Below are 51383 nucleotides of genomic sequence, written 5' to 3' on the forward strand. Positions count from 1 at the left end.
TGCATTCAGCACCACTAAAGTTGAGTGAGAAGATACTGTTTTTGTTGCTCTGGGTTAATGAATTCTTTAAACTGCACTTTACTCACATCAGACATCACAGGTTTTCCAGGCGTTTAAGAACAGCGGCTTCCATCTCATCACCAGTCACCACCATCACAGTTTGTGGTTAATTTGGCGTTATTTACATTTTTCCTCTCATTTTCCGTTTCCAGTTACACAGAACTATCATGTAAACTATAACTATAAAGACATTTGTTTGGATTTCTCTCCTATAGATGTTTTACCAGTTGATTTTTTCCAAGCACCCAACAATCACCACTCGTTTCTTACAGCCGTCATCCCATTTTGCTCCATGTCCGTGGTTTTTTGTTGGCATGTACAGTAAAGTATTTGTAAAGTCAATTTCCTACCTGATCCTCGGAAAAGAAATGCTTTCAATAAATAAAGATCTTTCCATGTATTGGAAGTGAATTTTTGCTCTTTGTTGCATCCTGGACAGGATGCATGAACTCTAATTTCTACTCCAGATAAAATCCATTAGTCTGTAGCGGCCTCGTCTCTTCGTTGGAACTCCAACATTAAAATGATAACGTGAACAGCGCCGTTAGACTCCCATCAGGACGTACTGTTCAGTTAATGGCTTGTGTGTCATGAAAACAACGTGGGAACCATTAGGCCTCCTTCCATTTCGCCACTTGGGTGGAGGCACGTGCAGCAAACGTGAACCTGTTTCTCACCTGTTTGCTCACACAGATGCTGCCTCAGTGTAAAACAGCATAAATCATCAGAGGGCAATATTAGGCTCACGATGGAAAAGAAAGAAGTGAAGTAGAAGCACAGTATTTCCTTCTTAGCTGCCCTTTTTATAGCAAATCAATAAAATGTCATTCTGTGTTTAAAATCAGGACAGAATCATCAGGCTGGTGTCAATTGCTGGAGGTATAGTGACATTTGCAGGGCTTTGTCATGAAAAGAAGACATCAGTGAAACAGGTCTATACAAACCATGTCGTTCAGTCTCTGTAATGGGTCTGCAGGTGTGATTACAGAGGAGGCATCAGGATAAATCACCTTCGTAAAACCTATTAAAAGTGCGACTGACGGCTCCTTTATTGTACCCAGAGCGCTTTTTCCCCCCGAGCAGCAAGTGAAGCAGACAGCAGGAACAGTCTGGAGTGAGTGTTTGTCGTGTTTGGTTGAGGTTTAATTATTCACTAAATACATATAAAATGGTTTTATGATGCATGCAGGTGTTGAGTCAGGCAAGTTTCAATCCAGAAAAACTATTTTATGGGCTTGATAGCATGTTGATATGGCAGGAAAAACAAAAAGAGCACAGGGGACAGTAAATAGGCAATTTGTTACCATAGTAACAGCTTTTTAGATGATCAGATAAAAACATATGTTGGTAACAAGCGGTATAAAATGATGGAAAAGCACAGAGGGACCACGGGTTGGATCTCCGCCCGGGGTCGACGGCTCCGGGAGCCGTGTCGGGCCGAGGAGCGGGGAGCGCCGGCGCTGACGAATGCTGTCTGAGCCTGACACAGGAAACAGAACGGAACCCTCAGGCTCTGTTGCCATTTACCCGACCTTCCTCTGGATCCCACCTTCACAGAGGTGTCAGCCACGCAGAACTGCACGTCCTGTTCTTTGTTTACCACTTCCAGAAGAGAGAATTCAAATGAATGAATGATCATATAAGTTGTTGTAAACATGTAATAGACTATTAGAGGTTTATGCCCATCTTAAGCATAAACAAACAGTGTTATTCAGATATTCAGTTTTGTAATAAAATTAAACCGAGCAGTCGCTTGCATGTGCAGGTGGCTTTTCTGAGATCTGATGCATATTAATGGTACGTTTCCGCCTGGTCGGTCGTCTCCGAAGACAAAACGAGGTCAGGAATCAGATCAAAGCCTGCCCGGACCTTTCACGCCTGTGATTCCCCCACAGAGCAGACGTGCAGCAGCGGCTGTAGATCAGCAAACGTCCCCATGAATAAGTCAATGAAAAGGACTGAGTACTGTGATTCCAGCCAGTCATTACAGGAGGCAGCTCGCACAGTTATTGCCTCAGTCTATTAAATAATCATGACTTATTATGAAAATAAATAAGGGAAACATTGCCCGCATTACACCATCATCCATCTTTTTTTTCAAATTAGCAACACATCAGGAAATTCCAGTTGTGGAAAGCTGCATGACGGACTCACTGGACAGTGGTCAGTTTAATCTGAAGTAGTACAGTATGTAGAGTATTATTTTGTCACACGATGGCTCTACTGCACAAAAACAAAAGTGATCCCCAGACTAACTAAACAAGATAAATGGGCCTTCATCACATTTGATCCAGGGAAACTAAGGCGTAGTTACTGGGTCAGTGTTACTGTGCAGCCAGACAGGTCAGACAAGACGACTGATAACGTTCCATCATCTGTGCACTTAATATGAAGCTGGAGGCAGGGAAACAATCACTATGCACTACAATAGGTAGCATTGGCAGCTAATAAGCTGATCTCATGACTTTGAGCATTTTTAATCTTTTTCATTTTCATCCTTTCACTTGGGGAATATTATGTCATAAAATTAGAAGACACTCAAAGACTGTAACTTGTCCTATGAATCTGACTCCATCTATGCGAGTCCTGCTTCATAGCTTCATCAGCCACTACTGTAGATCTCTGAGTCATCAGTGACTGGGAATATTAATCAAAATCCCACACCTCTGCTAATTTCCGTTCCTCCAGAAATACAGCACTCACTATCACCCTGGGTATTTTCGTCCATTGCCATGTGCTGCGGTTGATTCTCCTTTTTTTTTTTTAAACATCAAAGCCTTTTTGCAGCTGAAAGACTGTGCTGGCACTTTTCTTTATGGCTCCATGTGCCATTATGCACTGTTTATGTAACAGGGATTTTCAAAACACCACCAGAGCTTTACAAAGAAAGAAATGCTTGATATTTGCAAAAATAACCTCGCCGGCATGTCTGCGGTCCTGAAACAGACGATCAGATTCTTTCAGATATTTTAATTGCAAATGGGTTGTTTTGTTCGGAGATTCTCCAGACAGACGAGCAGGAAGCCACTGCACAGACTACACGGCATTTGCAAAGCAGGTGAAAAACTGCTCTGCAAATTGCGAAAGCAAAGCTGTTTTCCATTTGTCTCGAGATTGCGAATTGTCAAACGATGGCACCTTACGCAACAGATTGGGGCGAAACATGATGTCTAATAAGCAAATAAACAGATTTGAGGAGCAGGATGTAGGAGGCGAGACAAAAACACAATGCCAGCAGCTTTTACATGCTTCGTATCAGCCTTTCAGAGCGAGCACAAAAAGCAAACAAAAGAAACCATCAGATGCGTTTCCAGAGAAATCGCTCCTGCAACCGTTCCTCCAAGTCACAAAGGGAAGCTGTTCACTTCATTTCCTTGGAAACGTACCTCACCCACTGTTACTCAAGTCCCCATTGGGACCAGATCCACTGACTCTCAGGCTTTTATAAGCCGGTTCCCGGTGACCTTTCCGTCCAACACCTGTATCGGGAGAATCAGCAATATTGTTGGGTCATTCATATTCCTGTCGTGTCCACATGGGTGTGACTGTGGGATATCATCTGGTCCTTTCATACCCCAATTCATGCTTCTGCCGACAAGCAGCGTGACATTAAAGGCAAAATAGAACACGGGGCTAGAAATAGATTCGATAGATAAGCGGCCAGATTTCTAATGGGATAATCATGTTTGTGGTGAGTGACAGACAGGGAGATAACAGCGCATTTGATTCACAGTCACACTCGCCTCCAGCAGCAGGAGCCGTTCGACCAACACTTCATCCTCACAGTGCTCCAGTAAAAAAAAAACACACAACCCGCCTTTGTGATTTTCTGAAAATTACATATGTGCGCGGCTGTGATTTACAGTCCTCATATAGCTCGTGGCCCCAGGCCCCAGTGGGAGCCGCTGTGCCCCCTCTCCACCTCAGCTCTGCACAGAGGAGCCTGCTCACTGGGGTTAATTAAGCAGGAAGCAGTTTTACTGAGCCACAACCCGGACTCTGACCAGTTATTAATACTCCAGCCATTCAAATGAAGCCCATTGCTCACTTCTGATGCCGTAATGTTTGCAGGTGCTGTTGCTTTACAGCATGTGGCGCAGGTCGACGTGGCTGCTTAAAGGCTGCTTCCTGATCCTCTGGGCTCCAGTCTGTCTAGAATAAAGCGAAGGCAGGATGAAATAAAAATAACTTCCTATTTTCTATTTCTGCTTTTGCTCAATGCGGTCGTGAGGCATTTGGAGTCTAGAGGTCATTTATTCTATGTGGCATCAGCTGTGAAGGAGCTGCACTGAGACTGATATTACAGTATATACATGATGATATCTGGCCTGTTAAGTTGATTTTCATGAATTTTGCACTTATTTAATATATAATGAACTCAGTTTAGCAGGTCGGCAGTTGCTCAGGCTTTTATTAAGACCTACAGTCGACCTCATGGTGAAAGGTTGAGTGAGTGCCAGTCATTAGCTTTTCCTCAGGGAAACCTACTTCCTCTCTCCACTATTCTTCATTCCTTTATCAAACGCCAGCATCGCTTTGGACCCTTGGTCCGAGGTCAGAAAGAGTCCAGATGTCTGAAGATATGTGGCGCCATATATAGAGACATTAACATCCAGCAGTAGTGTTACAGTATTAAATATTAGTAATCACTCAGAGCTGGACTGACTGATATCACCATGGGAACAGCATCCTTCGTTCACTCAGGGTGGAGATGGGAGGAGAAGTGCAAAGTTATTTAAGCAGCTTCCAGTTTGTGGAAACCGAGCTGTTTTATTTTGGACAGTCCGCATCAACTTCCTGTGGATAGTTTGAGAGCTCTTGACAGTGTGACCCGTGGACCTCGGCGTAGGCTCGCTGGACAGGTGCTCCCCGTCCCCGCAGATCCCAATTTAACCCCTGACGTGGTGACAAGGAGGACGTGCTGCTGTCACCCTGCGGTGGCGGTGCCGCATGTTTGGCACCGGAGCCGTTGTGACAGGGATGGACGTCGAAAGCAAATGCTGTGACAACTGAGGAGAACATTCATTAATGAGCCGATTCATCGATCCATTTGCAGATTCCAAACAACACCACACAAACATCCAACACTAACCCGGGGACCAATAAAGCTAAAATCATAAACAAATTAGCAGTTTGATTTTCTACAAATCCCTGCGTCAGGTTTGACGAACATGTAGCCAGTAGAAGAAAAATACAATAATCACTAATCAGTCAGAATCTGTTTGGTTGCTAAGAATGAATGAACATAATCTGTTTGTCTAGTATAATCATGCTTGCTGCCTGTTTGTGTGACTGGACGTTCTGAACCGCCTGTGCTGTAGGTGTGACTGCCTGTCTCCACATGTGGCCCCTCTGTTCCGGGTGAGTCCCTCCCCTCGCGTGATTGACAGCCGGGATGAGCTCCCGCGAACCCGTGACCCTCGCGAGGACTTGTTTATTTCTTCCACTGACGCCGCGCTGGCAGGAAGTGAAAGGATCTCAGTGGAAACTCGTGTCCGTCTCTGACGAATCGTTTTTTTCCTCATTAGCTCTAAGTTAAAGTCTCTGTGCGTTGCGCAGGTTGATGCAGTAGCTGCTGAGGCTCCCGTTTGATAATGGAAGCCCGATCCTGCACTCGGCTCCTGTTTCATCTCTGCCACGACAACGATGATGTAAAGTGCAGTAAATGCTGCGTTTCTCACAGCAGCTCCTCTGTCGCCGCGCTTGTTTGCTCCTTCCTTGCCTCTCTTGTCTGTTCCTCTCTCAATCAAATCCAACTCCTCGCTCCTCTTCAAGCCAAAGTTACGCACGCGCGAGCGCGCGCGTGGGCCGGCGCTGCCGCAGCCCTCGTTAGGAAGGTCACCGGAAGCTGCGGCGGCGCGTGCAGGAAGGTGAGGCGGCGACATGAAGGAGCAGAGCCGTCACCGCGGCGCAGTGACAGGCGCTCGTGCGCTCGCGCGCTAACCTCCTCCCTCTGTTGCTCTCCCCTCGTCAATATTGCACAACAGCAGCGGCGCGCTTGTCAGCCCGATGGCGCCATTAAAGACAGAGAAAGGCCTGTTGTCTGATGGGATGTGAAGCCATTCTCCATTATTTACTTCCCTCCACACCTTAATCTTCTCAAGTCCTGATGAAACAATCTGCTGCGAACGGGATTATCCTCTTCTTCAGATCAAACATTTGTGTGGTTCCTTGAAAGTAAGACAGCGGTTCCACGTTGTGTAATGTTATAACAATCTGCTGATTCACAGATTTCCATTTGGACCAAGGCAGATTTAAAGCACGAAAGTCTTCATGTTCTTACAAGTGATTAACACACACAGGCCAAAATGTGCAGCTCGCCTTCATCATTTTATATTTTTAAGTCTAATCTCTGTCCTATAAACAGCTTTAAAGTTTTTGTCACCTCTATAGTTTTGTCTCCTGTTCTTATTTTAACTTAAGTACTAATCATTATTCACGCAGCGCCTTCCTGTTATTGCGTCTTATTTCTCCTCGTTGTCTGTCTCTGTGCTGCTGTAACAAGTTAAATCGTTCCCTGGGGATCAATAAAGTATTATCCTGTTTGATTTTATCGTCTGCTGAAGATGAAAACACTGCTCAGGTGCTGGATGTTATCAAAAAAGAGAAAAGAAATAATTTAAATAACAACATGTCTTAAAAAAGTTTCTGTAATTATTTATGACTTTATAAAAAAAATATTAAATATATCATTCATTAATTCCTGGGGTCTGCTGGAGCTTTGAACCCAGATTCATTTCTGATTTGACTGACATGACACAGACGCTCTATAAAAGGAAAAATGTTCTCAATGAAATGCATTTGTGTCATTAATTCATTTGTAAAGTGCCTTGTTCTGAGTTGCTGTGAAGCTCATTAAGGTTACAGGTGCTGTGCCCTCGCGTGGACCCTAACAGAATCACTGTCTTCTGTTCAGATGCACATTAGATCCCTCTCTGTGCGTCACGTCACTGAAATAGTAATGGAGCAACGCTGTTTAATTATGTCTGACAAACGATGTCTTCACGTCTGCTTGTGTTTGGATCCGTGTCTCTTGCTGTTCTGCACTTCGCCGTCTCAGTGTGTTCATCGTTGTGCGAGTGAAGACAAAAACAACTACAATTATTCAGCTTCACGCGTGTTTAAAAATAAAAGTCTGGAATTCATTTTACTCTCACAAGGAAGATTGGGAAAATGAGGAATGCTATAAATGTTCCACAGGTGGTTAATTTAATATTCATGTTTGATTTAGGGTTTTAAATGACTCTTTATATAAAAGCTTTATGTATACTAACGATGCTGAGAGCTCTATTAAATCAAATGTGTCCGTTTTGGCTTGTTTGTCCTTCTTCAGACTTTAAACTCGTCCCTTTTTATTTCCACAGGAATCTGCACCAGGGAGCCGAGTCCCAGTCAACAGCTGGCGCTATCAATATTAATATTACCTCCGCCGGCCCTGGATCCTGACATGATCCCACACAAGGTGAGCGTCTCATAACAGCAGCAGGTCGACATTAATGCTTTCAAAGAGGGCTGCAGAAATTACATCAATATACTCAGCAGGTCGGAAAGCCAGACCTTTATGAGGCAGAGTGGAATAGGTCCTGTGAGGTGAACGACGGGTAATTTAATTGACTAGATGGTCAGCTAAGAAGCTAAAATGATTAACCAGTAACTATAACTAGCCCAGCTTTCAAGATAAACCATTCAAAAGGCTGAAATGAAAACAGCTGGTGTGCGTTTGCTGTAGTGGTTTACGTGATGACATTCATACTGTTCCACTATTCAGCTCAGGTGCGTTTTGGCCCATTTTACCTGCTGCCTGCAAGGAGCATGAGTTGATTCTTGTGACAGGATAACTGCCTTCCTCTCCCGGTTTGTCAGACGCCTCCCTGACCTTGGTTCTTCGAGTCTCACGGCTTTATTGGATTTTGAACTTTGCCTCAAGGATCTATTGTAAACACCGAAAAACCCGTCTTATTGACCTTGGCGGCTGTAATGGACTCTTCCACAGCTCCCCGATACATAAGGCAGACGTTTTAGCCCTGGCACAGAACCTCTGATCTTCACTCCGGGCCGCGGATCAGCCAAGAGCAGCGGGACGGAAGGCAATGATGCAAAAGATTGGACAGGTAAGCTGGTGCTAACAGGAACGCAATGAAACGAGTCCTGTGGCGAGGCAGCAGCTGCGTGGACCAGCTGGACACAGCAGCACGGGGTGAAACGAAGGCCTCGCGTCTCTGCTAAGAGAAGCTGGTAGTGAATGCAACAACATTCTACACGAGGAAGGTTGGTGGATCTACAGTACGACTAAGGCCAGTTACCACCCCAGGATTCAATGTGGCGACTATGTCTGGGACGAGTAGAACCCAATGCTCATGTGTTTATATATGACACCATGTGCAAAGAATGGAAAATAGCTTCTTGTATCCCTTTAAATGGGAGAAGCTGAGCTACTGTATAAGAAAGTCTGACATTTCAAAGCAGTTACAATAATTAGGCGTCATTTTAGTAACTACACACACACACACACACACACACACACTAGTGATTCAGGTTAGCACAGCATGTGGTAACGACAGACGGGTCATGAGCAGGAGGCACGATGTGAGTTGTGATGTCAGCAGCCCTGGTGGTGACAAATCTGAGGCGGATTCTCACAAGTCGCTGCAGACGCACGAGTGCGTCGGCATCAGCGCGACTGACAGGACGCTGCATGTACGTCAAGCGAAATAAGCCCTCCGTGCTCTGAGATAGGGAGCGAGGAGATTCAAAGCACGCATGAATCCACCTTAACTCAGCTCCTTCCTCCACTCTTTTCGTGGCTTCTTCCAGTTGCAGTTTCAGGCCTGAGAGGCTGGAAACGTATTGTGATCATCATCATCACAGGTTCACCAGCCTCTTCATCCCCCCACAGACAGTGTGTGTGTGTGTGTGTGTGTGTGTGTGTGTGTGTGTGTGTGTGTGTGTGTGTGTGTGTGTGTGTGTGTGTGTGTGTGTGTGTGTGTGTGTGTGTGTGTGTGTGTGTGTGTGTGTGTGTTGGGTTATTATGTACCCACATGGCTGATGCAGCAGATTTGCTCCTCTGTAATTCATCAACGTCAGCTGCTCGTGGACATCGACTAATAGCTGTATCAGTTCAACTCCTTCTCACCCACTGTGTCTCTCAGCGTCTGAAGTCACCGCCGTCACGCTGTTCTGTCGCCGCTGTTGTTTTGTGTATGCCGTGAGTGCGCACATGTTTTTTTTTTCCTGTGCACCGTAATGGATGAGATCCCAGAATAGCTGCGTGACTCAGAACAGTTAAATTAAACATGACTTTGCACAACAAACTTCTGTTTTGATTTTATCAAGCGACATGAGCTGAGAACGCCTTCAATAACCAGGACAGGAAGAAGAATCATGTTCCTTCCTGAGATGCCTTCGAGGCCCAAACTTGATACAAGCTTGGACTGTGACTAAAAAGACGAAAGTGGAGCCCCTTCAAAATGTCCTTAAATGTGTTTGTTCTGCGAAAATGAGAAGTTGAAGTCACAAGCAATAAATTGCGTGAAGCCCGTTTCTCTCACTCACCCTGTTGAAAGGCTCCGTCCCCTAAATGCTGCTCAGTAAACCCACTGTTATCTGCTTCCCACCGAGGAGGAAACTACACTAATAGGAGCGCAGTTATCTGTGGTTAAGGTGAAGCGCAGGCTGAGAGTTTGCAGGAGTTTCAGCACATAAATGTCAGTTCACTCGTTCTACGGCGGCGAAAACAGTTGCGTAATGTGCCGAACTCTGCAGGAGCCTTTTCAAGTTGGAGAAAATAATCTTGTTTGGGCTCCGGGCTGAAGGTTTGGAACAGAAAGGCTGCACGGCAAAGTGCATCCACTGACTTTGCAAGTCTGGAGCACTTACTCAGCAGGGACACCTATTGCATTATGCTATGGGAAATTGCATTGTGGGAAATTTCCACTCCTGCACAAGACTGCGAAGAACATTAGTGGAATCAACTCATGTAGTTAAATATATTCACTGCCTTAATTTCAAGTGAATTTAAGAAGGTTTAATTTCAGAGCACGATAGAACACAAAAACATGATGAACAAATGTTCCGTCTTAACTGCTACCAAACTACCCAGCATGCATTGCTCTGAGCCAATTCCCATCCCACACATCTTGTCTTTTGCGTTTTTAAATACAACTTCATTAGCAAAGATGATAAACAATTCCACATCTATAATGCACAAATCAGAATACATAGAAATTTCACATACACACTCATACATATACTTAATTTAAAAACATCAGTATCAATATTAACCCAGATTAAAACCCAAACTTTAACATTTGTGCCTCAAACTAACTTTTAGCTGCTGTCGTTCATATATGATCAAATTAGACACAGTGGCTAAAGCAGCCATCTTATTCAACCAAGCCCCATTTTTTGCTGCTGTAGCTTCTTCATTTCAAATGTAGACAGGTGAATGCTAAATGGCTGCTCTGTTACTGTAATTATGATGGCGCTAGAACTGTATGTAAATAGATACAAAAGGTTCAGTCAATAAAGGCTAATTAGATTCTTTCTCCTCCTCAGGGAATCCCCGTTAGCTTCTTGCTCCTATACGAGGGGTCAGAGGTCAAACACACGGGCCAGGAGCAGCTCCTCTGGGGGCGGTGTGTGTTCAGTGATCTGGACAAGGACGCCTCGTGATGAATGAGAGTTAAATGCGGCCGAGGAGCAACACGCTGCCAGAAAAAAAACATCACCCGTCCTCGTTTCTATTTTTACTTCAGTCAAATTGCTCCGATTTAAAAAAGGGTCATTCTTTTATGTCACCACAGTGGCTGCTTCAACCCTGAGCTGTTAGCAGGCGTTCAGTTTAACAGCACCTGCTGCCGTCACCTCTGTTGACTCTAGCGTCAGTCAGACTCGCGCAGTTATTGCCGCTCTGCTTCTCTCTGTTGTTCCGACGTCGCGGCCACACGCAGCCGTCAGCCGGTCAGCGACGGCCGATCCCGGATCATGGGTGTGTCTGCCTCCCGGCGCCGCTGTCGTCTGTAAGTTTTGCTTTCGCCCAGGGACGACGTTGGAGTAAAAGTGCTCCAGCCGAGCGTCACGTGCAGGAAGTGATCAACTTCGCGCGGCAGGAATATTTTGTCAGAAACAAAGGAGTGGTTGTCATTTTAATCATAGGCCGAGCTAAAATAAATCACGAGAGTCATGACACGAAACACATAACAAACACTCCCCCTGACGCCGTCGCGTCGGTACTGAGGCCGTCGCGGTTTCCCGGCGACGCGGTCGGACCGAGCGCAGCGCAAACGCGGAGCGCGCAGCCGCGTGCGCACCTGGCGAGTCCGAGCGGCGCGAGCGTCGGCGAGCCGCACGCAGCCTCTCCACCTGTTCCGACGCGCGTTTCAGCCGGACCGAGCCTTCCGCTGACCGCGTGGAGCGCCGCCCCCGCCCCCGCGGCGTCTCCCGTGGACCGCGCGCTTGTTTTGGAAGGAACCGGCCGCCGCGTTCGGTTTTTTTTTCTGCTTTTAAACGCTCTAAACCGCGGACTTGGAGAAGCCGCCGGAAGAAAGTGCGTGCGCGCTGCCACACGCCGCTCGCAATGTCCCGGAGCATCTGCGTGGAAAACTTGAAGGGATGCTGCATTGTGACGGGTGCGAAGGTGGAGGCGAGCTGAAACAGATGGACACAAGCCCAGCAACAGAGCGGGTAAGTGCGGGAAGTGGGATTCGAATCCTTTATTCTGTTACTGCGTTGCTTTAACGCAATTTCCACCGGCGACAATGGACGAGGGCGACGCTTCAGTCACGCACTGGAGCAAGTCTTTGCTGCGTCCTCAACTTCAATGCGTCTGTAATCTCCGGCTGGGTTCGCTACAGAGCTAACGGCTCTCAATTAACGCTTTAATAACGTAATATTGTATATTTTATTAATTTTGAAGGACGAGTGCTCCTCTCACAGCACTGAACTGTTTCCTTTCATGTGACACAAGCTGGCTTTGACTCCCGTCTGTGATCACTTTACATTAGACTGACAAACCTTTCTTATGGACTGCTCCTGGATAATTGGATTTGTCTGTCAATATCAGAGTGAAAGAGTCACACTTTAATTAGAGCGGAGACGGAAAGCTTTTAGGGCGCTTCTCATTTGGTTCCTGTATGCGTGGTCCATATACCATGTGAGCCTGAGCCTGTGCCGGCTTCATTAACCTGTTGATGTGCAGTAAGGAGCCAGAGAGAACCACTAATGAGAACAGATGAGGGTCCCTGAACCCAAATACTAATAGTTAAGGTTAGAGAAAGGAGATGATGCTGAGTCTTCACATATGTTTTTGCAAAGATGCAAAAAACCCAAAGTTCTTTTATTGTTTATTTGTGCAGCGCTTGTCTCACCATCAGACAGCTCCTTTCCCTGGCGGTAATTTATTCAGACCAGTATCTCCTCCTCCCCGTCTCACACTCTGTTAAATCCAACTCTTTGAATCATCTTGATTGACGCCGACTGTCAGCCTCCAAGTGCAGGTCTAATTCTCAATCACTGCACGGTAATTATGAAACGTTTGAACCGCAGTACTGATGCAAAGTGTAAGAAACAGACCAAAGTATAAATTAATTAAAATTAAACAGACAATTCAAGTTTCAACCATGAAGGAAAGAACCTGCAGCTAAACATGTTCACAGAGTTCATCAGTGTTACAGGCACAAACCTGTTGCCTCTGCAGCATATAACACTCTTACCAGCTCTAGTCCAGTGCATTATGGGTAATTTGATATAATGCATTCACTCAAACTCCTCTGGTCGAACTGAATACTTTGACCTAACAGACACCACTAGTGTCTCACAAGCCATTCTGTGGAAATGTCTGCACATTTATCTGCACAAAACCACAAACTCAGGTAGTCAGAGTGATTTAATCATCTGCAATATTAAACTTCATGTGCTAGTAGTTTGTGAAGTGGGAAAACAGGTGCAACGTGTTCTGGAATGAGCCATGCAGCATAATTGTCACTTTTCCTTTATTCCGGCCGCACACCTGCCGTTTGATGGAGTCGACGCTTGACTCCGGAGCCCAAGCTCCGCTTTTGATGCTTCCACAGATACTGCACTATACTAAGTGGCGCCCTGCGGAGCGTCTGATCAGCACCTTAATGTTTGGATATATTCAATTAAACACACAAGGGAGACAGAACCTGGCTGGTGAACGGCGACATCAGTCCCCGTGAATCTTGATCCAAAGTGCTCTCCTCGGCCCCTCGCTCCTCGACGTATGTGGTTATGTGGCGAGAAGTGCTCCGTTCGCCATTATTGCAGCTCGAGAGAGACATTTTGCGTCACTTTAGATTATGAAACCATTCTCTCTCCGCTGAGCGCCGCGTCTGCAGGCAACAGACTTAATTGTCCTTTTTTAATTGTGTCTTTTGGACACAGGCCGTCGCTGAGAAATAAAAAGTTGCTCTGAAGAGAGAGATCGGTCTAAATTAGCGGTCGGCCCCCTGTTAGACCGCATCTCTATCTCCTGAAACAGACGTGAAGGCTTTCGGTGGATTTGTCCACGCAGGTCATTCATTACCCACAGATTTATGCAAAGGGACATGGAAATTCTATTTGCATGAGTGACTCGTGGTGAATGAACAACAATGAACTTTTAAAAGCTCCAGACAAAGAAAAAGACAGGATGACTCCTGTTCTCAAAACAAAAATCCACTGGATGAAAAGTACTTGATATGTAAAAACATTTTAACACATAGTTTGTTTGCAGACCTAGAGTTTACAAGCAACTCTTTGCCAGAACGTTAGCAGCTGCTGCCTTTCGCTTTCTGCTCTATTCTGACACTTACTAATAACCATTTAGTCACTTTTACAATGAGCAGTTAAAATCCTGTGTACAGTTTGTACAGGAGTTGACACTGTTTATCTGTTCCTACTCTTTCTTCTAAGCTACTGGCATTGAATTAAAGGTACATTTCCTTCATTTGGTTTGTCCCCTCTGTGCTTTGACTCGACTCGCTTCTCTGCTCCAGTGTCAAACTCAATAAACCGCGTCGAGGTGCTGCTCTTTGACCCCCCCCTCCCCCCGATAGACGCCCGTTTCACAGTAATTGGCCCCACCAGTTTTGAGCGTATGCAGCCGGAGGGGGTCCCGCAACTAATGTGTTGTGATGATGGGCCCAGTGTCCCTGGATCGGCGTCAGCGGCACTGCTGGCCCGTCGTTGAACCCGGGGTCCGCAGACGCCCGCCATGAATGAAGACAGACTTCAGCTTGTTTAGACGGACGGGCCCCAGGAAGCATCATCGAGCGTAAAGAGGCCTTTGAGGAGACGTGGCATCGCAGGAGCGAGTGTGCACGCGGTGGCACATTACAGCGATCGATGACACAGGTCTGACTCAGCACCAGCAGCAGGGAGTCACACAGTCTCAGGGATGTGATGGAACTCAGAATCACCAACACATGTGAAACCACTTTATTATATTTCAGCTACTCTTCATTTACATTAAAAATCCATCCAACTTTGTTTGGACAGGTTTTAAAAGTGTGGCTTTAATAATCTTTCCAGTTTTAATAGCGGCACATACATCATCTTAAAATCCTGACTAACATGACAGGTGCAGCTCAGTCCATTTATTATTCCACTCTAACATTAAGTGCATATTTATGGGACGTTTCTCTCCTTTCACCTTGTTGCTGTCTCATTTTGTGCTGTTACTTCTTTAATATAAGTTGTAAAAGTTTTCGTTTTCGGCTGCTGCAGAACCTTTAGACGAGGCCTTTACCGACTCCGTTCGGCTCCGTTTGCTGCGTTCAGGTCCAGATTAGAACGTCATGTTTGTACATTAAACCGTCTCATTTCACAGCCTGGCGCTGCAGCAAATAGAAAAACGAGCTCATTCATTTCGCTGCCGCGGGTACGAGCCACAACCTGAAATGAAGCTGTTTTTTCTCCGCTGCATTTAAAACATTTCTGTCTAAAGTTGTTGTGACATCATAGTTGTGATGGTTCCATTTCTTCCAAGGTCCTTTAAGGTCGTTCCCTCAAGACAAGGTTTTATTCATTTCTTTATAAAAACCACTGTGTGACCCTAGTCTCACTTTTAAGTCAAAGTTTATTAAAGGTGACTAACTGATGTGTTACATGTGTTTTACAGAGACCTGCTGTGTTGCTGAATGGGTGACGCCCTGTGAAGCCCCCCTTTCATCGCGTGGTGCCGGACAGCAGTGCAGCAGGGATGTACCAGGAGGTGGCCTTCCTGGCCGGCAGCACGGAGCAGCAGTTCACCACCTTCCACTTCAACCGCGTGGAGAACCCGCGGGAGATCACGTCCAAGAAGGGCCTGTTCTACAAGCGGGCCCAGGTCCTGGCCCAGCCTCCGGCCCGGCAGCAGGACGGAGACGACGGCGCCGCCATCATCAACGTGGGCGGCATCAAGTACCGCATCCCCTGGTCGACGCTGGCGGAGTTCCCCCTCACGCGGCTGGGGAAGCTGCGCGGCTGCAGCAACGAGGCCGAGATCATGGACGTGTGCGACGACTACGACGGCAGCCGCAACGAGTACTTCTTCGACCGGAGCCCGTCGGCCTTCCGCACCATCGTCACCTTCCTGGCCGCCGGGAAGCTGCGGCTGCTGAGGGAGATGTGCGCGCTGTCCTTCCAGGAGGAGCTGCTGTACTGGGGCGTGGAGGAGAACCGCCTGGACTGGTGCTGCCTGCGGAAGCTGCGGCTGCGGCAGGAGGAGCTCAAGGAGCAGCAGCGGCTGGAGGAGGAGGAGGCCGAGCTCGCCTGCCCCCAGTCCTGCGACGACAGCCAGCAGCCGCCCGGGCCCGAGGCCCCGGAGGAGGGCCCCTCGGGGGGCTGCATGAGGCGCCTCAGGGACATGGTGGAGAACCCCCACTCCGGCCTCCCGGGGAAGATCTTCGCCTGTCTGTCAGTGCTGTTTGTAGCCATCACGGCCGTGACGCTGTGTGTCAGCACCATGCCAGACCTCAGGGAGGAGGAGGAACGGGTGAGTCCCCCCCCCCCCCCCCCCCCCCCCCACGCATCACTTTCCCACGTTCAGATTTAATTAAAGTTATGGAGAAAGTCAGCGGACTTCATTTATAACCTAAACTCAATAATTACAATACTGTAATGATTTTATTGAGTGAGCGCAGGAGCGCCGGGGCGCTGCAATAAACCGGCAGCCGATGCAAACTCCCAGTTTTACTGGGTGGATAAAATTTGATTAATTTGGAAAAAGTCGAGCCGTAATAGTGATGTAATGTCAAGTATTAGAAGCGTGCACGTGTTCCCGTGCGCTATCATAAAGCAGAACTAATGTGGAAAGCATCACCTTCACACGGATGATGAAAACCGTGTAATGGCTTTACACGACACACACACACACACACACACACACACACACACACACACACACACACACACTGGGTTTCATCATTTCACGGCAGTGTGAGGGATGCAAGTGCCTTACAGCTGCTACAGGAACATTCAGATTCCGCTGGAGCAGGAGCAGGAGCCCACATACTGAGCTTTATTGTAAATCAGGCTGACAGAGGACCGAGGCTGCCTCTCATTCCGGTCCATTGTGCGGTCGCCTGCTATGATTCAGCAGCGCACACATTCCTTCACACTGATGTGATATCCACAGCAGGCGCCTGATGAGGAGGGAGTTTGCGCGTAAGGTTTTAGCTCCACGACAGCGAAATCCTCCCTATTCAGCTGATTTTACTTGACCCGCTTCCCAAAATAAACACGTTTTTGTGCTATGCAGCGTCACAATTGAGCAGATCTCAGTGCTTCTATCTTAATTCCTACAGTAAGTGGTTTGTTCCCACAAATGTGATGTGGATCAGCTGATCCGCAAACAAAAGGAGGGGGTTGTGTCCCCGCCAACGCTGGGACCAAACCTGCATTACATGGAATGACTTTACCAGGTTCCTGTGATACAGTGAAGCATGATTGGATGTAATAATTTACCATGACATGCATTACTACTGGATGGATGAGGGACCACATATATAGAGGGACAGTCGCCTACTGTAACACTTGTAAACCTGAACTTTTGCTCAAATCAGATGAAAAACGAAAAAAACAAAAAAACACTTTAGCAGAATTAAATGGCATAAATGGATTCAGCCTTTTACCAAAACTCTGAAGTCGTCCTTTAATTGCAGTGAAACCCAAATGCACAAATATTGCACAGACCATTTACTGAGAAACCTCTAAATCCAACGATGGTGCACACAGGCTGGAGCGCGTGGTCCGTAATTAGGTCTGGAAGTGAGAACATTGACTTGTTGACGCGCTCGGCTTTCATCTTACAGGAGCGCAGCTATTGCTACCGCAGGCTTTTGTTCCCACTAACTACACGTGTTGTCACAGTTCGTGACAAGCGGAGCAAAAAAGCATATTAAAGCCGCCTCGTCCTCCCGAGCCGTCGGACTTCAGAGCGTTTTCGTCCCGCGCTAATTCACCTCTTGAATGGCATCCGCCGAGGAGAGTGTGATTAAAGAAGGTCCCTGCAGCTTCGTCCTTTGTCCGAGGTACGTCTTTATTATCAGACGGGGAGTGGGCGGGAGCACGAGGCCGATCGGCTTCAAAGGGGGAATCAATCACAAATACAAAGTGGCTGAAAGCTGGATAAAGACCGGCCTGAACATAGACTTGGTCTTATCTGCAATTAAGTGTCATTTATCGCGACACACCTGAATGAAGCTGCAGTTGCTGCGTTTCAGCCCCTGGACAGCTCCCACTGTGTCGCCGTGGCACCAATTAACCATCGCGAGGCTCCTGGGAGCGAGTGAGGGTGGGGGTCGCTCATTAGGAGCGAGGCCCCAACACGCGTCTTGATGGATAATGAGGCGGCGGTGTCAGAGCGGGGGGAAACGCTAACGTCTAAACACGGGAGACGGGCGGCGAAGACAAAGCGTCCGCCATCGGGGCGTCGCGTGACCGCGCTCCCGGGAACTTCCTCCCACGTTCCAAACTTTCCCCGTTTTTTTTTTGTCCGTTTTTTGCGTTGACGTCGCCTGCAGATGGAGGAATCCAGCTGAACTTTAGTGAACTGCTTCCGCTAATTGTTTCCTTTGATGCTGCCCACTTACTCCCGTCTACCGCGGAGTGTTCTAATGTCCATTAGCTCAGCTGCACACATCCTCCTTGTCTAAGCAATTAAATGAAAAGAGAGCGAGAGAGAGAGAGAGAGAGAGAAAGAGAGAGAGAAAGAGAGAGAGAGAGAGATTTGTGTGTATAGAATTATGAAGAAGATCTCACTCAAGATTAGAAGATGGAGGAGAGGAACAGGGGTCAGAGGGTCGGTGGCCATCGACAGTGGGCACAGAAAGCGGGGTAGAGAGACCAGTGGCTGCACATTGGAGAGCGAGAAGCATAACTACAGCAAAAAGACAGCATAAAGTTAATGACATGCAGTGCAGTGATGGCTTTATGTGGGTAGAGAGAGCTTTAATTCATAGCACATAGATTTCACATAAACCCATCACAAATGTAAAAATATTACCTTGGCTGCTTTAACCCTTTAACAGAATAGAGGCCACGGTTTGTCCTCCTGCAACTTTCCCTCGCTTTACTCTGAAACGATCTCAGAAGTCGAAACATTGACTCTGGCCTAAATTAAATATGCAGCCTGAACCCAGAAAGTGGATTTTGGTCACTCGAGCCCGAGGAGACAGTTCTGGCTGAAACCAGAAGTTTTTAAGGAGCCACATGTGATGGGAAGCACTTAGTCTGTCCGCGTAATCTAATGTGGCTCTTTAGAAGCATTAAGCAGCTGAGAGACAGTTCCCTCTCTCTCTCGCTCTCTCTCTCTCTCTCACACACACACACACACACACACACAAAAATAAAAAATATGAATAGAAACTATATAGCATTGCACGTTTTATGGCCTCTCATCTCCACTCTGTGGATTATTCATCTCGAGTGTTCCAGAATTGCTTATGCTGTTCAAATACGCGTCTTTGGAGACGGCGTCCCCCGTCCCATATATCTCTGGCGGACGTCCCGGCAGTGGATCTAACCTTTCTGCCTTACAGCTCCCAACATTCTATTCGGATGTAAATCCCCTCCACTTCACAGGCTGCCACTACCATAACCATACATCATCCCTGGGGAGCGGGGAGCCGGAGCTCAGGGGACGTGGACAGCGGGAAGAGGAATGTGTGCCAGCGCCAAATGAAAATAGAGAGACTTTAGTCCTAGTCTAAGCTGGAAATAGGAGGTGCACATTACTCATCACCCCCCCCCCCCCCCCCCCCCCCCCCCCCCCCCCCCCCCCCCCCCGACTGTGAGGCAGACATACTGCTGTTCAAGCTTACAGAAATGTCCAATTCATCATGGAGGTAATGATTTGTATTTCTCATCCAGCGCTCGGTGAATAATCTCTAGTGGAGCGACTCTTGTGGAGTGATTTCTTTCCTATACTGCCCACACGGTGGCTTTTCATTCAGCAGTTTGGTGCCCATTTTTGTTAGCACATAAATCAATCTGTGTGGAATAGAAGAAGAGAAAACCAACTTCTGTTTTGTTTATGACGGTAGAAGGGTAAAAATGTGATACATTTATTTGGTGGCTTTCTTAAAACCTGCTTAAACTTTCCACTTCAGCTTGATAGAAACTGTCTTATTTTGACATCCACATGGGGAAAATGTAATTTACAGCTGGACCACCCTCCACTTTCTAAATGAGATAACTTACACAGGAAGATATGACGAGTGCTGACATGCTCATATTGGCCTTCTCATCTATTACGACATCTTTGTGATAGTGCAGATACACATTTGCTTGGATCTTTTTTATTAATCTGACAAGTTTGAAGTGATTTTGAAACCTGCTCCATACTCATTACATTTCTGTTCTGCATTTTATGAGGAGTGACGAGAAGCTAATGTAGCAGGAACATAATCTCTTTTGCCGATTCCATGTTCAACTGGAGGCTTTTTAATGAGTTAGTGGGATTAAAACTGGTCCAAGCACAGAACCTTGTGGAATCCCAGGAAGCCCCTATCGATGACATGAACAAAGTGGAATCTGTTTCATAGATTGGACTTAAACCATTCAAATGATGAACTGTATAGGTACCTCTGTTCATGATATTATGATCCAGTCCAGACCAGCTGGAGTCTGAAGCAAAGACAAAATCATTAGAAACTAGGGATTTTGAAAAATAAAAGACAGCTGAATATTACAGTAGTCTATGAATAACAAACTCAAGAGCAGCTAATGACTCAGCGTGAAGTCATTCAGTATTATGGGACAATGACTGTTGGAATTGTTCATTATTACAATTAACGTTAAATATTTCAACACTCATACTGTAGCTATCAGACGTGATATTCATCTCTATTACGAAGAAGCAGCAGTGTTTATGTCTGGCTGTCTTTGCTGATAATGTGGCTCCTCTATATTTACTTTAAGTCCTAATGCACCCTTAAGAGCTCTGCAGTTCTTATCAGCATCTGTTTTTCACTTTGCTTTAAAGTCTTTCAGTTGTTACAAGTCAAATATTTACCCGTGTGACCTTTAAAACGTCGACAGTGACAAGTGCCTCAATTTACAGCTTGCCTTCGAGCGCATCTCGTTCCCATTTGGATTTAAGTTTTAATCGAAAACCAACCCACTGTAGGAAAAGATAAAATTGAATGCCAATGATTTGTTATCTACCATCAACGACATTAACGAGAGAAAAGCTCCAGCTGCGCGTCCTCTCATCCGCTGAGAGGTGAGCGCTGGCAGCTCGACAGCCTCTCGGCGCCTGAAGAGGAGCGGCGTTCACTCTGAACCAATTCAGCCGCTCCGTTTGCTCTCCATCCACTCCAACGGCGTCCGCGCATACGCAGTTTGACCACAAAGACGCGGGACAGTCCGCTGATATCAGGCTGCAGCTGTGCCAAAACCCGATCAGAACATGAAGAGCGTTGCTGAGTCCCGCGAGGCCGAGCTTTCAGCTTGCGTCCAAATGGAGCATCCGTCCAAACACAACGCTTTTAGTCATCAGTCATAAACGCTGAGAAACCATGACGTCAGAGCTTGCTCTGTTTTCTGCCCATAAAGTACAACAACCGTCACCATCGACATACTTTAGCTCAGCACCGGTTAAATGAAACGGGAAAAACGCTGAGGCCTATTAATAAGTGTATTGGAGACAATTCTGAACTAGAGGGAAACTGCCCCAACGCGTCCCAAGCCACAAACATACAGTACGTCAGCCCAACTGTAGGTGCTGTAACTAAATGCCAGCGTGCGTGTGTCCTGACAGCTCCTGCAGGTTGAACAAGATCCATCGCTCTTTGCCCCAAGAGAGAACAGCGACTGCTGGCCGCGAAGTTCTCAGGTCCCACGACGATAAATACAAGTTGACAAGCAGCAGGAGCGACTGGATCGGTGCCAGAGCTCCGTGCATGTGAGCTATAGGCTTGTTTTCCGGCTGTTGAAAGATAAATACATTTTATTAAGTGATTAAAAACCTGGATTAATCTCAACCCGCGGCGCCGTTGGGATAAACCTCGTTCTCCTTTCTGCGGCGGATGATGTTTATTAAACTCGCTAATACGTTCCAGACAAACTAATCATGATAATGTAATTATTGACACAGAGTTCGGGCTGAATAATTTGTGTTAATCAAGAATCTGCAGCCTCATCAGACACAAACACAGAACGGCTGAAAAAAAAAGACGAAACTCAAAGTGAACGCACTGATTTAACAGTAGAAACAGCATTTTAGAACTGAATGATACTGTGCAGTATATTATTATTATTATTATTATTATTATTATTATTTGGGCATTGCAATAGGTAATTGAGCTACAGTAGACCGCATCTCCAAGAATGACCAGTGATGAACTGGGAATAGAGTGGAAGCTCATCGAGGAAGTTCCTGCTGCTTCTCATATCACGTTGTCCATTTACAGGACCAGAGTCTCTATTGGACTGGTTCTGGATGCAATGTTGGGGACCATAGATGCATAATCAGTTGTCATGACAACCTTTGATGACAGACCCACAGATATTTCAGCAGGACTGAAGGGTTTCTACTTTACTTTGTTGTTGCAGAGACAGCCTGAATGCCTTCAGCCCATTTAATTATTTACTGTATGACTGAATCAGCTGATCACGTTGCAAAAATACACCAAACCTCTATGTTTTCCAACCTGTAACGGAAGTCAAAGCTGAATACCTGGCTATTTATGATGAGTTTTCACACTCGACCTTAAAGGTGATGCTTAACACGCAGTCGTGCTTTTGTTTGGTGAAGAGTCGTATTAGCGTGGTTCCTGTACAGCGCGTCAGACGCTCAGGCGAGCTCGCTGGGGTGGCGAGTGAAGCCCAGCGGCTCAGTCGAACCCGCCGCCGTTGATCCGCGGGAATCGGGGAGGAGACGCCGCGTCCTGCGTCGTCTGCTTTTTACACGCTTGTCTTCAGCTGAGACGAGGTCAGGGTCCCCGCTCGCTGAGACGCGTAACGGCGCGCTCTTAATTTGATCCTCTGTGGGCGCGGAGGGGGGAGCGGCGCCGGGCGCTCATCCGGAGCGAGCCCGTGACGGGGAGCGGTAGGAACAGGCTGGTCAGGCCTGCAGACGGGCTCGTTTGTGCTCAGCGGAGAGCGCGGCGACGGGAAGTGTGGAACGCTTAGCGGTGAGCGAGGCCCTGGAGAACTTGGACGGCAGCAAATGTATTTGTTTTGGCCTGAGAGTGTCATTACCTTGGATGAGAAACGACAGCGTGCGGTTGGAGGCCGGCTTTCAGCTTGAATTGGATCCATTGCGCTGCAGTGGCGCATCAGGCTTCGAGATCGAAGGCGAAGCTGGAAGAGGTAGAAGGTCTGTGACAGGAGCAGGTTCCAGTCGTAGAATAGAAATTCTCTGTGACTCACGGGCTCCAGAGAAGGCAGCTTTTTCCCTCCTGAGTGAACAAAGAGGCTGTTTTTCACAATTAGCAGAATACCGCAGGCTTTATAATCTCTCCAAGTGTTTTTGGCTCCGCGATCACCAAAAAAGTGCTTTCGTTTAGTCTCTCTCGTCCAAATTGGCTGAAAAAAAACACCCCCACTAAAGCTTCAGCTTACCGTACAATCTGTGCGCTTAACCTCACAGTTACTGTTTTACTCCGCGCTCCGCGAGCGCGACGCCAGGCGTTCGGCCCGCCAGCAGCTGGGCCGAGCCTCAGAACCGACGTCCTGCTGCCTGGTTTTAATTTCAAATGTGCAATTTAGCCAGTGGAGATTTTGCTCATGCGGCTCCAATTAAGAGCTAATACGATTTGCGATGTCATGATTGGTTTTCTCTCCTCAGGAGGACTTTAATGTGATTTTGTTTTTGCATAAACGAACCTTCAAGCATCTGTAGAAATCAGTACATTTCAGTGTAAATCATTTTTTTTTCTAAAATTTAAAAGTCATTACAATCTAAAATGAGACACTTCTATAATGTCAAAAGAGACATGAATTATGGATATCAGTAAATTTCTCAAATTTCCTTTCTCCCCCTTTTTGAATTATGTCACAATGCTTCCAGTTCATGTCTGTGACGTTATAAACTCCTTTTAATTGATCCTGAATTGATTTCCTTAAAATGTACCTGACTAGTTTAGAAGTAAACAAGGATCTACATGCTTGGATGTTCCGCCGCTGTGATCTAGCAGCTGATTGGTCGATGGGTGAACTGAAGAGCTGCTGTTATGCTCCCATTCACGCCGAGTCGCAGCCAGAGCAAAAAGTCACAACGTTTGTCGATGAAGAGTTGTGATCGCGCACCTGACAGCCTCAACAGATAGACTGGCCCCGTCTCTAATAGCGGGGCATGTAAGAACCAGTGAATAGGTCGTCAGTGTCTCAGCCACCTGACGCAGCAGTGACGTGAGACCCAAACGATACCAGATGCTTCAGAAATGCAGCATGTCTTACTTTCATATTGTTTGAAATAATCGAAGTATAATAAAAGCAAAATAATAAAAGCAGAAGGGTGAAAAGCGTTCAGTCGCCTCCAGGGGAGACTTTGACTTAATAACTAACTAATCTCTTATAATTATATTTTCAAATATCCTGAACAAAACAGATTTAAAAAAAGGAATATTTCAGCAGTGGCGGCTTTAAAAACGCGTGACAGACGCGGTGATGTTTAATTTCTTACGCAACAGCGTCTGCACATGTGCTGTGCACCTCCCACGGCTCCACTCAGGTCGGCTACACGAGTCAGTGATGTCTGACATAATCAAAGCCTTTTGTTTTTACGCTTCATGAATTTTTCAGCTCCGTCTCGGCTGCACTTTGTTCTGCTCAAGAACAAACTTCACCTTCTTGTTTGTCGAGATCAAACGCGGCCCGACGGGTTCCAAATTACCGACTCCTTCACCTCCGCCTTTGCCCGGAGATCCTCCGGAGCCGCCCCCCCCGCGCGGCGCGACGCACCACTGACGCACGCCCCTCTCCCTCTCTCTCCCCCTCTCCGCAGGGCGAGTGCTCCCAGAGGTGCTACAACATCTTCGTGCTGGAGACGGTGTGCGTCGCCTGGTTCTCCCTGGAGTTCCTGCTGCGCTTCATTCAGACTCAGAGCAAGTGCGCGTTCCTGCGCACGCCGCTGAACGTCATCGACGTGGTGGCCATCCTCCCCTACTACATCACCCTCATCGTGGACTCCCTGTCGGTGGGCGGCAAGCCCGCCGGCTCGGGGAACAACTACCTGGAGAAGGTGGGGCTGGTGCTGCGGGTGCTGCGCGCCCTCCGCATCTTCTACGTGATGAGGCTGGCGCGGCACTCGCTGGGGCTGCAGACGCTGGGCCTGACGGTGAAGCGGTGCACGCGGGAGTTCGGCCTGCTGCTGCTCTTCCTGTGCGTGGCCATGGCCCTGTTCTCGCCCCTGGTGTTCCTGGCCGAGAGCGAAATGGGAGCCAAGCAGGAGTTCACCAGCATCCCCGGGAGCTACTGGTGGGCCGTCATCTCCATGACGACGGTGGGCTACGGGGACATGGTGCCCCGGAGCATCCCGGGCCAGGTGGTGGCGCTCAGCAGCATCCTCAGCGGCATCCTCCTCATGGCGTTCCCCGTCACCTCCATCTTCCACACGTTCTCCCGCTCCTACGTGGAGCTGAAGGAGGAGCAGAACCGGGCGCTGAGGCAGAAGCCGGACTCTCAGGACAGCACCAAGTCCCAGAACAGCGAGGACTCGCAGGAGACGGACAGCTACCACGGCGTGGCGGACGTGGCCGCCTCGGCCGTGCAGCGGAGGAAGTCCATTAAGGGCTGCTGAGGTCAGAGGCCGTCACACGGGAGGAGGTGAAACGTTCTCTGCGACGACCTTTTTCACAAAGATGACTCTAAAATGTGGCAAAGGATCCAATAATCACCATTAAGTCAAATACATATTCAAAACGCTGACTGTCACTGACTGCAATTGAAACGTGGGCTGTTTGCTACCGTTCGCTCTTCATTGTAGTTCCATAATGAAACTTTATTAAACAAGTGTCATATATGCACACGATGATGTCATGTCAGTACATTTATTTGTAGTAAAGCAGAATGAGGTAATAAGCCACACATGAAGTATGAGTAAAAGGGCTACGACGGTGACCTGGACATTTGGCACTGACTGTACTCGCTCCCTCTCACGCACAAGCCGACGCTTTCAAGAACAGTTTGACATTTTGGGAAAAGCACTAGTTTTGCTGAATGACACAAAGAGGAAACTGAGCAAATAGCTACAGTACAGCTGTGCCTGAAATATAGTTTATCAGCTAAGCTCCATTCAAAAATATGAATTTATAGTGTTATTATAGTAAAGGTCTAGTTCATGTATTTAAGTTGATGTTTTATGACCTTTCATGATATTGTCTGAGCAAGTTTTTTTTTATTTTTAGTGCCGATGTTCTAGTCAATGATTTTTTTCTAATATAAAATTAACCACATTAAAATAGAAAAGCTTCACAAGTTTCCTTAATAAAACAACAAATCCAGCATCGTTGCTGCTTTAATGTGACACACTAAGTGCATGTCAAGTTGGCGCCATCGCAGCATCAGTGCATGACAACATCCACGTTGGGCTCCAGCCTGTTTAATATGCAGGTTGTGAGTCTGCCAACTCCGGGTCGCAGTCGCTGGATGAAGTACAGTAAGTCATTAAGAAGCACGAAAGCAAGACACAACACATACAACACCGAGCTGCTGTCGCTTTAGATCGAAATGGCTGTTGAGACACCAAAAAAAAGAGAGTCCCGTGTGGGGAGATTGATGTAAATATTTATTATACACCCACATTTGCAGGATGGTTTGTGGCTAAATTGGTTTGTCTTTGGTTTGGTTGGTAGTTTCTCTCCATAGTTTTAAATAATAGATCTGTTGTTTCCAGGAGCTGATAAACAGTTTTTCAGTGATGTCTTCATCTCAGACCAAAGAGGACGACTCTCACACTACTCCAGTGAGAAAGTAAAAAAAGGCCCTGACCTGAATTTAACTCACTGCTGAGAGACGAGCGCTACTAGACTGGGACACTTTGAAGTGTGTCTCCACAATAAGGTGAATATCAAATAGGTGAGAGAGGGAAGAGGAGTCGTCACCTGGGTGCAACTAAAAAGAACACACGTCATATGATGGGACATAATTCAGGGATCATGTTCAAGTCTCAGTTGGGGCTGGTGCTGTGGTGAGGAAATAATGCTACGTCTATTACCTGTGGGCCGTCTCCTCTCAGGACCGGTGGAGAGCTTCACGTGAAAGCCCAGCATTTCACAAATGACGTGCTTATTGCTGCTTCAGGTGGCTTTGGACCAAACAAGGACCACGACCGGGCTCACTCCTCCTAACGACAGGTGACGTCTGCCAGATGCACAATGAGAGAACGACTCCATCAAGGACAAAACACCACACGTCTTTCCCGTTGCCTCTTTATTGGGCGACACCTCTTGATGCAGGTTGGACAACGGAGAGTGTAAGACAAAATACAAATAGAAACAGATGTAACTAAAAGAATGGCTTTAAAACATACAATGATATTTTTGGAACGTTCTTTTACAATAACAATACAAAACATGACCGTTTATATGGGACAATACTATAAATGATAAAACTAAAGCAAGTAAAAAAAGAGAATGAATATTGAGGTCGTTTTCTATAATGGCATCTGCAGATCATAAACCAAGGATTCGTCCATTACGTATGTTTTTGCTTGAACTCTTTCCATTTGTTGAGACTTGGGTCCGTTCAGGTGCACGGTGCACTGACACCCCCTGGTTTGGCACTTCTCTCCCAGAAGGAAAACAATAACAGAGAAACCCCTCGATGTGGCTGCGTCAGAACAGGAAATTAACTTTCTGATAAAAATGAGTGCGAGCTCAACCTTCATAAACCTGCAGAGATGTGAAGGAAGCACATGAACAAAATGGTATCCAATCGGCAGCATAGACAATAGACTGGCCTTCGTTTTGGTGAGGATATGGTTTCATAAAGCACAATATCTGATTGTAAAAGCAGCAGCGAGACCAAAAGATAGTTCTTGTTCATTTCAACTTGGCTCTATTTCACAATTCTCAATGAGAGTCTATTGCTGGAGTGGCTGACAAAATGTCTGTCATGCCCACAGCACTTAAATAGATTTGAAAATATCAAGATTACAGCTAATTTGTTTTAAATGTCTTGATGCGCTTTCATATTTTAGTTTTTTAGAATATATTTTTTTCCAAAACATCTTTATCTTCTTTTTTATTGAGTTTTGAAGAACTGAACCTGGTGGGTGGAGTGCAGTAGCTGGCAAATTGAAGAAGCACAGCTAATATCCACTTCAGCTCCATCCAGTGTTTCCAAGCCGCTGATGCTGCATAAACAAGAACTACCTTTCGGGTCAGTGGTAGTAATCGTGATGTGGGGGTGAAAACACACCCCGTCACTCAAAAAGCGTTCGGGCAGAATGCAAGGCAGCCCGTGCCTGCAGTGCTATTATACAACTTCATTTCCTGACTAGCTCGAAAAAGAGACGATGAAACAGGCATTACTGTAACAGTACGAGGCGAGCAGGTGTGCTACTGTAGCTCATACGCCCACGGCAGAACTCCAGATTCATAAACGCAAAGCAAAGGCAAGATTCAGTTCACTTGAGCAAAGGAGACTCGTTGTGCTGTTGCATGTTGGGTAAACGTAGACCCCACATCCGTCCGTGTAAAGAGGATCAGCAGCTTCACTGGCTTCGTGTCAGCCTATGGAGGTTAAATACAACTTCACAATACTGGCACCGGATGATTGATGGCTGTTATATCTTTCACTACTAATGGTTATAAAAAAATTGTGTTCTTTGAATCCAAAGTGTTGCATCTTCAAGCATTTGGGATTTTGTTCCTCTTTCATGTTCCATTTTGTGTTTTACAGTTTCATCTCATCATCATCACCTTCGCGTTGTGAGAGAAACGGCCTTTAAAAACCATCGTGGTACATTCAGTGATGTTGCACAGTAAGATGTTAGTGATTGATTCATACATTTATATTGCTGGTAATGCAGCAAGCCGTGTTTGAATTTAAGGCAGAGGGTCCATGCAACAATCGTCGGCGTTGGTGGACGTGAGAAGCTGCTCCACGTTTCCTCATGACGTCCGTCTGGACTCCATGACACTGTGTATTTATAGTATGTATGTGCATAACACTTTGTATATGTGCAGGTTGATTCAAGGGTATTTTCTGCGTAAGTCTGCGTTAGGAGACATGGTCAGCGCTTGTTGCACTGACAGGAAGTCAGTAGAATAATAAATAAAAAAGGTAACAAGGGTCCTTCGCTTGACACAGTAGACACAGTGCGTCTGGTCATGCCTTGTGTGTGTGTGTGTGTGTGTGTGTGTGTGTGTGTGTGTGTGTGTGTGTGTGTGTGTGTGTGTGTGTGTGTGTGTGTGTGTGTGTGTGTGTGTGTGTGGCATCGTCGCCTCGACTCGCTTTGGTTCTCTTCTTCGGCCGCGTTCAGGTGCCCCCCGCTCTCAGAGGGCCTTGGCACTGGTGGTGTGGGACACGGTGTGGGACACGGGCTTCTGCGGGTAGCGGCTGTAGTAGTACACCTGGAACAGGATGGCCACGTCCACCAACACCTGCAGGAGGCCGCACGTCCAGAACTGCACGGGCGCCTGCGTGAGCAGGAAGTAGCCCGTTTTAAAGGTGTCGCCACTGGTCCACATCAGCACCATCTTGATGCTGCGAGAGAGAAAAATATACAGTAATACGTCAATAATCCACCAATAACAGTTTGAACAGTAAAGTTTCTCTGCTTAAATTCAATCTGGTTGCCAAGAGCATATGTTAATGACGTGATGCAGCAAAGGGCTCAGAGAAATGTAATATGAGTTCAGGCCGGGAGGAATAACAAATTTGCCACAATAACAACCATGGAAAATTAAAATAATGAAGCTCCTGAAGGGCTCGAGCTTCTCATCATCTCTGCAGCCTGTGGCACGTTTCTAACGCTAAGTCATGGGCGGTGATTCTGCTACAGAAGCTGTTCTCCAGAGAGTTCAAGAGATGAGCTTTACACTGGAATTAAGGAGTTACTGGAGAAGACCTTTGAGCATAACCTCCATCCTTTTGCTTGCACTGTACATAACTAATAGGATGGAAAAGGAGCTGCTTTCCTCCACCACACAGCCATTACCTCCAACACTGGCACGAGCATCGCACATGCTGTATCTGCAGTTTGTTCATAAACCTTCATTTCGTGCTGGGGGCTGCGATACACGCGCGTGATGCTGACAAAGGAAGCGCTGAGCCAGCACACTTCAGGTGCCTCCTAAGGCAAACCTGCCCACAAGACAAACACAGAAATCCCTTCAGTCGAGCGTGTCGGTGGGTCCGGGCGGTCAGCACTATGCGAATAAGCTTTGATGGAGACGGGTTTGTTGACGCCGAGCCAAGCGCCAGCACGAACATCGAGGCTCGGTCCGTGGCCGTGCAGTCCTACATTATGGACGCGAGAGGAAATCTGAGCGGGCACAAACACACACGAGGAGGTAAATGAACACGGGTGTGGTTTTACAAACTGAAATCTGTTCTCTGCTGTGCTTGAAATGTCTGTTCAGCTCCTCCAACACAAACCCAGGAAACAGTCGTCTCCTTAAGATGCTAATGAAGATTCTCACTTATATAAATCCAAAAGCAACAGTAACAACAAAGTTGATGAATCTTTGGTGAAATTCGTGAGCGAAAAAGGCCAAATATTCCTTTAAAGCAGCAGTAATTAAAAAAAACAAAAACACCACTGGATAAGAACCCAGTGACTCGTGGGCTGAAGACTGTATCTTGTGTGTCATCCACGCCTCCAGCTTCCCTTCACCAAACTTTCCTGTCTGATTCCACTTCCCTCCTTTAGCAGCTTTCCGTCTGTGGTCCTCCCGAGGAGCGGCCGGCTTCCATTTTCACGTCGCGTCTCAGAAGCCCACCTTCTGCGGCGCATTCCCCCCCCCCACGCACCTGTTTGCCTCCGCTCCCCACCCGGCGTCCTCGCGCTGCTCTCCCGGCGCCGAGCTTGTTAGCTCCGCGGAAAGGGACCTCGCTCCCACGCCCCCCACCATTCTCCAGCAGCTGCTGTCAGGATTATTACGACCTGTACCTTTAGCGCAAAGATGAGAGAGGCGAGTGTTTGCGCGATTGACCGGATCCTCCGGTTCTCTAATAAGAGCTAACACACGGGGAGCTGGGGAAATAGGTGTGAACATGTCTGGCTACTTATTTGTCACCTTCTGAGGCGTATATGGAGGACAGAGGGAGAAAGAACAGAGATGTGGGCTACAAAGAGCGGTGAAGAAATGGGACCATATACTGCAGTGTGAGCAGCAAATGCATTTACAGCAAATGTGGATTTATGTTTTTATGAATCTGGAAGCAAAAAAACCTAAACTACTCTGATTCTGGGAGTTAGGGAGGTGAGAGCAAATTTGCTCTGATGTTCTCGATCCCCACATTTAATTCTCCTTTATAAACTGCCTGAACTGTAATTGATTTACTAATTGATGCATCTGTGGTGGAGCTGTTGCCCTTTTGCCTCATAGAGGCACTCTGCTCATGATATTAGACCTCTGAGTGTACAGGTTCTCCCCTAGAGGCTGCGTGGCTTCTGTCAGGGCCCTGCAGCCTCCTCCCACAGTCCAAAGGCATGCAGTCAGGTTAATTGGTGGAGGTTGTCTGTGTCTATGCTGGGCCTGTGATGGACGGGTGAACTGTCCAGGACGTAGCCTGTCTCTCACTCAGCAGCAGCTGGGACGGGCACCCCCGCGACTCTCAGCAGGAGAGACAGCTGAGGAACGCATGGCTGCTTTCTAAACGCAGGTAGGTACAACTTTTTTTCTGACAATAATATAAACGGACTTTCTCGTTCGTGTGCATACAAAAAGGAAATATATCCTGTAATGGGAAAAATTACGACATGTGCCTTCAATACTCTCTAACCTAACCCTAACCCTCTGATACAGCATGTATGACATAGCTGACTCCTCACTGAAGCCAAGGCCATAGAACTAAAAGCAGGGGCAGAGTATCAACCCTCCCACTGTAGCACTAAAGCGAGACGATACAGACAAAAATTGTTGTTATTATCCCTTATTTTTATAATAAATTACACAAAAGACAACTCTCTCATCTGCTTGTTTATGGGAAATTTCCACCACAGTCCCCTGACAAGTTAGACTTAAGTTCTATTAGTAACTTGATTCATTTTCATCTATTGCAAGACAGAGAAAGCAGGTCCCCGAGTGACGCGGCAGATGGAGGGTGGACGCTTTGGACGGACGATCTGAAGCTTCTCCAGCTGCAGGGAGCCGATCGCGCAGCTCTGGAACACACAGCAGCAGCCTGCACCCGGCCGCAGGGGTGGCAGCCTGGCACCAGCGGCCCGTGCAGATGCATGCGTGCATGCGTGCGGGGCTGGTTGGCAGCTTGCAGTCTAAATAAGGCCCTGGCACTCGCCGAGCACACTGGGACGCAGCTCAGACCACAGGCCTTAAAAGGCTGGAGCCGGCTGTGCGAGAACGTCCCATCGGCCTGTTTTGTGTCGGTGTTGTTGTGTTTTATTTGCTTTATGGCAGGCTGGTCTGCATCGGTATGCACCTCTGGCTCTGCAGGCTCAGGACCGTCTAATAATAGCAGCTGCCTGAACTCCATTAACAAAGAAAACCTTCGACACCTCTTCATCCTCTGTGCACTGCACAGGCTCAGGGCTTTCATCCGGCCTAACGTTGCCTTTAAAGCCTCCGTCAGGCATCTGGCTGATAAAGTATCACACACCACTTCATCAGGGATACGGAGACGGTTCAACATTAAGCAGACATACACTGAAAACAAGCTACATGACCTCCTGGACAGTCCATCACAGAACAACCTATAGACAAATACAGACAACCTCTCACACCGACGGGCAATGCAGCAGTTAACATGACTAAATGCACTCAGACTCTGGGCGAGAACCCACGCAGACACAGGGGGAAGGTGTAAACTCCACACACACAAGCGTCCGGCCAAACCTACGAGCTGACCCCAGGTCGTGGGAGCTGTGAGGTGAAGCCGCTCCTCACTAAACCACGGGGCTGTCGTAGTACGAAGAAAGACTGACAAAAAGCTTTAATGCATAAAAGAGGAAGAAAGTGACATTTTTTCAGAAGTCTGTAGCTGGTGGTTGAGTTAAATGGTTTTACAGTGGACTGGGAAGGAACACTGGTACATTCACAACACCCCATGTAATATCATTACCAGTTTACTTACAATGATTGATTAATGTTCCTGTCCATTTACTGTACCCTTCGGCCCTCATGAACTCTCTGTGATACATAATTTTTTATTTAAACAATGAAAACAGCGGAGACCTTTGGAGCAGAGCAGAATGTGTCAGATAAACATCAAATGTGTCAGACATGCGAATCTCTCACCCGGTCTGTCACTGTCCTGTCCTTTATGCTGTGTTTAGGGCAGCGTCTACTTGATAAGCTATTTTAACTCGTGGGCTCTGTTCAGAGTTAACATTAATGCATGCATCTATTCTCTCTGACTAAATGGAAGACGGAAGATCAAATCTTCTTCAAAGCCTCGTTATAACCGTTGAAACGATTGGAAATAAAAGGCCTGGTTTTAGTCTTGTGTCATCTCTCGTGCCGATTTCAGCTGCAGTGAGAGAGAGACTGCTGCTACTGTAGATGCTGCTGTCCAGACTGGCTGTGTGCTCGAGTCAGCGGCCCAGAGAGAGAGAGAAATTTGTCCCAGTGCGCCACAATTACGTGAAGTGATCGATGATCCCACCACACTTTCTGTGTAGAAATAAAACATCTTCCCATCATGTGAACAGAGCTGCACATCTCTAATGGCGAATGTTTTATTCTGCTAGTTTTGAGGGAGAAGCGGGAAAATAAGTGGAGGGATCGAAGCGCTCACTCGGACAGGGAAGAAAAACAGCGCCGTCATCAATTTCGCGATGCGGGAATGCGAACCTCCACGGACCCATTATGGCAACAGAGCAGTTACTGGTGCCAACGGCATTAGGGAGGTTAATGGAGAAACGGACAAATGATCAAATGATGTCCTCGTGTAACAAACGCCTCAGATGCAACACTGGCTCCTCCATCCATATTTCCTTATTAAAAACAGCTTTGCTCCTGCCTGCAGTTCTGCCATACACGTATCTAATATGAGTCATTGTACTGGCGACTTTCACCCTGATCCCACTGCATCCCCCGGGTGAACAGGGTGCTGAGGTTTCCTACTGCGAGTGGGAATATGCAAGTCCTGCTAATTAGCCCGACTCCCTGATATGCTGTTTGGAATGTGATGGTTTTATAATGATTCAATTTGTTTGTGCTTGTCTGAGGAAATTAAATACTTCCTTGCCTCTTCTAATGTCTCTGCCTGCGTACATTCACTCCAGCTCAGTCACCCGAGCTTTACCTTGTTCCTTAAAAATGCACTTTTACAGGAAGCTATTCTCACATCGTCATCACGCACACGCACACACACGCGCACGCGCACACACACACACACACACACACACACACACACACACACACACACACACACACACACACACACACACACACACACACACACACACACACACACACACACACACACACACACACACACACACACACACACACACACACACACACACACACGTCACGCTGAGGTAAAGTAACCTAGCAACAACTCTCCAGACTCAACAGGTTGAGTGTGCAGACGGAGGAGAGGAAATAAACAATAAAAAACTGGAAATCCGCACCAGCTGATGGCTGGAAGTACAGACAAGAGACCCCCCCCCCCCCCCCCCCACACACACACACGTACGTTCCATACAGGCTGGGCCTCACAATACTTCAGGAGTTAGGCTCAATTTCAAACGAAAGGTTGTTCAAATTTGATGGAAGCCTTTAGGAGGCAGTTCACACTAACTGACTACAGAGGATTAAACCCATCTTTTGGTCGATGTGCTCTCCGTGTCTGCTTCAGTGTTATTGTTTAGCCATACTTTCAATTCCTAGGGGCATTTTAACCAAATGTAAGGACATCGTATTTCCTGCCGCAACAAACTGCTGCACTCTCTCTGAACATCAATGGCAATCACTAGGTTTTGTTGTCAGGCCTCGTTAATAACAGCACAAGTGCTTTTACTACATGCGTCAACGACCAAGCAGGAAAAAAAAAAAATCAATCACGGAAGCGGAGCGTGCACGCTCATGGACATTTTTCACTACTATACCCACATTTAATAAGTCCCTTACAGCAAAAGCAAGTTTACAACCACTGGGTGAAGTAGTGAAGTTCAGAACAACTTAATGTTGTTAATTAATTATGGAGTCAATTACACCTGGCAGAGTGGCGAATTCCCTCTGCAAGCACACGCTGTGTGGACAGTTTCATGGGTGGGAGCCAGAGGGGCAGATGGGTAGGAAGCGCACACACAACAAAGAAGAAATCAAAAATAAATAAGGCATGGGGCAGAGAGGGTATGGAAAGGGCCAGCGTGGGAGCTGTCATGGCCAGTTAAGTGAACAGGCAGCTCTGCTGGAGCTCTGTTATCTGTCTGCTGCAGAAAGCCAGCCAGCGGTGGTGGTGGTGATGGGGGGGGCTTCTGCTCTGAGGCAGGACTCACACTGAGAGAAAGCTTTTTAATCGGGCCTCTGTGCTCAGTGGATGGAAATCAACTTACACATCTTTTAATGCATGAACAGTTAAAACTTAAGCATTCTTCAGTTCAAAAATACTATTTAATAACACATTGTAGATTCTTGGCCTACAGCGTTAAAGAGTTCAGAAGTGCAGCTTCTTGATAGGATTGATTTTGAACACTTATGTGCCTTCAACAATTCATTTTAAATCCACAGTAATTATAGCTCAAAACCTGATGCTAATCATTCACGTGATACAATGGCAACAGACAGAATAACTCACTAGCTTATTGATCTTAGGAGAAACATCATTGGTGACATTGCTGCTTCATTTTGATGAAATAAATAGCTGTCATGAGCCTGAGTCTTTTGTTCCCGCTCGACAGGTGCCAACATACTTAATAAGCACGTGTCAGTGTTAATGATCATATGCGAGACAATATAATCTAGAGCCATTACTCACGAATGTGAGTGCAACAGTACAACAGACCCTGAGCTCTGCTGGTGACGGCTGCACTACTATAAAATATCCCACTCATCAGGACAGAGATGCTATCGTTATTCTGGGATACGGCGGTTTTTATTTTGATTTCCATCTGACTGACACTAAAGTAGCTGGTTTCTCATATGATTAAAAACCACTTTACACATCTCGTACGAAAAATACTGTAAAGAGCTGCTCAAACATCTGACTGACAATTTAGGGCCACTTTCAACATCCAATGGCACGTTGTGTTTACTACTAAAGCAAGTTTGTCAGCGTAAAAGTCTAATCATTACAAAACCTATTTGCAGTTACAGTATAACAGCTGAAGACGGTCTTCCTTTAAATGAGTGCCGAATCTGGAGCATCAGCAATTCAGAGTTTGGACTTATACAGTGTTGTGCACTACTCCCTCCACAGAGCAGCACAAAGTGGAAAATACTGGGAACTAAGAGGCTTATAGATCTTTAACTTATAATCATTCAAATATGCCAGAACGTCTCTCAGTGTGACTGAAGAGTGAAGGCGAGTGGAAAACACAGGACAGAGAAAGACGGGTGGACAGAAAAGATCAATGGCAGACCAGAGATCAGATTTAAATAGATGCAACTGTATTAAGCAAAGAACAAACAAGCTGAAATGCAGGCTTGTCTGCAGATCGGTTCATAATACAATGCACAAAGAGAAAACTTAGCTGCAGAGCACCTGAAGCCATTACTGTGACCACACAACGAAACGCATCCGCTTACATAAACAGATGCTTCAAACCTTTTTGGGGGAAAAAAAAGCTCTTTTGGAGCGATAAGACCAAAATATAACAAATGGTGTATTTGCAGAGCATCAACAAGGCTCATGATGAAAAGTACACTATCCCTGCTGCGAAGCATCGAGGTGAGTCTCTGATGATTTGTGGGTGTGTGAGCTACAAAGGAACGCAGCATGTTGGTGGAAAATAGTGAGATAGGTTACACTCATTAGCCCTAAAGCTGCACATAGGATACACTAGGACCCAACACACAGAGGTGATGGCTATTGTTAAAAAAAATGAATGAATGGCGCAATATCTAGTGTTTAACAAAACATGCCGACATTCAAGGAAGTCGGAGCAACACGTGATCCCCTCCACGGGTGCTCATCCATGCAAGAAGCCCCGCACGGCAAGTCCTCCAGGCAATTTGACGGCTTCTGGCAAGCTGAGAGTGAAGTGCACATTATTCCTTTCCCTTCACCTTCGGTATGGATAATGCACCCGCTGATGCTCCGGTAGAGCACTTTAAGGCAGTACCCACCGCTGTCATTGATTGGTCCTGTACAGAGGAGAACGTCTAACACACAAGGAGGCCTCTGAGGGACAGCGTTTTAGCCTCGTCCAGAATATTATTTCATTGATTGGAGCTGCTTTTACCACCATCATTTATTATCACTTGTAGGAAGCAAATGCATTATGGACAGAGAAACAAGACACATTAAAATAGATTTTAGGTTTTAGTTTGATAGAGGAAGGTTCTCTGAAATCAGAAAACTCCGTCTAATGATTGTGAGGAACCGATAATCAAACCAATCTATTTTAAATGAGTTTTGTTACGAGTGAGAGAAAGGAAAACTGGATGGCGACTGTTGTTTGAATCTAATTATTATCACAGTGATGATTCTGAGCTCAAACCAAAGCCCAAAATTAAAATGGGAAAATGGCCCAATGCCTTTGAAGCTTGTTTCAATTGAGATTGTGTGTGGTGTAACTCTGCTCTGACCCACAGCTGTCCGTTGCTCCTTAAAGGCTGAATGTTGCAATTACAAAAGCCTCTGTGAAAATAAGAACGAGCAGAAGATCATCTGTACCTCATGCCCTCGGTGGACTTGTTCTGGTAGTTGCAGTAGAGCTGCGGGGTGCCCAGCATCGCTTCGGTGAACACGGCCAGAAAGCCCAGAGTCTCCACGAACAGAGCGGAGTCCAGCAGGACGTAGGTGATGTAGGCGGACGCCAGCGTGAAGACCAGCACGCACTGCACGTAGTCCACAAACCGGCTCCAGGACCAGAAGTGGTTCCAGTCGAAATCTGGAAAAAAAAGGTACCAGAAATGAGTCCTCACAAATGGACGTCTGCAAAAAGCAAGCAGAGCTAACTCTGTGTCAGGGAGAAGGAAGGCTGAATTAAATGATAATCAACGGCAGCTTTAATAAGAACTTTCAGAGTTAGATCTGTTATGGAGAAAAAGATGTTAGCTGTTGGATCACTGTGTCTGTCTTAAGGTTGAGGAAGCGATCACCATGTTCCTGTAGAGCTGCTTTAAAGCCTTAAGCGTGGTGTCAGAAAAGACAGTCAGGATAAAAGCACAGACAATTAACCTGCTGTTGTGCTGTTCACCGTTTAGAATAGTAATAATTTAGAAATTATTAGAAATTCCACATCAGTGCTATTAAATCATGTGGCCGATGCTAGGAGTAGGTTGATCATAAAGGAAGCTTTTCTACTGGTCAATTAGTCGACTGAGACTCCACCAGACTCCATTGATTCTATTTACAAGCCCTTATTGTCCTCCTCCTCCTCAAAAAAAAAAACGCGTAGCACTGAAAATTCACTTATTCTGTGTTTTTAACCCAAGCTTAGTCCTTTATATTTCATGCATTCTGGAAAAAAAATCATTCATTCTACTCTACAAATGTGCGTTTTTCTAACTGATTCTCATTCAAAAGAAGCTTTTGACTAAGTAGGTGTAGTGAAAAGGCTTTTGTGAGAAAATGGGAAGGTGGTGGAAAGCCTGAGAAGAGATGATGCAGAGTGAATGAATGATCCAAACCCTGTTTCCTGCAATAACACATGTATTGTGCACTACTTTGAAAAAATTATTAACCACTGTCAGCACTAAACATTGGCTTCCTGCAATAAGCAACAGACCCAGTGATAATATCTGCAGGACCAGGTCCTAAAAGCTATAATAAAACGCATTTCTGGGAGCTCTAAGATGGTGAAGCGTAGCTTTGGCATGCGAAGGCTCTGGGTAACTACACATGCAGACGCTGGAATAACAGGGTTAATCATGAAAATCTGATGTAGGCTCAAATGCAGCACAGACGACTCATTTAATCATGTTTAAATGAAGGTTATATTATCCACGCTAGTCACAGAGGAGGCTATAAGAAAGGGAGCGAAGCCAAGCACTAAACCCAATGTTGTCCCAATAAAGCAGGATGGGAAATAACAAAAGCATATTTGACATTTGAGTTTGTGATTAAATAAAATATGGTTTCATCTGAGGAATTAACGATGGCTGATTCTGACATTTGGCTGACATTTCTAAAAGGAATGCGCGTGGCAGACGCAGATGCTGGGAAGACACGCCGGCTTCGCAGCACGGACTCAGTCCAATTGTTTCTTTCAAAAAAAGAGAAGTTAAACAAATCTCATAAATGTAACTGAACAAATCAGATCAAGGCCGCCGGCCGACACGCCGAACGGCGAGCTTTGCCATGGCAACGTAGGATGACATCATAGCGGACAGAAACTCTTATGTCTGACCACTAGCAACTTTTACAGTACGTACGGCTCCAGAGAAGAGCTTGTTTTAGTGTCAGTGCATACGCTCATTTCATCATTTCTTAATCCTGTTTGTCTCCTAAGGTTCGTTTCTGAGCAGTTGATGGGATAAAAATAATATGCTGTGGGCATAAATGTGTGTGGGGGTCACATGCCTCACACTGACCACTAAGGGACGTTTATCACAGCACTGTAGCCCTTGTCATACGCCACCTCCTGCTGTGTCACTCGTTTACCCTTGAGCATTCTCCGCTTTCTCTTTAATCCCTCGGCTGCCGTGTGGGAACACACACAATGGATTCCCTGTGGCGGCTAAATGTCCAGGGCACAGCTCGTTGGAAAGGCCCACGGAGTAGGAAGACAGGGGTCAGACATGGAGACCAGTTCCTGCTGGAAATCCGGCCCCAGAGAGGTCTACGAGGGCAGTAAATATAATGGCTGGCTGTCACTCAAAAGCACCCGTGGGGGAAGCAGGGGCATTAGTGTGAGAGACATTTTAACACCTTGGGAAATTAAACCTTGGTTTGCAACGCGCTTTCTGAAGTTTAGACGGGGAGTTTTTCCACGGTGACAAACAGCCGCGTCAGCATTCCTGCCCAGTCTCAAAGTATGTTCTGCAAAAGAACTGGGGCTAAAACCTAGGCGCCGTACCTTATTCAACAGATAACATCATCTCCAGGACGAGATGATTTATTTTACGCTGCCACGGGAACAGCGTGGTGTGACTGAAACGAGTGATGAGCCAAAATCAAATCGCTGAAGGGACGCAATTCTGTAGTACCGCCATGTATCTCTGTAACATCATTAAAGCTCTATCTGAAACCGAGCCCCTGGGTCACTCAGTCACGGCGACATAACCAAGATAAATCAAGATCTATATGTGGGAAATGGTATTTGAAAATGGAATTTATATAAAAAATGTAGAATTAATAAACTGACTTCTTCAGTCACAGGGCAGCTGTTATTTCATGAAATCTAAGACTTAGGAAAACTTTTGAGGCAATAAACCACAATATTTATCCAGTGCTGCTCCATCCATAACATGGTGCATCATGATGATGAAAACGGCAACCACACCACAAGGAGCGGTTTTCAAGTCTGCAGGAGGAAAGATAACAGCCATGACACGCAGAGACAAGGTGGGCTAGAAGCCTCCCCGCCTCCCTTTACCCGACTCCTAAGGCGAAACAGCTGTAAAATAAAAAGGGATGAGAGGACATTTTATCTGAAATGTACTGACAAACATGGGCAGGCAAGGTGCCCTTGAGTCTAAATCCAGAGAGGCCCGAAAGTTTGCACAGACGATTTTCAGTCCTGGAACAGAGCCCTCTCTGAAAGTTTTGGTTGCTGAGTCTATTTTTATGCTGAGAGTTTGGAGAATCCAATCAAGAGCTCCGCTTTTAGGTCTTCAACACACCCCAAAGGAAGATTTGGCTCCAGAACACATCAGACAAATTGAAACTTGGAAACCACAGGTGATTCATCTTCCGTTTCCCTTCCAGACTCTTTAACCTCCACCTGTGTTTGTGACTGACGCGGCCAAATGAGCTCATGTCTTAATCTGCTTACAGTCGTCCGTATAAATCCCAGTGAGCTGCTATTATAGCAGGACTTACACCCTGTCTGAGAGCGAAAACTACGCGTACGGCACACAACAACGCGGCCTGCGCGCCACAGATACCGGCAGGTGTGAGCCCGAGCGCGCTCTCAGCTCCAGGTTGTTGTCCACGCACCCGAACCGCACGGCGTCCTCGCACCGGCACGCCGGGAATGTCTATTAAAAGACTGCTGCTTTGTGTTTTTCTTCCTGGGCTCGAATGTCCAACTGTTTGATGGAAATGCCTGGTGTGATAATGACTGTACGTCACCATGACAACAAATGTATGCTATGATTAAGGCTTAGAGGACCATAAAGGGAATCAATCAGGCAACCAGGGGAACGTACAGGTTGAGACTGTGTCCTCCAGACTAACACCACTAGCCGTGATGTCAAGCCCGACGCCAGAGCTATGTTTTATGTAACACTTTCCCTCAGTGTCTCGCCTTGTTCGCATCCTGCAGCCTTGACACAGAGCGCACCTGCTCAAGGCCTTCCAGTTAAGCTGCATGTCTAACCGATCCACACCTCTGCTCCACTACATCATCGCTTCCGTTTAAACAGGTGCTTTCAAGCGCTCTGCAAAACGTGCAAAACGCAGACTCTTGCGGTCGATATCCCCAAAACCGGATCAATGAACAAGGCGAACGCCAGCAAAGATGTGATGAAAGAACACAGCTTTCTGTCGCTCCACCCATCAGTGAGCGTGAATGGAAGGTTTGAGCCCCTGGTGCTGGGAAGACAGCAACAGAGACAATAAAAAAAAAGGAGGAGCATCAGCGACATAATCTTTGAATAAACTGTTTCCTTCTGCCATCTAGTGGACAAATCAGGAACAACTGCCTCACGCTTGCTAATGCTAGGTCTTAGTTCTTAGTGTGTGTATGTATGTATGTATATATTATGTTTGTATATATATATATATATATATATATATATATATATATATATATATATATATATATATATATATATATATATATAAAAAAGTCTGGGAGCAGAGAGGTGAGTTTTTAGGAAGTCTTTTCACACCAATGAATTTAAATTAAAGAGAGCTCGCAGTTATCCCAGAGCTCAGATTCTTCAGAGGTAGGAGCTAGGCTAGATAATTTCCACAAATGGATATCTATTATATCATGTGTATCGTGTTGAAACCAAGTGTAGTTCAAAAACAGCCCGTTAGAAGAAAACACTGATTGTAGTTAATAGCCATTATGTGACTTTGCACACAGCAGCCACTAGAAACGTTGCTTTGGATTTATAATAAAAGGGCAGGATAAGATAAGCATGCAACAATTTTATCAGATCACTTAACACACGCTAGATTTAAGATCTAGAGCACAGAAATCACAAAAATAAAATAAAAATTTGAACTCAAAGATGTAAATAAAGTAAAAACGGTCCTGACGTGATTAGACAACTGTGAAACACTAATAATGAGCCTCCAGTATGTGACATCACCTTTGATTTACAACCCAACTGTCATTCTATTAATGTGTCAGCTTGAAGCATGAATAAATAAATCACATTTACACAAGCCGTTCAAGTCTTGTGTGCTACCTGTGTAATGGAACATGCATCAAGACATTTAGGGACACAGAGGCGGGACTGCATGCGAGTAAAATGCGCTCATGCTTCATTGAAACATGTAGACGATGATGTTAGTCGTCATTAGTTAGTGACAGCCAGTGGGTCATCATGCATGAGACAGATGGAGATGGAGAGGGAGCAGCAGATGAACTACAACCGATGGTTCATGACAGACACATTAAGTTCTGTACATACCCAGAAAGAGCCTCTTAGGGATTCGTACTTCCTCATCCTTACTGTCTGTTGCTACAGACAAAAAACAAAACAAAAAAAAAAAAACGGGACAGAAAGAAAAACAGCTTGGTTTTCTGTATTTTTCAGCAGCTAGAGGCGACTGGTGGTGCGTCAGATTACTGAACACAGGTGTAAGGTTTCAATACCCAAAAGTTGCTCAGACACACAAGTCACTGAGAAATGCAGTACGACCGTAACTTTTGGTTTCCTTTACAGAGTCTTTAAAAAGGCCCACAAATCAACCTTATGATGCGAGACTTATCTGATAAAGCCTGAGGGTGGCTTGTGATGCAGACTCCTGCCTTCACGCTGCCAAAGGAGAGGAAGCATAGCTCAGAGTCCCGTGGCGAAGAAGGCAAACATGTGACACAAACTTGAGCACATGACCGATAATACCTTACAAGGCCATTGTAGAACTTTATGAGAACACTGAGAAAAACCCTGTTGGAGCTTTATAGGGGGTAGCGGTAGAACGACATACTTCAAGACATGATGTGTTCCATTATTTATAGGTATAACTGTATCACACAGTTGGGATCATTTTAAGCAGATGAAGAAACATCCAAATAAATTAAAATATCCATTTTTATAAGCAGTTCATATTTTTGTTCAGGACTGGCATTTAATATGATTTGTGGCCTTTTTTGGGACCATAAGGGTGAATGTGCAGTACAGTAGAGCAATATCAGTGTGGTTGAGTTACAGAGTAACGTAAAGTAGGTTTAACCTGATTCTCCAAAGTTCCCAATAAAACAGGTCTTTGTTTGACCTGTTTTTTTGGGAACCTGTTTCACTGAAAAGTACCTGAACGACACCATCCGCACACATTGCCACACACAGAGCGTCTGACCTATAAAGGAGCGCCTCTTGGTGCTGAGCTCGGTGGCCACGCGGACGCCGGTGCACAGGTTGAGCATGGCGAGCATGGTGGCGATCATGATGATGCTCTGCCACAGCAGCAGCGTCTCGAAGTAGCGACCGAACCTGGAGGAGGAGGAGAACAAAAGAATGTGACCACGGCCATCGAGCGCGTCCATCACCTTCCTGCTGGTACCAGTTCTCCCACAGCATCTGTGGAAGGATCTGAAAAAGGTGCAAGGTGTCCCTGGGGCCAGAGTCAAATCACAGCACACAACAGCTGCCCCAGTTCGGATCAGGTCAAACAATGAACAGACAGGACACACTTTATTACCTGAAGAGTATTCTGAGGATGTTTGCCACCAGGAGGACAAGGCACACATAGGTGGAGAACCCCTCTGCGTTCTGGGTCCGGCGGATGTCTCGGTACTGGGGGATGTATGGCACCACCCCGCCGAACACCATGGCACCGGCTGCGACCCACGACACCAGGCTGCCGAACACGGCCAAGATCTGGTCGAACGCCTCATCTTCCATGATCAGCTGCTGCTCACCACGACTACACCCGTACGTACGGCTGCCACCGGCACTGCTAGAACCGGTTTATCGTCCACCTGTGCCTTGTATTGACTTTCGTAATTACATCCGTGTTTCCCGTGCATACTCCCTACGCGGTTTACGCAGACAATGAAGACAGGCCGAGGGATACGATCGCAGTAACAGCCCGACAAGAGTCCCGAAAAACATGAATGTTAGCTACAGCAGCGACATAACAAGGAGGAGACGGCTGCTGCTGATAATCCGATCAATACGTCCCATCTCTGAGTCAACACTTGTGCCGATGCTAGCTACCGCGTTTTAGGAAGACGGCATTTAAAGCAGAAAAAGAAACCTACAGAAGCTGCATAAAAAGCTCTTAAAATTAAATACTTAGTTTTGCATAGTGTCCGTATATAACAAATCTTTCTCCATTGACTAGCTCACTCAGTAGTGTTTTTTTCTGTGCTCGAACTCCTACTTCCTGAAACGTCCCACGTTACGCTACAGCAAAGACCTTCGACAGGATCAAGATAGTTCACGGACCGCTTTATTCAGTCGTTTTTAATGGCTAAACGTCCAAGGAAGAGAGTATTAAAACCATTTTATCATTGTTTTTGACAACAACTATAACTCATAATTTAACAGAATAAAGACGGGACTCTTATCCTCCACAGTGTTTACCTTAATGCAGGTTTGTGATTAAAAAAGTAAACAGCTCATTTTGCATTCACTCTTTGTACTCTTTTTCCATGCCCGATGGGACTATTCAGATTTATTAGCTACAGATACAGTAAAGAATACTGCACTGCAAAACAGCTTCTGCTCCAGAAATTACTAACACAGAGTGACACGTCATGCCCTTCCTGTTTCCTGCTCTGATTGTAGAGCTGCTTCTTTAATATTTTAGGGAAGTTGATTTCTTTTAGCTGGCCTAATGGTCCAATAGCACACAGCATCTTTTGAAGCTCGACAATCCCTGCATTTTATGCCATGTCAACATTTGTAGTGAGAGAGTGAATGGACACTATCTGTGGATTATAAAGATTTGTAAAGGCTTAATGGGAGTTATGTAAGATTTATAGACGATGGCCTCTCATCTCTCATCTGTCACTTGTCATCCAGGATTATCTTTTATATAAAACCCAAAGCCTCGGTGCAGGAAGAGGGAATTTTTCTACTTATGTACATTAGACAAAACATACAACGAGTGCTCGACAGGCTAAACCAGTTTATAGAGTCAGCAAAACGCTCTTTTCCATTTGTAAACACACACGCAGAGTAAGCCAGTATCGGGACGGAAGTCTGGTAAAATATGTCCTTCACAGCAAAAGACTGCGTTCGACTACTAAGGTGTTAATAGCATTTATTAAATATTCAGCAAAATGTTTTGTTGCACATATCCCAGTCTTTCGGTTTTTACTACCTTTTACATAGTTAAGGTTTATTTTAGTTAAACTATCACGTATTAAAAAAAATCAATCATTCTCTTTTATTGACATGACTTTTACTTTGAAAACACGCACACTGTCGGCCGACGGAAGTAATTCTTTCAGTATGTGGAACATGCTGCACACAACAAGGGTAAAGTTAAAAGACTCATAGCTAACACCGAAGGCAAATTTTCACAGTTTATTCCTTCTTGACACTTATATCGTATAGATCAATTTATGTGGCTGTGAGGAAACGATGTCAAAAAGGGACATGAAAACAGCCAAAGACATGACAGAAGCGGTAAGCTTGTTTTTGCGAGCTAAGTTGTGTGTTTTATGACTTCAAAACGTGCATCAACATTTCGATGGTTTTATTTTTCATCTTCTGTTTAAGATGGAGGAAAAGATGCAGCGACTTCACGAAAGATTCACGAAAATATCAGCACAGCTGGACTCCAAAAATATCCTTTAAGCGTAAACTGTTAGAGCTCTGACTCTGTGCACAAATATTAATGACTTTTATTTTAGTCGCGAAGGTCTGAACTTGAAGCTGTAAGACACTTTATAAATACTATTACTCAAATACGTGTTTATGTCAGTCACGCTTGTGCCTATGCTGCCCTCTAGGGGGCGCCATAACACAGCTTGGTTGTTCAATGCAACGAAATTGTTAATAATATTAATTAGATAGATAATCTTTTATTAGAAACATGTATGGTATTTTTATTTTGTACATATAGACATATATTGCACATGAATATGTCCAGGACAACAACAAGTCACCTTTTCACATAGTTTGATTATTGTTAGAGGTTCCAACTCCTCAGATGTAAATATTTGTATGATATAAACATAAACTGAACGGATTATTTGTCCTCGGCGTATGAAAACTACGTCAGGTAAAGTGATAAATAAATAAATAAATAAATAAATAAAGAAAGAAAGAAAGAAAGAAAGAAAGAAAGTAATTAGTTTCAGCCAGTAGTTTAACCAAAGCCAATATGTTTAATTTTTTTTTAATTGGTAAAACGTAAAACAGTAACACAGACCTATTGGTAGCGTGAAAGCCAGATAATGGAGGATGTCCATGTGCTGGTTGTTTCCTTCACTGTCACACTAGATGAGATGGGAACACGCATCGATCACTTTGAGAATAACGTGGCCGAACTCATGACACAAGTCAGAATGGAGGAGCAGAGGATGTCAAAGTGACAGCAACTGGCTTTGTCAGTGGGGATTTCAGTTCCAAGCTTTGTTTTTGTCAAAGTTCTCAGTTAACACCAGTTTACCTCTGAAGTTTTCACTGTGGTTTTAACTAAATTGCATGTTTTGTCCACACAAAACAGTTTAAAGCTTCTATTGTTTTTTCACATTTAGTGTTCTACCTTGGCAAATCTTGTTTGTACCCTTTAATATGTAACAACGCAATAGATGTCTTTACTACCTCTTTTTTTATTAACACTTCTAATATTTACTGCCCTCAAGCATCTATGCACGCGTGCCCATCTGCTGGTAGAATTGGATAGAAACACTGCAGGGACCTGCTTAGTGCTCTACAGTGCTGCCAGTGGCCGCTCTTTCAATAGGCTCCATTTAAATGCTAAGTAAGGAGGCATTCAAATGTCCTGATGGTTTAGAAGAGCATGTGGTGACCTGTTAACTGCAAAGCCAAGACCACAGTTTGACTGAAAAAAGTATTACATCATCTGAGCAAAGGTCTCTTCATTTCATATTTTCATATATGTTTTATTTTATTATTTACATTTTAAAGATAAGTAACATTTTGTTTGTACTGGTTCAAAGCAAAGGAACCGGCTTAAAACTACTGAGTCAATGTGCCAACATATTTGTCCAAAGAGTCCTTGTTAAACATTCTAAAAATGACAGCTACACTTTTCTGTGCGTGATGTCAAATTGACAGCTTCTCTTATGCTACCCATATATTTTGTTTGCGTTTATTATAATGTATTTCATGTTCTCTGCCACTTTATGCTGATTCCCTTTTCTTACATGTGCAACCAGTGGTTAATGCACATGGTGCTGCTCTCACATTAGCTTTCATTTAAACATACTGTAATGGGGTTAATACTGTAGATACCATAGCTCTGTGACTTTTTACCTGTGCACCAAAGTCTATGCACAAATACTAAATAAAAATATATGATAGTCTCAGGTGTCACTTCTTCTTTTTCTCTCTATTTCCAGATCTATGAACCTGTAGGAATTTTAGAAATTAGAAATTTGCAGATGGCAGATTTGTGATGGTCAGTCATCACTCTTCAAGGCTCCAGAGGTTTCATGGCTCAAATGTGCTTTGAGGAGATCACCTTTCCAGGTAATTGTCAACACAATTAGACGACAGGCAGTGTTGATTATGTTGGGACAGTCATGCCACTGGACACTGTCAACAGGACAACACGCAGACAATTTCAAAAGGGAGCGACCAGCGTGACCACACAAATCCAGGATGGAAACTTGTCAGTGCTTTTAGGTTTCCAGCGTCTATCTCTCTGTGATGGATTGTGCTGCAACCATATGATGCACATAAGCCGCTTCTAGATCACTTTAACTTGTTATCTTTCTTGGCGTCATTTGTATCATAGCGAGTACATGACTTACACAGTCACATGAGTTCAGGATAGAATCAACTCATTTAGCTGCTGTTATTGTTGCTGTTAACATTAGTGAATAAATCAAAAGACATGAGCAACATCTTCACCAATAACGTTTTGGTTCCAGCACAAAGTAATGGTGGAAAAAACACAATGACGATCTACTGCCGTTAGATTGAAGTTGTGTCTCCCTCTAGTGGTCACATTTGCTCATTACACGCAACGTGTGTGTGTCACTGACCTTGGTGCTGAAATTCTGTTTCCGTCTCACTGGCCACATTACTAGCGACACCTGTCCAATCTAATGCAACCCCATGGAGGGTATCCCGTTATGTGGTGGCCAGATGCACCTGGAAGCCTGTGTCTATTTGTGTCTGTTGATTCATCCACAGTGTTTGTGCTGTAGATGGCAGTATTTTTCTGATCGTTCTGCATCACACTGCTCTGTGATGATGATGATAAGGCAGCGCCTCAGATGACCAGTAAAACACCCACTCTCATACTGTGCAACACTTACACATGCATGATATGAATCCAGTGTTTGCTTGTATTTGTGCGAATGTGTGTGCACATGTGTGTGAAGAGCTGGTTATAAATGTGCATGGGCATGAGTGGACTTCAAATGCTGACTAACCTCACCATCATGCTCAGCGAAGGCAAAGAGCAAGGATGCTTATGACCGTGTTGCCATGGCAGCAGACGTTGTGTAATGTGTATTTATGTATGTGAATTGTGTTCTCGTGCACGTGGCAGCCAAGACCGGGGGGGGGGGGGGGTTTAAAAAGGAGTGTATTGAGCTGATGTTTGCTGCTCCCCGCGCAGTGAGGGTGCGAGCAGCGGAGGCACTTTTAGCATTGCATGCTGCTACTTTAGCAGTTGAAGCGGTAAATGGAGTTCACACGCTCTTCTCACCGCGCTGGAGTGGCGAGTGGGTGTGTGGAGAGCGGTGGCCAGCAGCGAGGGGAGGCTGAGAGGTTCAGGCCTGTGGCCCACACCGCGTCCTCTCCACTGGGAGGGACGGGCTCTAATGGCTGCACAGTTGCCGCTTTGTATAGGGGGAAGCACTTCAGTGTGTGTGTGTGTGTGTGTGTGTGTGTGTGTGTGTTTGCCTGTAGACCCCTCCCCTCGTACTGTTCCTTTGCACACTTCACTCACAAGGTGAAACTCAAAGTAAATGTCAATAGTCTAAAGTGGCTTCCTCTCTTCTGTCATTATCTACGAACCCTTGCACCATCGATCCGTCATCTTAGTTGAGGCTGATATTTAAAGGTAAAGACCTGCACGGCGTCTGATTTGCTGTCAGACATTTCCTGTTCATAAAATGAAACCCCATACATGTATTAACATAAGAGGGTAACAAGAGAGGAACGTTTGTAGATTATGAAGTAGATCCATCATTCATCCTTTCTCTACAGTATATTAAACATCCTGGCGTTGCTATGTGACTGACAGCCTAACAATGAATTTAAGGACCTCTACTGTTTATACAGTACCTGTTTAAGTGAATAGAAACCTGGACCTTTTCTATTCACTGTAAAAGAACTGTTGGTCGCGTTAGAACACGACACTGCACTAAATGCACCTTCTGTGGAAGCGGATGTAAAGTCAGAGACACTGGGAGCAGCTCTTGGCGTCTTTGAATACACTTCACCAAGTGAGAGGGAGAATGGTGGAGAGATGTAAGCGGTAAAAATAGATGGGTTGTCTCTTCCACAACCGTACTCACAGACACAGACGGGGGACACCTGTGTGTTGCCTTCCACCTGAGGCGCTTTGATTCCTGCTGCGCTTTAATCTGAGCTGTTCTCCTGCCTGCCTTTGAAGTGAAAATCTCCGTCACCTCCCTCTCGCCCTCATTCGCGCTCTCTCACTCCTCGCGCACAAACAAACAAAGAAAACACAAATGACCGCCACCTGTTACCTTTGTCGCAGTAAACGCAGACCCGCAGCTCCTCCAAGGGGCCAACTCTCATTCGTGCGTCCTGCTTCATCCCACCCGTACCTAAATTTACCCTCGGCAGTTATTTTAGGAGCTTGGTAGCATACATCACCTCCTGTCTGCTGTAATACATTTATATCTACAGGAATAGAAGCTGATTTCCAATTTGGTTCTGCTGCATAAGTTGTTTCGTGGCTGGAGGAGGGAGCAGACAGATGTTTGGCTCTAGAGAAGAGACGAAGTCTGCAGCGGATGAAGAGTCTGAATACAGTAGAACAGCTTCACTCACCTATTGTACAAAATGTACTGTCCCAAAGAGGATGGAAATGTTATTACTGTCACATTTTTCTAGGCCTTGTAAAAAAACAGTCTGCTATAAACATACTGTAATGAGTAGCAAATATTTCATAATAAATGTAAAATAAATATGTAAGCAAAATACTATATTTATATAATATAATTACTTTTTAGTGGAATTTTTAAAATTTGGTCAATTTATCAACAATTGCTGTGGAACATTTTAAATTGTCCTGTAAAAATATACAATTACTCATACTTCTCCAGCAATAACACTGCTGCATTCATACATACTGTGTGTATACATGTACAGTATATATATATTTTAGTTATATATTTCTGTACATGGATAGTTATAATTAACTGTTTTAAAATTGTACTAATATTTCAAACTGATATTACACTAGTTGGTTGCTGTTCAATATTCACTTGAACAAGGACTTTATATAATTAGTAAATAATAATATATAATTTAACCTGTCATTTTTTGATGATTTTTACTTCTCTTCCATCCATGTCTCATCCATCTCTAACCCTCTCAGCGATCAGTTCCTCTGCCTGTGCTTTTCCATGTCACTCCCAGGTGTGTCCTGGGGATCAGCAGTCAGCAGCCAACCCCATCTTTGTTGCCGTGGAAACTAGGTCAGCTTCACTTCAGCCATGGCAGTAAAACGTGCAGGTGTGTGTGTGTGTGTGTGTGTGTGTGTGTGTGTGTACACACTTATGTGTTGTGACTGTGAGCTGGTCTGAGTCGTGTGTCTTCAGGTTGGGGCCACCCTGGAAATAGAAAATGAAAAAGCCAATGTGGAAACAGGTGGGCCACTGTGTAAATGTGTGGTAGCCTACATATTGTCCTATAAACCTCAATGCTTTGTCTGCAACGCATGAACTTTTAGATTAAATCACATTTGACATCACATTTAATTCCCCTTTCTTTTCATTGTATATATTTTGCTGAGTGTAGATTAGTCTTCTAATTAACGTTTTAATCCAACCTCCTGTGGGAGCATTGGGCAGCCACATACAAAAGAACACACCTTGGCAACTAGATTTAAGCCCGGGTCTCCTGTATTCCACTTTGTTCCACCTATATTAACTGAGAGTCTCCCAAACTCTTCCTCACAGCAGC

The 51383-nt window shown here is 45.5% G+C and overlaps 3 protein-coding genes and 3 long non-coding RNA genes across 8 annotated transcripts; 3 read left to right on the forward strand and 3 right to left on the reverse strand.

Annotated features, from left to right (window-relative positions):
• Nucleotides 1-4453: 4453 nt before the first annotated feature.
• On the reverse strand, nt 4454-6166 carry LOC114866231 (uncharacterized). Its single transcript, XR_003787655.3, has 2 exons — nt 5742-6166; nt 4454-5069 (listed from the first exon to the last, which is right to left on the reverse strand). It is a non-coding gene; the product is annotated as an uncharacterized LOC114866231 (long non-coding RNA).
• Nucleotides 6102-9452, forward strand: LOC129604856 (uncharacterized). The gene is made up of 3 exons (XR_008696162.1): nt 6102-6237; nt 7425-7522; nt 8054-9452. It is a non-coding gene; the product is annotated as an uncharacterized LOC129604856 (long non-coding RNA).
• A 1253-nt stretch (nt 9453-10705) lies between these two features.
• Nucleotides 10706-25516, forward strand: kcng2 (potassium voltage-gated channel, subfamily G, member 2). Of its 2 annotated transcripts, none has more exons than XM_029166597.3 (3): nt 10706-11078; nt 15179-16033; nt 24491-25516. In XM_029166597.3, the coding sequence occupies exons 2-3, from the start codon at nt 15260-15262 to the stop codon at nt 25283-25285; spliced, it is 1569 nt and encodes a 522-aa protein (XP_029022430.1). In that variant the 5' UTR covers nt 10706-11078; nt 15179-15259; the 3' UTR covers nt 25286-25516. The 2 variants fall into 2 exon arrangements, with proteins under 2 accessions (XP_029022430.1, XP_029022429.1); XM_029166596.3 differs by having other exon boundaries at nt 10707-11742.
• On the reverse strand, nt 21172-23056 carry LOC129604823 (uncharacterized). Its single transcript, XR_008696096.1, has 3 exons — nt 22915-23056; nt 22744-22845; nt 21172-21469 (listed from the first exon to the last, which is right to left on the reverse strand). It is a non-coding gene; the product is annotated as an uncharacterized LOC129604823 (long non-coding RNA).
• A 1383-nt stretch (nt 25517-26899) lies between the features above and the next one.
• LOC114865459 (solute carrier family 66 member 2) lies at nt 26900-44757 on the reverse strand. Of its 2 annotated transcripts, XM_029166598.3 has the most exons (5): nt 43771-44757; nt 43429-43562; nt 42540-42590; nt 37462-37678; nt 26900-29196 (listed from the first exon to the last, which is right to left on the reverse strand). In XM_029166598.3, exons 1-5 carry the CDS (start codon nt 43971-43973, stop codon nt 28986-28988), a joined length of 816 nt encoding a protein of 271 aa, XP_029022431.1. In that variant the 5' UTR covers nt 43974-44757; the 3' UTR covers nt 26900-28985. The 2 variants fall into 2 exon arrangements, with proteins under 2 accessions (XP_029022431.1, XP_029022432.1); XM_029166599.3 differs by lacking the exon at nt 42540-42590 and having other exon boundaries at nt 43771-44743.
• Nucleotides 44758-45420: 663 nt separating this feature from the next.
• Nucleotides 45421-47575, forward strand: LOC121202583 (uncharacterized). Its single transcript, XM_041072807.2, has 4 exons — nt 45421-45557; nt 45636-45707; nt 45801-45867; nt 46524-47575. Exons 1-4 carry the CDS (start codon nt 45474-45476, stop codon nt 46616-46618), a joined length of 318 nt encoding a protein of 105 aa, XP_040928741.1. The 5' UTR covers nt 45421-45473; the 3' UTR covers nt 46619-47575.
• Nucleotides 47576-51383: the final 3808 nt, after the last annotated feature.

The sequence above is a fragment of the Betta splendens genome, chromosome 11, assembly GCF_900634795.4.
Source record: "Betta splendens chromosome 11, fBetSpl5.4, whole genome shotgun sequence".
Classification (NCBI taxonomy): domain Eukaryota; kingdom Metazoa; phylum Chordata; class Actinopteri; order Anabantiformes; family Osphronemidae; genus Betta; species Betta splendens.

Coding starts and splice junctions, on each gene's coding strand:
- kcng2 (XM_029166597.3), top strand. CDS start 15,260: ATGTACCAGGAGGTGGCCTTCCTGGCCGGCAGCACGGAGCAGCAGTTC. Junction 16,034..24,490: donor TCAGGGAGGAGGAGGAACGG/GTGAGTCCCCCC, acceptor CCCTCTCCGCAG/GGCGAGTGCTCCCAGAGGTG.
- LOC114865459 (XM_029166598.3), bottom strand. CDS start 43,973: ATGGAAGATGAGGCGTTCGACCAGATCTTGGCCGTGTTCGGCAGCCTG. Junction 43,563..43,770: donor ATCCTCAGAATACTCTTCAG/GTAATAAAGTGT, acceptor CTCCTCCTCCAG/GTTCGGTCGCTACTTCGAGA. Junction 37,679..42,539: donor CCCTAAGAGGCTCTTTCTGG/GTATGTACAGAA, acceptor TTTTTTTTCCAG/ATTTCGACTGGAACCACTTC.
- LOC121202583 (XM_041072807.2), top strand. CDS start 45,474: ATGACTTTTACTTTGAAAACACGCACACTGTCGGCCGACGGAAGTAAT. Junction 45,708..45,800: donor CCAAAGACATGACAGAAGCG/GTAAGCTTGTTT, acceptor CTTCTGTTTAAG/ATGGAGGAAAAGATGCAGCG. Junction 45,868..46,523: donor AGCACAGCTGGACTCCAAAA/ATATCCTTTAAG, acceptor TCACTGTCACAC/TAGATGAGATGGGAACACGC.